The sequence below is a fragment of the Nuphar pumila genome, chromosome 7 (assembly GCF_984573655.1).
Source record: "Nuphar pumila chromosome 7, dmNupPumi1.hap1.1, whole genome shotgun sequence".
Taxonomy (NCBI): Eukaryota; Viridiplantae; Streptophyta; class Magnoliopsida; order Nymphaeales; family Nymphaeaceae; genus Nuphar; species Nuphar pumila.
The window spans coordinates 5,573,371-5,645,459 of NC_143255.1; the positions used below are offsets into that span (position 1 = coordinate 5,573,371).

Below are 72,089 nucleotides of genomic sequence, written 5' to 3' on the forward strand. Positions count from 1 at the left end.
AGATGGTAAGGTTATCTAAAGGTAAAATTTCCTATAAATTCAAGAAGCAAAGCATCATTGCTCAATCTAGCATCGAGGCTCAGTACAGAGCCATGGCCTCCACCGCTTGCGAACTCATATGGGTCAAGTCTCTGCTCATTGAAATGGGATTCAAGGTGGACACTCCAATTTAGATGTGTTGAGACAACCAAGCTGCCATAAGTATCACCGCTAACTCGGTCTTTCACGGAAGGATGAAATACATTGAGCTAGATTGTTACTTCATGAGGAAAAAAGTTCAATACCAAGAAATCTGCACACCATAAACTCTGAGTTCAAAACAACTTGCAGACATCTTCACCAAGCCCGTAACAAAATTACAACTTTTGAGTGTTCTAGCCAAGCTGGGCTCCATGACCATCTTAGCTGCAACTTGAGGGGGGAGTGTTGGAAGAGGCCACTGCTGACTCCCACATTCGTGGGCAGTTACGTGGGAAGTTACATATGATGCAGTTACCTGAGAAGTTACATTTGATAAGGTTAGGTTACGAGTAATACCTGCACATACCTGCAGATCTGGATCGACGCTCCCCTACCTTGGAGTCATCTGGGATACGATTTGAGTTTGCTATCTTAAATATTGTAACCCCTGTGTAGTGAATATGAGAGCTACTGTTTGCCTTCCGTGGATGTAGGCCATCAATGGCTGAACTGCGTAAATGACCCTGTCTCTCTCTCTCGCCCACTCTTCCTCTCTCTCACATCTCGCCGTCTCTCTTCAATGGCAAACAATTTTGCAGCAGGTTGATCAACAAAACAAGCTTATTGTTGAAACAGGGAGGATTGATGTTGCGGTGAGAACCAGGAATGTGTTGGAGGGAAGGGGAGCTCATCAGAGATTCCCTCGGAGGTTTTGGCGTTACTGTATAGTTTTGACAAAATTCAAGTTTTGTATACTGTATACTCATCCATTTTTTGGACAGTTGACTAGCTAAGCTAGCCAAATTAGGGATGAGGAAATCTTCGAAAGATCATCCCCGGCCTTATTAGCATCCTCTTGAGAGGTGTAATCAGAAAAGTGTTTTTAGTGATGAATAAACTGGCAGGGTCCGCCTAACCCCAGCTTGCCTTTCAAAATAAAAACCTAATTCCCTTACTGGATTATATTCCATGAAATTAGAATTGGGTGCAACTACTCTAGAAAACCATGTGGAGGTGTTTCGCTTTTTATCAAAAGTAATGCAGTAGTTTGGTACCCCTTTCATTGACAGAGATGCATTGTCAATTAATGATCTTGGTCAGCTTTATGTGATGACACTAGGAACCTAACCTGCCCAAACCAAGCCTTCCTTTGCTCAAGTCAGTTTTCTTATATAGATAAAGCTGGGGTTAGGCAGGCCTCAAGTCAAAGTTTTTTTGAACTTGCAACGTCCCAACACAAGGTAACGTGCACTAACTGCTCCTGTCAGACAAGCGGAGCCCCCTTGGTAGCTCAAGTCAAAGTTAGTGAGCAATGAACCATTCATCTCTTGTGGGGATGAGAGAGAGAGAGAGAGGTAACACTTTTGCAAGTTTTGCTGAGCCCCCATGCCTTACAACGTAGCATGTCTTTTCCCCACAAGCTAGGTCTGAGCTATACATCCACGGAAAATTTAAAAGTTGCTATTAGAGCACCTTTAGCTAAGGAATATACGTTTATTCTGAGTTATCTACTTCTTAAACATCAAAGAATGTGGAACATTGCAAAATTGTTCTCAAACGCCTTAAATATAGTATTATCGTTTCTTTGAAATAACAACAAAATGGTCGTAGGAGCAGTCATATCAAGGAAAGGCTTATTTTAAGTTTGTTTTTAAAGGGTGTGGTCAAGATAAGGGTAATTTAAAACTTATCTTGATTTGAGCTTTATGGCTGAAAGTGAAGTTTTGAATTACTTGGTCAAGTCTCCCCCTAATAGTCAACTGTCTAGTTTTCTTTTCTTAAGCTAGTATGTCCAAAATCTCAACAACCCAAAAGTCTTGAAAGTGGACAACGCGGATGTCAAGTGCAGGTTTCTATCAAAGATCTGGGTAGATTCTTCATCATATTTTATGTATCCATGGTTGAGGCCAATAAATTGCTTTCTACTAAAACCATAAGAAATGCAATCTAGTGATTCTTTATATTTAAATTGTATAAAAAGAAAGAATAAAATTTTAATAATTCTATATGGTAATCCATAGTTGACTGTCCAACCACCACCTACCATGTAATTGCACGTGTGTGCTTATCCATGCGTGTGCATCGATGCTTGTGCTTTTGATATTTTATGTCACCATTTAAGGTACATGTGGTTGCATCACATATGATTTGGAATCACATGAGATTTAGAAAGTGAATCTTATTTGAAACAATACTTTAAAAACAACTAAACATAAAACTTTTTTCATAATAATTCAAAAGGCAAACCTCATAAAAAGTGACTTGTCATAGAACTCCAAAATTGAGATTTAGAAAGTGAATCTAATTTGTATGAGATTCACATTTTCATGAGGTTTATAATGACCCAAACTAGGACCTCCTAAGTTCATGTTCGTGGACATCACTTTTCAAAAAAAAAAAATCAAAACCTCAAAACTGAGCCAATTTTGTTTTTTATACACATGTCGTAACAAGATCTAAATAACTAACACTACAAGAAAATTGTTAATTAGCGACGGAAAAAATCCGTCGCTAATTAGCGACAGATTAGCTAGAGATAGAATATGTCGCTCATTCGCGACGGATTAGCGAGGAAACAAATTTTATCGCTAATCTGTCGCTACTTAGCGACGGATTAGCGACTAAATTTTTTGTCGCTACTTTTTATTACAAGAACACCATTTTAGCGATGGATTTAGAGAGGGAACTCTGTCGTCGCTAATCCGTCGCTAATTAGCGACGGCGTAGCGACAGAATATATTTCGTCGCGTTTTTTGTATGTTTATTTAGCGACGGCTTAGCGACAGAATGTTTCAGTCGCTAAGCCATCGCTAAATGTCGCGTAAATCCCTAATCCCATCCCTATTTCTCTTTTTCCTGTTTCGCTGTATTGCTCCCGCCCGCCGCCCTCTCCCTCCCGCCGCCCGTCGGCTCTCGCCACCGTCCGGCCGCCGCCGCCTCGCCGACGATCCTCGCTGCCGACCTCCCTGCTTGGCTAGCGGCTGCGCCAGGGACCCCGAGCACCGGCGACCCGCCGCCGACCTCTTCCTCCTCCCTGCTGTTCCTCCCTGTGGCTGCTGTCGGGAGGTGTTGTCTCCCCTTCGCCGGCGACTCGCAACCGGCGTCCTCAGCCGTCGACGATCGACGATCCTCCCTGCAGCCACCTCTTCGCCTCCGCTCTGAGTTCCGGCGACCCAGTGGCCCCCGAGCTTCGCTCCAGGTCTCCCCCTCTCTGCTGTCGACTGCGCCGGCCACCGGCAACCTCGCCAGCCGCCGCTCCCCGTGCTTTCCGGCAGGGGGGGTCGACCCCCTGCCGGAAAGGCATGGGGGTCGACCCCCTGCGTTTCCGGCAGGGGTGGTCGACCCCCTACCGGAAAGGCATGGGGGGTCGACCCCCTGCCGTAAAGGCACGGCAGGGGGTCAACCCCCCATGCCGGAACTGCCTTTCCGGCAGGGGGCTTAACCCCCTTCCCTGCCGGAAAGGCAGGGGGTTTAACCCCCTGCCGTGCTTTCAAACTAACAAATTGAAAACAAACTAACAAATTGAAAACAAATTGTTGTATTTGAAAATCATGTTGATTTGAATAAAAAAATTAATACTTTTATGTTGTGCTAAAATCAGATCGTAATTATTAGAAATAATTACTGCTGTTGAAATAAAAAGAATAACAACTGTACTACAATTCAAGCTGCTGAAATTTGAAACGACTGTAGTTATGAAGAACCACATTGCTAAAATATAATAGACTATTGTGATTGAACCCAACAGTTGTAAAATTAATAAAATCGTAGCAAAAAATTTATTGTTTTGAGTTTAATCAACAACTATAATGACTAAATTATAAAAAAAAATTCAAATCGAAATCAACTGGCTAGGTTGAGATTTAATCAACTGTGGTTAGTTAGAGTATTTCATAAATTTTTATCAATTTGTTAGTTATATCTAGTTAGAGTAGTTCATAAATTTTTATCAATTTGTTAGTTTGTTAATGTCTACTGGTAGTTAGTTTTACTTCAATTTGTTTTCTTGAAATCTGGTTAGTTAGAGTATTTCAATCTATTAGTCTTTTATAATTATATTTTTCTTAGATAGATTGGTATTTAATGTTCTCACAATCAGTTAGTTAGATTAGGGCTATTTGAATTCTTTATGATAGTGGTGGTTAAACGGAGTTCACATCTTTTCTAGTAAACTAATTGATTGATTTACTATTCCTTTGCTAAGTAGTTCAGATTAGAAATTGTCTATGACTTTATGTTAGTCGACTGGTTCAACATGTTATAGCTGGTTTGTTAAATTAGCATCTTCTAGTTAGATTTGACTTAACATATATACTATTTTTCTTTTCTCTTCTTTCAATTAGTTAGAGTTGTTTTAATTTGTTTTAATTTTTTTAGTTAGTGTTTCATCTTGTTTCATGATTAGTTAGTTTGTTACTTAATTTGTTTTGTTTTTGTGCAGATTTTTCAACGGAACCAACTCGTGCTCGGCCACCTGTGTAAGTAAATGACAAAAACAATGCAAATCGGGTAAATACCCGTGGTGAGTAAGTGATGCAAACGTATCACATGTTATTTAATTTATTGAATGCAGCACTTTATTGTTCACACACTCACTTAGTTGTTGATATCTAGGACTGCTTTGTTGGAGTTCGGAGATCATGCTGAGCATGATTTTAATGTAGAAATATGGAAGTGTTCTTATTTTTGGAGTACGAAGTCCATGCTAAACATGGTAGTAGTTAGTGAGATATTGAAGTGTGTTTGCTGCAGGTACATGTTTGCCAATTATTTGATATGAATGATTATGATGTATTGCAATGTTTGATGTAATTGTATCCATGCTTGCATGTAGTTAATTTAAATTTGATTTTGACTTCCATGTGAAATTTTATAATAAAAGCATGCTTCAAATGATTGTATCGTGTCATTAATAGTTTGCACATGAAAATATTAAGTTATCAATGCATGCATCAAAATTCTTGTTATTGTTTGACATAGTATATTGCATGATAAATTTGATATTTTCTTCATCGTAGCATTCTGATTGTTTTTTTCTTAATTCGTTAGGATACTATTCGTAACATCATACGACAGAATGACTGCAAACCGTGAATGGATGTACCGTAGGATAGTGGACAATGAGTTATCGCATGAATATATGGATGGTGTCGATAGTTTTATTGAATTTGCAACGGCGAGTGTCAGTACGGTAGATCCCACAGGTCGGATTAGGTGTCCCTGCAAGATTTGTAAGAATAATCGATTTGTAGAACCTCATGGCGTTAGACATCACCTATACAGGAAGGGTTTTGTGAGTGATTATCAGAACTGGACGTTTCATGGAGAAGAATTTAGAAACGATTTTGATGCACGGGTGAATGTGGTACACGATAATCCATATACGAATTTGATATTTGATGCTGCAGGAACAGAACTGGTCGATTCACATATATAGTTTTTTGCCTGCCTTAAAGCACATCTGAGCATGGTAGAATCACATATAGAGTTTTTTTAAATGCCTTAGAACACATATGAACATGCTATAATCACATATTCAATTTTTTGACTGCCTTAGCACACATATGAGCATGATAGAATCACATATAGAGTTTTTTTATTGCCTTAGATCACACATGAGCACATGATAGAATCACATATAGTGTGTAATTTATTTCATTATATTTTGTTTATCAATACTCACTGTTCTTTTCTTGTGTAAGCTGCTAGCGATAATCAAGGTAGTGGAGCTGAAGGGACAGATAAAGACAATGAACAAGAAGACGCACAAAATCTTGGCGATGATTAGAGGACTGTGTTGAAGAAGTTCTATTTTTTTTATTTTTCCTAATTGTAATTATTGAATTGTAAATAATTAAACTTCTTAATTTTAAGGTGGAACGATTAATTATTATAGATACTTGTTATATGAATTTTTTTGTGTGCTTTGTTTTTTATTTACAGGAAATATAAATTGTACAGGAAATAGAAATTGTACAGTTCTCGGTAATTAATTTTTAAATAAAATTTTTTTGATTTTTTTTCGTGTTTGCGACGGATGATTCCGTCGCTATTCATATTAATCTAGCGACGGCTTAGCGACGGAACCATCCGTCGCTATTCATATTAATCTAGCGACGAAATTAAATCCGTCGCCAAGCCGTGGTCGCCGTTTAGTACCGGCGGATTGGCGACGGAATATAGTGCTCGTTATTCCGTCGCAATTAGCGACGGACCTGGCGACGGAATTATTCCGTCGCCAGTTAGTGTCGAAATATTCGCGACGTAAGCATACTGTCGCCTCGTTGTCGCTAATCCGTCGCTAACATGGTTAGCGACGGATTCGCGACGGAATGTGGTCGTCGCTAATCTACTGCTTTGTTGTAGTGTAATAGGTCAATCCATACTAACAAAATACCAAATCATCTATGTCCATCTAAGATAAATGTCCAAATACATGTCTAAAATATAAAAATGCAAAAATAAAACAAAAGTACTCCAAGTACTTCAAGTCACTAGTAGCCGAATCCACCAAATACTTCCTTCCTCCCGCAACACTTTCTGATCCTGCAGTTGTAACCAAATGGAAGTGAGTTTAAAACTCAGTAAGGTTTCACTTACAAATATAATATACATGATCGTTACAACTGTAGTGAACTCTAAGCTCCTAGTCTAAGTTTAATTCTCTAACTAGCGCACATAATGTTTACACATTTTATCTTCATTTTACCTTTTTTCTTACCCTTCTTGAAACCATTCCTTATTCCTAGGGTAGACATTTCTCAATGTCCTCCTTTACACTAATCAACTATTTTGAAAATAACATCCAGGGCATAGCAACCCATATAGACAACTTCAGATTATACGGTGTTCGACAGACCAATGAAACACTCTACAAACAACATAGTCCAAACCGATAATCATTGCATCTTTGCTAATCGGTTGCTACGCCCACACTCTATCCGTTAGTCCTTAGATGAAGAGCTCGAGAAACTATATTTGCCTTCAAGGTGTTTGAAGAGCTATACATTTTCTTAATGTTTGTAATTCATGCTACTTCCTACATATGTCTAATAGGCAATGTTTTTACCCCTAAGTGTAGCCTAGAAACTCCTCAATATCTCAAGCACAAATGAGGTATACCCACCTCTAACAAATCCCTAAACCATTTCTTTTCTAGTAAAGTTCTTATCTCTATATGTTGTTACCCTAAATGCATTATTTTTTTTCTTTCATTTTCTTTCTTAGTATTAGTGTATTATATAATTTTAAGTGTACATTCACTAACTAATTTTCAACATGTAATCCCATGAACATCTCATCAAGTCTAGGAGTAATAATCCATCAGAGAGATACATCATGTCATGATATGATGATAACCCCTCATAAGGTACAAGCATGTTATTCCCAAAATAAATGTATATTCATAAAAGTTTAGAGCTCTACCTCATTCAATGCATAGCGTTCATTCCTTTTTTCCCATGATATATTAATGTGTCAAACCATTATCCTCATTTTTATAACAAATGCATTCATTGTATGAATCATATCATCTGCTAACATTTTCATGACATAATCAAGTACTAGGATAAACATATAATATGTACCATAATCCACATGCATCTTTTTGAAAGCATAAAAAATATAGATTTCTAGGCATGCAATTCAGTCGATTTATTTACGAACATGAAATAATCAACACATTTACATACAAAATAATCAGCATACACGTACAAGCATAAGGAATCACAATACCTACATGGCAAAATGCATTTATACAGAAAGGTTGTATTTTGTTGTTGTAGGAAGTTAGTTACAAATGTTCTCTTGCCTCGAATGCAAGAATTTATTATTTATCCTGTAGAAGTCTCTCATAGCAGTAGTCAGATTTGTTCAGTACACAAAGACTCATTGAATTTATTAGACCAATATTTTCATTATTTTATATCATTACCAAACTATCCCTACTAAAGATGGTCTACCGGACCTTGTTTTCTGTGCTGAGGGTTTGGCCATGAAAACAAGCGACAAATTTCTCTCTATGTCCCACACTAAACTTCACCCAATTCCTACTTCAGAGTAAAAAGTTATGCCCATTTTATCGAAGAGGCAAAATTAGGGCACACCAGTCATTTTATCTCTCAAACAGGTCTTAATCTGTATAACAAAACCATCCAAGATCCAACCTACACTTTGAACCTGATTTTTAATTTTGACACAGATCTGTATCTTACAAATAAAACCCAACACAGATATATGTATCATTTGTTAACTACTCTTAACCAATTAAGCCATAATAGCCTACGAGTTAGGGGTAGTTCCTTACTTATGAGAGGTTGGGAGTTCAAATCCCACCCCACCCTTACACACACAAACACCCCCCCCCCACACACATATATATATTATTTATTTTTTTATTTATTTTTTAATTCAGTGGACCTAACTCAGACCTTGCTTGGTCTGGATTTAGCCCAAACTGAACCTCAATGGGTTCAGTCCCTGATTCTCTCTCTCTAATTAAACAGATTGGATCTAGATCCAAACTAGTCTATTTTTTTATTCCAATTGAACCCGAGAGAGAGATCCAATCTTTGTCTTATACATAGATTAATCAAACTGAATTCAAATCCAGTTTGGTACTGGACCATACCTATTTCAAATAGACCCAACCCTGATCCAGTTTGAGTTTGGTCAAAACTAGACCCAAACTTGATTAAGTCTGGGTTTAGTCCAAACTGAGCCCAAACCCAGACCGAGTATGTTTGAATTGGTTTGAGATAGGAAACTAAGATAGTTGCTATCTCGATTTTTCATATATATATATATATATATATATATATATATATATATATATATATATATATATATATATATGGTTTGATTCAGATACGAAACTGAGGGTCTTGGCCAAATCTCTCTTATTCAAACCTGAATTGAGTCGATCCGTGGCCTCATCTCTCCCTCTCTCTTTGCTGAGGGTTGTCGACAACCGCATGGTTGCTGGTGGTTGAGAAAAGAGTGACCCCCCTTGCCTCGCTCCTCTTCTTTATGGTGGTGGTGTCAGGCAGAGATAGACGAACACCCTTTATCTCTCTCCCCCCTTCTCCTCTTTATGGTGGGCAGCAAGGACAGAGGGCCACACTCTGTTCCCCTACCACCTTCTCTTCCTCACTATGGGCGGTGGAGACAGAGGGCCACCCTCTATCCCTTGTCCCACTCTTCCTTTTGGCACCGCCGTCGGCAACCTGAGGTTGCTGGTGGCTAGGACAGAGGGTGCCCACACTCTGTCCTGCCCTCTTTTTTATTTTAATTTTTTTCTCACGACCGTGTTGACGATGCTAGGGGCCGAGACAAAGGGTGGTGCTCTCTCTCTCTCTCTGTGTGTGTGTGTGTGTGTGTAAAAAGAATGGGAAAGGGAGGGCAATTTACCTGTTGGTCGCTCTCCTTTGATGCTTTGACCTCCCCTGAATTCCCTCTCTCCTTCCTTCTGTCTCACACCTCTCCCTCTCTCAGAAAAATGAAGGGGATGAGAGTAAAGGCCCACAAGGGTCTCTCTCACATCTCCTCTCGTAACGGAGGCCTCCCTCTCTCCCCACTTCTCCATAAGTTAGGGGGAAGGGAGTTATTCCCCATTAATCTTCATTAATGTGGGTGTTCCCTTGCGACTTACAGTGTACAGTTGCGCTAGAGTCTGTTTTGCTTTTGTTGAGTCTGATGTAAGCTGCCCGGTTCAGGTGAATCAATACCCCGAAGGGGCAGCCCGTATACTTGAACTGTAATAGCCTGCGGGCAAAATTGTGAATGAATTAAATGCGTTGAGCTTTCTTTTGTTCACCCTCGTTGTGATTGCTTCTTGTGATTGCAACTTCTCTCCCTCTATTCTCTTTTGCTCTCTTGCACTCTGATCATAAGCTTCCGCGACCGGCAAGCGAGCTGACGAGTAGGCTTGCGGCGGTAAGGAAGGACCGTCGCGCCGCGCTGGCCCATTGAAGGAAATAGGCCCGTGACAAGTGATATCAGAGCCCGTTCTCGTGCTGGGGAAGGGACTCCGGAGTCGGTGTCGACAGACACGCCGACAGGCTGCGATTTGTGAGCAAGACATCGTGGCGCCTTATCAACACTTGCGCAACACCACAGGCAAGGCAGTTGTCGAAGATGAGGAGATGGGTTCACCTCGGGGCCAAGAAGAGTTGGCTGCAACTGTTAACAAGTTGGTGGAAGATGTGACTTCGCATGATGAAGCAATTTCACGCGCATGTGAATCATTCAATGGATTGAATGATGTGGTGGCAAGCCTGCAAGAGCAGGTGAACTTACTAATGGGGCAGGTCACTTCGTTGACGACTACAGTGACCGATCTTGAGTTGAGAAACCATACGTTGCAGCGGACGGTGACCCTGAATGGCGGAAATGGTGAGAGACCGTCAAGGATTGATGTACCTAGACCCGCAAAATTCAATGGTTCTCGCGACAGCAAGGCCATTGAGAACTTCTTGTTATCCAAAATGTGACCCTTGAAGATCTGAGAATCAAGGCTGCAGCGGCCTTATTTGATGGTGATGCTATCGCTTGGTGGAGGCGGAAGCGCAATGACATGGAGAGGGGTCAATGTGTGATAGACACCTTTGACGACTTCAAAGTAGAGTTGCGCAACTACTTCATGCCAAGAAATGCGCAGAGACAGGCTTACCGGATGGTTCGTGAACTCAAACATACTGGTTCGTTGCAAGACTATGTCCGAACGTTCCAGAAGCTTATGCTGGAGATACCTAACATGCCAGAAGACGACATGCTAAACTGGTTCATTGTGGGACTTCAACCATGGGCACAGTCCGAAGTGGAAAGGAGCAACCCTCGTATTTTGGAAGATGCATATGTGGCGGCGGAGCGCTTAGTTGATACTCAGCGCAAACCTTTCACCCCATCAACCAAAGTTGGGAAGAAGCCTGACCACGGAGGCAAGAAGGATGAGCAGCGCAACGATAAAGGTGAGGCGTCGACACGCCATCAATCCGAAAAGAAACAGAACTACACAAAGCATAACAACAGCAACAAGGGTGCGGTTGTGACATGTTGGTTCTGTGGTGATAGACATATCGCCCGGCAATGCCCAAAGCGCCTTGTAAAGGACGACGGGCAAGCCAATGCTGCACAGGAAGAATGCAGCGATATTGAAGGCAGTGACACTGAGACCATGCAACCGAGGATGGGCGCCATGCGATCGATTAACGCAGCTAGAAGTTGCGCAGCTAAGAACATGCAGGTCAGTAAGGAACTTATGTACGTGGAAGTCATTATGAATGGAAAGTCTACTTCGGCAATGGTAGACTCCGGGGCCACACACAACTTTGTCTCGCGGGAAGAGGCAGAGCGGTTGGGCTTGAAAACTGGGCCAAAGCAGAGGACTATCAAAACAGTAAACTCTGAGGCCAAGCCCATTCTTGGTGAAGCAAGAGATGTGGCTACTCAAGTGGGGAGTTGGGTCGACAAAGCCAACTTCTCTGTGGTGCCCCTGGACAATTTCAATGTGATTCTGGGTATGGAGTTTCTGCGAAGCCAGAATGTGATGATGCTGCCAAAGTTTAACACGTTGACGATCATGGGATCAGACCTGTCCCACACAGTGCAGTGCCTTACGCAGAAAGGCAAGTCTTCAGTGTTATCAGCAATGCAACTGAAGAAGGGTGTCAAGCATGGAGATCAAACATTCTTAGTTGCAGTGCGTGCAGATGAAGGGAAGGTAGAAGCAGCAGTGCCGCCGACCCTAGCCCCTCTATTGGAGGAGTTTCGGGGGGTGATGCCTCCGGAATTGCCAAAGCGTCTTCCGCCAAGACGCGAGGTCGACCACAAGATTGAGTTGACCCCGGGAGCAAAGCCTCCCGCAATGGTTCCATACCGTATGGGGCCAGCAGAGTTGAAGGAGCTGCGCAGGCAGCTAGACGAGATGTTGGACGCAGGCATTATTCGTCCATCAAAAGCCCCATTTGGTGCCCCGGTCCTTTTTCAGATGAAACATGATGGCTCTAAACGGTTATGTGTCGATTACCGGGCCTTGAACAAGGTCACGGTGAAGAACAAGTACCCATTGCCATTGATAGCAGACTTGTTCGATCAGCTAGGCAGTGCCCGTATCTTTTCCAAGCTAGATCTGCGATCGGGTTACTGGCAGGTGAGGATTGCCGAAGGTGATGAGCCGAAAACAACTTGTGTCACCCGCTATGGTGCTTACGAATTTCTAGTAATGCCATTCGGGTTGACAAATGCTCCAGCCACGTTCACGACTTTAATGAACCAGATTTTTTACCCTTACTTAGACAAGTTTGTGGTAGTCTATCTGGATGATATCGTGATCTACAACAATAACATGGAGGAACATGTCGGGCACTTGCGAACAGTGTTTCAGGTGCTGAAGGAGAATGACCTCTGTGTTAAACGAGAGAAGTGTCTCTTCGGGCAGGAGGAGATCAGCTTCCTTGGCCACGTTGTGGGGCGTGGTGTGCTGCGTATGGATGGGCAGAAGATAAGGGCCATCCAGGAATGGGTTCCGCCAAGCAAAGTGCCAGAATTGCGGTCATTCCTCGGCTTGGCAAATTATTATCGGCGTTTCATCGAAGGTTATTCTCTCATTGCCGCGCCCCTCACAGATTTGTTGAAGAAGAATCGGGTATGGCTCTGGACAGGAGCGTGCCAAGATGCCTTCGAGGGCTTGAAGAAAGCCTTAGTGAGAGAGCCAGTGCTGCGACTGCCTGATCATTCGAGACCCTTCGAAGTCCACACTGATGCCTCAGACTTTGCCATTGGCGGGGTTATTATGCAAGACGGGCATCCGATCGCATATGAGAGTCGTAAGCTGAAGGATGCAGAGAGGCGGTACACAGTGCACGAACGTGAGATGACCGCCATTGTGTATTGCCTCAGGACCTGGCGGCACTACCTTTTGGGTGCCGAGTTCGTCGTCAAGACGGACAATGTGGCCACGAGCTATTTTCAGACGCAAAAGAAGCTGACGCCCAAGCAAGCTCGATGGCAGATGTTTTTGGCTGAGTTCGACTTTGCCTTAGAGTACAAGGTTGGAAAAACCAATGTTGTGGCGGATGCTTTGAGCCGTAGGGCTGAATTAGCTGCTGCGCGCGCAGAGCCTTCCGAAGTGCATTTGGTGGGTGCATTGCTGATTCGCATCCGCGAGGGTACACAGCAGGATCCGACCGCACAACACCTTGTTTCTTTGGCGCAGGCAGGGAAGACTCGACGATTTTGGCTACAGGATGGCCTCCTGGTAACAAAAGGGGGACGCATCTTTGTACCACGGTGGGGAAGCCTTCGCCGAGAGCTACTCAAGGAGTGCCATGATACACTATGGGCCGGCCATCCTGGTCAGGAGCGGACCTTAGCACTCCTTGAGCGCGGCTACTATTGGCCGCAGATGAGAGACGATATTGAGGGGTATGTGCGGACATGCCTCATCTGCCAGCAAGATAAGGGGACAAACCAGAAGGCTGCCGGTCTCCTTGAGCCTCTACCAATTCCAGAACGTCCTTGGGAAAGCATCTCTATGGACTTCATTGTTAGTCTGCCAAAGGTAGAGGGCCTCAGTTCTATTTTAGTCGTGGTGGATCGTTTCTCAAAGTATGCCACCTTCATCTCAGCTTCCAAGGAGTGCCCTGCAGAGAAGACTGCAGAGTTGTTCGTAAAGCATGTGGTGAAGCATTGGGGCATACCAAAGAGCATTGTGAGCGATCGCGATGCTCGCTTCACGGGCAAATTCTGGCGTGAAGTATTTCGGTTACTTGGCTCTGATTTGCTGTTTTCAACAAGCTTCCATCCGCAGACAGATGGGCAGACAGAGCGCATCAACGGGATACTGGAGCAGTACCTTAGGCACTTTGTTAGTGCCAATCAGAAAAATTGGGTGAAGCTCCTTGATGTGGCACAGTTTTATTATAATCTGCAGAAGAGCGAATCTTCAGGCCACAGCCCGTTTGAGATAGCCACGGGGCAGCAGCCACTAACCCCGCACACTCTTGCCGCACAAGAAAAAGGAAGGCCATCCTTCGCCTATCAGTTTGTTCGCGACTGGCACGAGCAGAATGAGTTGGCGAAGGCATTCTTACACAAAGCGGCGAAGAGAATGAAGAAGTGGGCGGACAAACACCGCCGGCCCGCAAAGTTCCAGGTTGGGGACCAAGTGTTGGTGAAGTTATATCCTGGTCGCACAGGCATCTTCCGCGGGCTGCACCGCGGACTACTCAGAAAGTATGAGGGACCCTTCACCATCACAAAGAAGGTGGGCAAGCTGGCATATAAGCTGGAGTTGCCCCCAGACTTCAAGGTGCACCCGGTGTTCCACGTGTGCAACCTCAAGCAGTTCCATCCAGATGATGGAGACCCGGAACGCAATGTGCCGCAACGCGCTCCCATCATGCAGAGGGCCCCGGCAGCACAACGGGCCGAGAAGCACCTCAGTCAGATCCTTCGCCACAAGGTCAACTACTTGGGGCAAGCGAAGAAATACTTGGTGCAGTGGGAGGAAACAGCGGAACCAACGTGGGAGCCTGCATTTCGAATGAACAGCCGCTACCCGGCTGAAGTCAAGGCTTACCACGAAACAGATGGCGCCGAGGACGGCGCATGATTTGAAGGGGGGAGCATGTTCCCTTGCGACTTACAGTGTACAGTTGCGCTAGAGTCTGTTTTGCTTTTGTTGAGTCTGATGTAAGCTGCCCGGTTCAGGTGAATCAATACCCCGAAGGGGCAGCCCGTATACTTGAACTGTAATAGCCTGCGGGCAAAATTGTGAATGAATTAAATGCGTTGAGCTTTCTTTTGTTCACCCTCGTTGTGATTGCTTCTTGTGATTGCAACTTCTCTCCCTCTATTCTCTCTTGCTCTCTTGCACTCTGATCATAAGCTTCCGCGACCGGCAAGCGAGCTGACGAGTAGGCTTGCGGCGGTAAGGAAGGACCGTCGCGCCGCGCTGGCCCATTGAAGGAAATAGGCCCGTGACAGTGGGAGCCTCTCATTCTTCCCACGTATGAAGTAGGGAAGGGAAGATACCTTCACGGTTTTACAAGGTTCATGAGATTTTCAAATCTCATGAGATTTTGAAAGTGAATCAATTTTTAACACTATCTTCACTTTTCAAAAACACAACCAAATGTACCGTTAATGTTTGACCCTTTCCGAGGAAGGTTTCACAAATTAGAGAAAGTTCCTAAACAACATCTAATTTGACATGATGATAAAAAATACACCTAGGTTTTTAATATTGCTAAAAACATGCTTAAACTTTTTTGTAGTTAATTAAAAAATCAGGGTTTACTTCCGTCTAGGGATGGCAGTGGATCGGGGGAAAGCGGGGCCCTGCCCCGCCTTGCCCCATTTGAACCAGGGATGAAGGGTATAAAACAGGAATGGAGGTGCACTTTTCCTTGCCCCGTCCACGCCACAATCCCCGCCTCATCCCCGCCCCGACCACTTTTCCCCGCAATATCCCCGCTCCGCTCCGCTCCGCCTCATCCCCGTTTGAACCGGGGATGGAGGACATGAAACAGGGATGAAGGCAGGGGTGGAGGATGAAATCCATTCCCGCCGCAGATGGAGGCGGGGGTGGAGACCTTGTCCCCCGCCCCGCCCCACTGCCATCCCTACTTCTGTCAAACTTTCCATGACATGCATGTTGTGATTACCAAAACTGTGTTATGGTTTTATATAACTGACAAAACTTTAATTGTGCTTTTGAAACATATTTTCAAAAAACACTTCTTGTCTTGAAGGCAAGTCAGCCTATTAACTCAAATTGATCAACATTAACCAAAGTTAAATTAACCAAAATGTGTTTTTAATTAACATAGAATAAATTTAGATGCGTTCCTACACTACAAGAAAATTGCTACTTAGCGACGGAAATTTGCGATGGATTTTTTCCATCGCCAATTTGCGACGGATTAGCGAGCGAAAACTATTTGTCGCTAACGTTTCAAATATTTGCAAAATTAGCGACAAAAATATCTCTGACGCTAAAGTCGTCGCTAATTAGCGAGGGATTAGCGACAACATTTTTTCGTCGCCAAAACACTACAAAAAATGCTAAGTAGCGACCGAATTAGCGAGGGAATTTTTCTGTCCCTAATCTGTCGCTAATTAGCGATGGATTAGGGACGGAAAAATTCTCTCGCTAATTTTCGTCCCACCTGAGGTGCAAAATTTTCCCTCCCTCCGTTCAAAATTTTTTCTCCTTTTGTTTTTCCCTCCCGTTCGATTTAAACTATCCCCACTTGAGGCGCTTCTCAGGACGCCAGAAGCCCCGTGACGACACGCACAAAGAGTCGATCCCCACCTATGGAGAAGTCATAGATGGAGTCGTCGTGGCTTCGCCGGAGCCAAGACGTCAAGGGGGTGACACAGAGGAGGCTGTTGTTGGGGAGCCACTGGAGCCTGTCGGAGTCGCCGACGGACCAGCCGGGGGTCTCGTATAGTAGAAATATGATTGCTTCTCGGTGTGGCCGTCCCACACCCCTATGCCGTACTCGTTGCTCCTCCCCCTGCAGCTCACGAAGATCCGCGCGGAGTCGCAACTGAAGCTGAGCGCCCCCGCCGTGAAGCTCTTCGGCTGGTTCTCGTGGCAGACCTGAAACTTGAAGAGGAGCTCCCCCCGTCAATCCTGGCTACGCCGCCTGTCTTGACCGCTCCTCTCGGCGGTGCCCCTCGCCGGTCTCCACCGATTGTCCCGCCTCTCCCTCGCCGGATCCCGTCTCCACTACAACCCCTTCTCCCGCCGTGACTGGCTCGCTGCGGAAGAGCATCTCGACGCCGGAACGCGTCGGTTCTGTGAAAAAAAAATTGCTCTTTGCCGAAGAATGCGCCGGCAGCGAGCATTTTTTTTTTTTTAAATTTAACGATGGATTAGCGACGGATATTATCCATCGCTAATTTAAAATAGCGAAGGACTCGTGATAGATCATATCCGTCGCTAAGCCATTGCAAATTAGCGATGGAATTAGCGGCGGTTAAGTTCTGACACTACTTAGCGTCGAAAAATTTGCGATGAAAGTTTTCCGTCCCTAATCCGACGCTAATTCGTCGCTAAACTGTTTAGTGATGGATTAGCGTCGGATTAGCGATGAATTTAGGTCGTTGCTAATCCACATGTTTCTTGTAGTGCTAGTCATATAAAAAAAAATTAGTTGTGTTTTGTATTATCAATAAACTTTTAGGTCTTGTTTTAAAACTTTCGATTTTTTTTGCTGTAATCTTTGGAAAATCGTCTTAGAGTTTGTTTAGAAGGAGATATTTGGTGGAATTGTTCCAAATAACTTAAAAAGAGAGAGAACAATTGAATATAGAGTTAATTGGAACCTGGTATTTATGTTCAGCATCATCTTGTCATACTGTTTCAAAAATGAATTTGCAATTCTTTTTAGACAGGGATTTATTAATTATCTCAGATCTAAGAGGGAATCTAAAACAAGGATTTGAAAGGTAATGGCTTGACATGGATTCTAAAACAAGGATTTGAAAGGTAATGGTTTGACATACTAATCTGTCAATGTATTGATTCCTATAACTACTTGGATCCCCTCTTATTTATACTTTTTGAATTAACATGGCTGTTCAACTTGGTAATCGGTTGTGTTTTTTTGCTTAATTAACATAATCACCAGTTTGGCTTTGGCTAAATGCATTTTCTACATCATAAATGAGGTAGTGGGCTGATTGGGTGGCACTCTTATAAGTTAGGGGTCTTAGATTCAGATTGCACGGGACCGATTTATGAAAAAAAGCAACGGGTGGTTGTGATGGTGCTAAGATGACAGCACTGGATCAAACCCCACTAGGGCAGTAGCTTTCAGAGGTGGACCACGTAAGGCAGAGTGGTCATAGGGTCCCACCCGGGGTTTTCCGTCCCTTCGAAGAGGGTTCCTCCTCATCAAAAAGATTTCCGAGTCATTGGCCTACTGGTTTGTTCTTAATCATGATCATCCTAGTCATTATCCACCTATAAGAGACTGTCTACTTTAGAAACTTATCCTCATTTTTATCTTATACTTTATATGATAAAGCCTCCGATGGTCAGATGAAAACTAACGACGATTTAGTATATAGAAACGCCAAAAATATTTGTTAGAAGTAAAATTGCCAGAGCAAAAGAAATAAGCAAGATGGAAATCTAAAATTTTCAACTTTCTTAAATGCACCACCCACATATCTTTATCAGATTTAAATAAAAAAACAAGAAAGCATTAAGATTATGCTGAATGTCTGCGTACCAGTTAATGTCAATATTGGTAGTGGCTTAGATAATAAAACACATATATAACATTGTTGTACTTTTACCTCTTGTAAAGTTGCAATATCTTCAAACACACACACACACACACACACACACACACACATATATATATATATATATATATATATATATATATATATATATATATATATATATATATATATATATATATATATATATATATATATATATATATATAGAGATAGAGAGAGAGAGAGAGAGAGAGAGAGAGAGAGAGAGAGTGTAATGGGTCGGTGCTAAAGGAATTTGGTGTTAAACCGTGTGCTAAATGGGGTTTTCTTCGGGCTTTTTTCATTTTATTTTTAAAATCTGATCGTACAAATGTGATCTATGTACTTGATTTTAGAAGGATCAGCTCTCGAAGCGCTTGATTCCAAGACATTGGTGGGTTTTTATAAAGTTCGAAAAATCAACGGTCCAGAATCTTTGTAAAATTTTTAGGCTCCAAACATCATATTTTTCATCGAAAACACATGATGCAGGTGTGGATTCTTAGTAAATTGACTATGCCCAACACATTTATGGGGCTAGAACCGCATAAAAAGCACTGGAGAAGCCCGAAAAACCCATTTAGCACGCAGTTTAGCACCAAATTGATTTAGCACAGACCCATTTTCCTATATATATATATATATATATATATATTAGAGGTGGGGATAGCAGACATGAGACAACTGGTCCAAGGTGTTTGCAACTGGCACCTTGGACCAGTTCTCAACTCAATAAAAAAAAAAAGGAAAAAGAAAATAAAAGGATGGTAGTAGTGTTAGATGTTGAGTATTTTATGGACTGACATCATTGCCTAAGTACATATTCAATATACTTACCCACTTGAGTTGACTGAGACTAAATTTACCATATTTGAATCGTAATGGCTTGTTTTTCAAATATATGTTTGAAGCTTAGGCATTCTTGTGGGGATATGTTTGTAGACTTGTTCAAAATTGCAAAAACCATAGGCTAATTCTTTCAATATAATCTGATTGAAGCTTAGGCACTGGATTAGTTGAGGGGATTGGTGGGTAATCCAGCTTCATGGATCGCCCCAGCTTGAGCATCAAAAAGCACCTGGAACTTCACCAACTTCATTTCGTAGAACTTTGCAGTATTCAAAGGCACCTACATTTTCCAGTCGAAGGAACTGACAAACTTCAGATTCACATTACTCCTCCGTGGAGTTTGCAAATTTTGTCTGATTACAGTTCTGGAAATCTTTTACTATATATATATATATATTGAATTTTCATTGTTCATTAAACTACCCAGGACGGTGATCACAGGAAAAAATTCTGCGAGTACCCCTTCGTGATTATGGAAGATAATTTCCCGTTGGTTTTGGCCTTGTACCAAGGGATGTGCACCCTTTGTATTGAACTCGCAAAGTCCTTCAACTTGAACTCTTTAAGCCTACCCACCTAGCCAGGTTTATGGAGCCCCTGTCGACAGTTGTCCGTGTAACCAGCATCGTGGTTGTGAGGCTGTTGAGACGAAGACAACAGATCAAACCATGCTGACGCACGGGTGTGTCCATAGCTTTTAGAGGTAGCCCACGTAAGGCAGAATGGTCGTGGGGCCCCACCTTCGGTCTTCCTCACTTTGGCGAGGGTTCCTCATCATAAAAGTAAAAAATAAAAAACGTATTGACCATTGCAGACCCTGCAGTTGGGATCGATCAAGGTTTCTTGAATCCCACATATGGTTCAATTAGATGCTAATGGAAGCTCAACCAACATTTGGCACATAACAAAAATTAGAGAAGCAAAATTATATATAACTTCTATTCATTATTGATGTGATTCTTGTTAAACAAAGGCCAAAACACAAAAAAATAAAAGAAAGAACTAAGCCACATAGTATCCGAATAATGCAAATTTCTCCTTGTATTACAGTGTAAAATTGTAAGCAGTATTGATGTTGATTTCTCAGTCAATTGTGTGAGCGATCTGCTTGAAGACTTCTGCATGCTCCCGGAACAGAGTGACGGTTACGTTGATACCACCTTTGCCATTCTCCTGGGAAGGTGCAGGAACTATTATGACAAGGCCTTCCATGGGGATCCATGAGGGCATGAAGGCATAAGGGGCACCTCCGCCCATGTCCAACTCATGGAATTGGAACCCCAACCAGCTATCAACCTCCAAGTCAGGGATCAAGAAGTTGTCTTCTACATCTTGTGAAGGGACCAACTTCTTGTCTTTGTTCAACTCCCCAAAATCAATAAAGGACTGGAAGTAGTCTCCCCCAATTCGTGCAACAGCCTCCTTGATCAACCTTGCACCATAGCCAACACCCTCCTGTTTGGCAATTTTAACAGTTTAGATAGAGAACAAGGAATTCATAAGGGTTAAGCAGTTAGGTAGATCATTGTTGGTTCAACTTCTTTTTTGTTAATCAATATTTCTCAATTATCAAAAGAACCAAATTTAGATAATGACCAAAAAAAGATGGCCCAAGTCCAAATAGCACATGAAAAGTGAAAACAACTACACCAAAAGGTTGATGAAAATTGGTATTTCAGACAATAAACATAGTAAGAAAGAAAGAAAGTTTGAAATATAAAACGGCTGTGCTTTGGTTTACACGTATAACACAATCATGTACTTTTTTATGTGGTTTATGCACTAAGGGGGTTTGCTTTTTTCAGCCCACTTTTTTTTTCCTTTTTCAAAGAGAACATAATTATTTTCTATTCTCTCTCATTGTTTGGAACTCTCTCAAAAGCAAAAGGCCACTATATATCCTCAACAATGTTACGTTTGCGTGCCGACACTTTTCGTGTGTCATCGCAGAGTGACCCAATTCATGTTTACAGATGACCACCACTAAGCTCTTTGTAAACTTCCTAGCAAAATCATGCGAGACGAGACAAATTTCACCAACCCCATGGCTTTAATAACACAAAATTGTTCACGAACTTGGTCACTTTTCGTGCATATATAACCAGTCAAAGTTCACCAACTTAGTCAAGTTTCAACTGAAAAACCTCAAACATGATCTCAAATGTAACACCAAATATATGAAATACACCCGCCTAGGTCGCACGAGTGGCAGCAGCCCTTGGGAGAAGGTGCTGACCCTTTTGTTCTAGGTTCGACTCTGCCTTTAACTGATGGCTTTCCTAAGGGCTTGGGTATCAGTGACCGGATTCTCGGCAAGAGTGATTTTCATAAAAAAAAACAAAAAAAAAATGCAAAATATATCAAATCAATGCATGCCATTTAACTGCACGGTGCTTACCTTTACAAGATCCTTCACTCTGGTGGTGGGATACGCTTCCAACACCAAGTTCCCAAAATACTCGTGTGGGATCCCCAACCTGGGCCTGCCATTCACCAGCACCCTCACACGTGTGACCTCATCATCGCGCACCCCACGAGCAATGCTTGCCTTCCTCCATACGTGTGACAGGAGGCACTGGAAGGTGCTGTGCTTGAGCCCAGGCCTGGACTCTGAGCTCGCCCTCTCCTTGAGCTCCCTTATGAAGTCCCACGAGTAGTTCACAATGAGGTTCTCCATGGTCTCCACATCTCCGTTGTCACCAACCGGTGGTTGATCCGAGAAGTCTACGTGTTCATGTGGGTATTGACAAACAGGAGGGTCCCTTGGGACCAAGAGAGACTGGTCATGAATAGGTGGGTGTTCAAGCTTCTGGGCTCGGACCAACTGAGCCCACGAGACGAAGAAGTTGCTCATAGACTGGCCATCAGCAACCTTGTGATTGGCACAGAGTCCGATTATGAGGCCACCACAGTCAAACCTATTCAGCTGGATCATGAGGATTGGGTTCGAGCCCTCGGGCTGGGGGTGCAGGTCGTAGAGGGAAGGGGATGGCTCGATGGGCAGGTAGTCGTCGAGCTTGCCGGCGACCGTCGTCTCGAAGACTGGCACGCCGGAGTTTTCGTCAAGGACGATGGAGGGAGATCGATCGGAGAGCCGACCAGCGAGCTGAGGGAAGTAGGAGAGGGCCCTCGAGAGGCCCTGCTTGATCTTGGAGTTGCTAGCGGTCTGGGTGTTGTAGACGAAGAGCACTGCGATGTGGAGGTCGGAGGCTTTCTTGTCGAAGATGTTGAGTGGGATCTCCTTGTTGAAGCTGGTTTCTGGCTTCACAAAGGTGGTGGTTTGGTGTTTCACTTCCATGATTGAAGAAGGTTATGACCTGTGAGGATTGCTTTTGTGTGGGTATCGTATGTTTCGAAGCTGTGGGCACTCGCTTATTTATAATGGCAATTAGAGAGAGAGAGAGAGAGACGCGTTTCTACTTTCTACTACTAGGTCAAGAGAGAGAGGGAGGCGTTTCTACTTTCTACTACTAGGTCAAGAGAGAGAGAGAGGGAGGCGTTTCTACTTTCTACTACTAGGTCAAGATAGAGAGAGAGAGAGAGAGAGAGAGAGAGAGAGAGTACCAACCAAAATGGGGAAAGGAGGAAACTGTTGAGATGGCTTTGATCTTCGGTCAGCAGCAATGTTTGACAATGAAATCGGTGCCGACCTATATATATATATATATATATATATATATATATATATATATATATATATATATATAGAGAGAGAGAGAGAGAGAGAGAGAGAGAGTTGCACGTGAAGCTGGCAGCTATGAGGATGAAGGAATTCGGAATATGCACGGCTCCTTCGTGTGGCCATCAAAAAGAGTTGGGCCTTCATCGGATTAAAGTGGATCTTAACCTGGATTTGACTTTGAGGTACTAGTAACAAGTTTGGAGCGATCAACAATAGGTAAAACCATAACCGAGTTCTATAAAGATTAATTACATAAACCAGATTCCAACCATACCTGATAAAATGATATTTTTTTTTGTTTTTTACATTGAAAATTTTTGGATCTTAATCGGAACTGGGTTGGAGTCCGGTCTTTGATGAAATTTCATAAACCATACCTGGCTTTATAGAACAATTGGACCTCCTAGTCCAGCCCGCATAGTTAATCTGAGCCCTTCCTTTGTCACCAAACCCTGACCTTACTAGATTTAGTTCGGTTTTATACAATATCACCTGATCAACTCTAGGGCTCTAGAGAATTTGGCGCTGAAGTGGTCCCAAATAGATCCGGACTCGTTTCTGACGAGAACGATGAATAATCTTCATGATGAGTTAAACCAAACTGGGGTTCGAGTTTTTGGATATTGCTTTGAATCAGAGAACAGAGAGTGACCTAGTCATATCAGGTATTGGATAATACATCCGAAACTTGACTTGGATATGGACTGGATGAGGGTCCTACTCACTAATTAAGATTGAATTAAATCCCTCGTGGAACGGGGCTGAATCATGTTTTATGGTCATGTATGTATGGGGGCCCATAAATTTGGCGGACACTCTACCAACTTGTGCAATTTGACAAATCCACTTGGGAACATTTATTTAATGAAGAGCTACAATAGTCAAGAGGTAGCTCTGTATGTCCTAACTAATGACAGTTCGGTTCCTACTCCCTCCATGCACACCAAACTAGTGGGGTCCATGGGTCTATCTCTGGTAGGTTTAAGATTCCACCTTCAATTGGACCTGGCATGTGCTCCAACCTAACTGGACTTGGATTCAGGATGTTGTCCAAGAAAGTTTACACTAGGATCCAGAATGACCTGGAGTTGAAACCTGTCCAGGACTAGGGATGTCAATGAATCGGGGATGGGTTAGATATCCAACCGCATTGAATCTGATTAGTTATATTCAGTTAAAAAAGCACCATCCGAATGATAGTTAATTGGATTAGAATTTTGTGTGTGGTTTTGCATCCAAACCCAAATCAAATTTGAATCTGCCGAATAATCTGATCCAATTGCATATAGAACATATCCAATTAGCTACTCAGATCTGAATTTGTCTTCATGCCATCCAACCCTGAATCTGAATTGGAACTTGATTAGGCAAAGTCTAGGTGGGATTCAGGTAAATGACTAGATCTGAACCTTTACAAATTGTAACTTCAGATGATAATTTTGTGTAATAAACGGGATGGATATACAGGTTTGACAACCCAATATTGTAGGCCTAATTCATTATTTTGGTTCGTATTAACAGTAAGATATCAGCCTACGCTCTTTATATCAAGTCCTGAATCGAGTAATCCATTGGTACAAACAGTCTTTGGACAAAAATCAGGTTGTTTGGATCACGAGGATTTGACAGGACGAACTGCTAGTTTTAGTAGTCAAGATATCCATCTTAGCACCTAAGGACGTGTTTGCTCTCAATTGACACTTCAAAGTGTTATTGTTATCAGGAACAGTTGTCCTGTCTTGAATGAAAATGGATGAAAATCTTCTAACAAGTAGTGCATTTTCTAGCCCTTCACTCATGCAAGGGTTGGTGATATAGAGAAGGTTACATCCAAGGAAGGTTACATTCAGGGAAATAGACAATTATATATTCTTGAGAACCCACAAGGGGGCCCCATATCTTCCTTGACCATTTATGCCTCATCCATATGCCCCATAAAGAGCGAGAGTGGGAGTAGGTCAAGATTCCCAATGGTATATACCACTACGTGGGGAAAGGAAGTATGAATGCAATTTATTTTTTTAATGATAGGGGGAAGAAACCGTCGTATTTTTAAAGGATTATGAGAGGAAGTCATGTTTACTGCTTCATTTCATTTATAGGATACTCTAGTGTAAAACCTTTTAGACTCGGTAACCCCTTTTCCCACTTGGTAGGTCTTTCCTTTAATTCAGCACCAAGGCCTCATTTGTTTCATTTTAATGTAAAGGAAAGGCTTTCCATAAAAATGAACACCGATCTCTAAAACATCTTGCTAGCTCTGTCTTCCCATGTGAAAGCTTTTGTAGGAGAGACACATAAAAAGTAGTAGGTGGTGGAAAATACTTGGGCCAATTTGTGCCAGCATGACACTTTGCCACCATGATGATTTGATGTTTACTTCATTCATGTTAGGAAAAGATTGCTCAGTACTTTCTCATGAAAGTTGCATGAAACAATGAAGCCTAAGGGCCCGTTTGCATGTCACATAAACCAATCCATAAAAAAAAAACAAATCTATAGAGACTTTAAATCCTTTCATTTCTTTTATGCAAAGATTACAAATACCCTGTTTGTCTATGGAGAGGAAAGAGGAAGGGATGTGTTTTCTACTGTTTGCCTATATATGCACTATGGAAAATCCTTTTCTTCACTACTCATTTGGATTCAAAATTGGATATCCAAATTCAGCTTATGATTATGTAGATCTAGTAACCTACTTGCAACTAGGGATGAAAAAAGGATTAGATATAATCCAATACACCATTTGAATCCAACGTGCTAATTTCAGGTTCAAACCATGAAATAAGATCCAAATATTCATTAAGTTAATATTTAGATTTGTTAAATGGGTTCTTTTAGCATTTGGTTCATACTTAAATCAGGTCTATTAGCTTTGCCTGTCACAAGTACGAATACAAACATGTCAACATCGGTTAGGTGGACGTTGGACTTATTCTCTTTAAGCTAAAGTCAAACAAATTAGCAACCTGCTTAGAACTTTCAACTAAATGAAACCGTTTATAAATCGTTTACAAAAAAAACAATCACTTGGATGCTATTGAAATTCTGAATTTGTGGATTTTTCGAATTACAATACAACTTATAATCAATACTAATGAATCAAATTCACATTGTAATATCTAAACACAATATGCATTAATAAGATTTAGATTGCAAATAGCAGGTGGTTCGAGACTGCATAACCATAATCCATACAAATTATAATTTTTTATCATAAATTGTTCAAATATAACAAAAAACGTTGCCTTCAAACACTAAACTACCAAAGCTTCATAACTCATGTTGACCTACATGCGATGACCATGTTGCCTGCAAATGATAAAATTCATGTCAGAATTTATTCTATAAATGATATCCAACCATTAAATTATTTTTCACAACCTATTATCTGAAATAATCTTGCCACATCTGATTCGTAATCACACGATGCTCTGCTATGGTATGGCCCTTCTTCAGTTCTGCTCAGCAACAAACCAAACAGGGTTGAAAGGGTGGACAAAGCTGGGCAGAAAAGAGAAGAAAATAAGGTAAAATGGAGAAGACCCATAGGCAGAAACCTTGTGTGTGGATTTGTTTTCCGATGGGAGGTGGTCTGGAAACGAGTCCGTGCAAAATGATCCTTCAGCAGAAACTAGATTTTTTCGTTCATTAGTTTGTGTTATTACAAAGAAACTACACCTTGTTAAGATTTTCCATGGAAAACAGGCATTTTTCATGCACTCACACTTGAACTGACATACTGGATACATGGTTGGTGAAGTGGGATTTGGCAGTTTGGCTGAATTGGAGACTTGGTCATTACCACTGCTTGACCAAGGGCACTGCATCATGTGTTGAATTCACTGGTGCTCAATTCAAGTCTTCCAGATGGGTTAAACATGTTTGGCATTGTCTGATTTGACTGAATTTGCATTTACTACGCTAGTGTATTCATTAGCACACTCCAACAAAGGATACTAGACCACGTGCTGATTCTAGTGCATATGTATCCAACCCAACTGATACTTCCAACGTTTTCTGCACTTCATTTGCCTCATTTCTGCCCTCAATTCGGATCGGGCTCAGATCTATCTAGATATCCGATATTTGTATGGTTCTAGATTCTTGGGCACCAGGTCAAACCCACACATTACGACCCGTTTTCTGTTCTACTTCAAGTTACATATAGCATAAACACCGTTGGAGTGACCCATTCCCTTTCTTCCTTCTTGTGTTGGGCCCATCCCACGTGGACATAGCATGTCCAAAAATAGTGTATCCATAATAGACGTTGGGGCAATCACCAACCATTTAAAATGGTTTGATTGAAACTAGGGATGGCAGTGGGGCGGGGCGGGGGACAAGGTCTCCACCCCGCCCCGCCTCCATCCCCGGCCGGGATGGATTTTAACCTCCACCCCCGCCTTCATCCCCATTTCATGTCCTCCATCCCCGGTTCAAACGGGGATGAGGCGGGCGGGGCGGGGCGGGGAAAAGTGGCAGGGATGGGGGCGGGGCGGGGATCGTGGCGGGGTGGGGAAAAGGGTACGTCCATCCCTGCCTCCATCCCTGAACCGAAATGGATTTTAACCTTCGTCCCCGCCTCCATCCCCGTTTCATACCCTTCATCCCTGGTCCAAACGGGGTGAGGCGAGGTGGGGCGGGGAAAAGTGGCAGGGATGGGGCGGGGCGGGGATCGTGGCGGGGACGGGGCGGGGTGGGGAAAAGGGTACGTCCATCCCTGAACCGGAATGGATTTTAACCTTCGTCCCCGCCTCCATCCCCGTTTCATACCCTTCATCCCTGGTCCAAACGGGGTGAGGCGAGGTGGGGCGGGGAAAAGTGGCAGGGATGGGGCGGGGCGGGGATCGTGGCGGGGATGGGGCGGGGTGGGGAAAAGGGTACGTCCATCCCTGCCTCCATCCCTGAACCGGAATGGATTTTAACCTTCGTCCCCGCCTCCATCCCCGTTTCATACCCTTCATCCCTGGTCCAAACGGGGTGAGGCGAGGTGGGGTGGGGCCCCGCTTTCCCCCGGTCCACTGCCATCCCTAATTGAAACGTCTGGGGAATGTTATCAGTATCTAATATCGGCAGAATTTCGATAGGCTCTGGGACCGATTCGGCTAATTTTTAATAAATATAAAAAACACAAAAATTTTTAAATATTATTTTAAATTATTTTAATAGTTTTAACTGGTGTCAAGTTACGATTGACACATAATAATTTATTATTATTATTAGGCCAATATAGAACGATTCAGCTGAGTAGCCGATACAGCTGAATCTGCAGCCCAACGATTCAGGGCCGATACATTGCTTGGGAGGCGCTAAAAATGGCTTTATTTTGATTGGTATTAGAAGCCATCAAAACTTGCAAAAGGAGATTTTTAGAATGAGTTTTTTCCCATAATCATCTCTCCCTTATAAAGCAAACCAAAAACAATCCTTATCCCATTTTCCAAAATGTTCCCTCACTTTTAGCCAACCATTCTTAGGAAACTACACCAGACCTCACATGAAACAAAGGAGTGTATTTGTCCTAACCTTTTAGACAAATAAGATAGGCATGTTTTTTGGGTATCATCCATGGGGTAGGGATGATTATGAGGAAAACTCTTATAGAAAATCACATTCTCAATTGCATATATGCAGACGTGACAACAAAGCAAACAGATTCATATTGCCAAATTTCTAAGGTTCTCTTCCACCACGATTCAAAGTGGTCTGCACTAGTTTTGTTTTTGCTTCAAAAATTTCTTGTTGCCCTCTCAATATTGAAATTGAAAGGATAATTATGTTGCCAGTGCATGAGTATATCTATTGTGACAAGCAACCATCACTTTCGTTGCATTTTTTTTTAAGGCAAGCTGGGGTTAGGCGAACCCCCTACAAAACAACAGCCACCCCATGTGGCAGAGGGATTCGATCCTAGGCCTTCAGTTTGACACAGGACTCTGCTAACCACATGAGATACCACTTCGGTGGTCACTTTAGGTGCATGTGTTACCATGCAAAAACAGGAGTAAAATTTTTTGGCCACAGTAACTTATTATCCTTTCCAAACCATTTTAGTGTTACCAAATTACTATTAATGCAGTATTACCAAATAGGGCTGGTAAACAAGCCAACAAACCGAACATAGGCATTCAAGCGCGATCGGCCTCATTCTTGTGATGGGTCGAGCCAAACTCGAACTCATGTTCTATATAATTTATTTAGTAAGAAATATGCATTACACAAAGATTTTATGACATACGGGCATGTTTTTCGAAATATAAAAAATGGGCAGCTCACAATGCAATTAAAACTTTATAATACAATGTATTGTGGGCTGTTGATTTTTAGCACTTTAAAAAATGCATCTACACATCAAAAATTCATAATCTAAAACATGTCACTCATTAAATGAATGATAGAAATCTAACTCAATTGTTATAAAAGGAACACCATTGATTGTAGATTTTGGACTTTCCTTTGGTTGGATGGTCCCCACTTCTCTCTCTCTCTCCACACACACACACAAATATATATATATATGAAAACAATTAATGAGTCTTACTTGGTCATCTAGGAGTCCCATTATAGATAGGGGTGACAAAACCTGACACGACCCGCCAACCCGCTTCTTAGGCGGGTTCGGGTTTGGCTTAAACGGGTTCGTGTCATAAACGGGTTGACCCGCCTAACCTGTTTATTAAACGAGTCGGGTTTGTGTTAGGGGTATGCCAACCCGCCAACCCGGTTGACCCGTTTAATAAACAGGTTAGGCGGGCGGGTCAACCTGTTTACCCGAACCCGACCTGCCGACCCACCCGACCCACCAACCCGACCTGCCGACCCACCCGACCCACCAACCCGACTCGCCAACCCGTCCGCCAACCCGTTTACCCGACCCAACCTGTTTATTAAACGGGTTAACCAGGTCGTGTCGGGTTACCTATTTAATAAATGGGTTGGGTTCGTGTTTGCCACAGCCGACCCATTTAATAAACGGGTCGGGTTCGTGTTGAGGTATGCTGACCCGCCAACCTGACCCGATTGCCACCCCTAATTATATACACCCATTTTTTTATCAAAATATTTTTTCATAAAAATCCAAGTCTTACCATATTTAATCTGATTTAGGACTTCCAAAATTACCTTTTTCAGATTTTGCACCAATGTGAAAGTTGTAGAGGATATACTTAGCTTTGCAATGCATTAAAAATCACTTCAATATGATATTGAAGTAAAAAGTTATGGCCAAACTCTCATTCACTCACACTAACAACGACCTAAGTTGTGGTAAGCCCTATAAGCATTATCGTCAACACTTCTCAGTTGTCACCACCGACCTTAAGTTGTCGTTAGAAGAGACTTCTATTTTTAAAAGAGGATGCCATCTAACCCTGACAATAACCTGAGTTGTCATCATCACCCATTCAGTTATCACCATTGTTCGCCCAACCTAGTGTTGTCGTTAGCACCTACCGCTAATGATAACCCAAGTTGGCATTAACGTTGGTTGTCGTTAATGCTTTGCGGCCTTTTCAAAGCACCTCTTGAGCGGGATTTGCATTCTCAACTTGTCTAAACCAGAATGGAAGACCATCCACACCCCCTCATCTTTCCTTCGCTAGATTTCCCATCTGAGGCAGTAAAACCTGGATTTGATCTCGTTCCTCCATTCAAATTCTATTCCCTTACTAACCGTCCATCCAAATAAATTTTGGATACACAGAAAATATATCTAGATCCATGTTAAAACCTATAAATAGGAAGTCACCCTTCCCTATTTAAGTATCTGGTGTCTACTCCCCCTAAGCAGTGCTACTCTGCTAAAATCTCTAAAAAAACAACCTAGATGATCGAGTCCAGTAGACCTAGCCAAGTCCACCTTAGTCTAGCCTAGCCTAGTTTAGGACCCAGATCCTTATCTCACCCATCTTTTGTAGTTCGCACTTAACCAAAGTGTTGCCTGTGCTATCTCATGCTTGTCAACCATAAAAAGGGCTACCTAAGCTAGATATGAGATTTGATTTTTGTCTTAATGTTTATTTTAGTTATTTATTACATGTATTTATGTTTTAGATAAGTTGATGTTTCGTATATTATTTGTTTTGTGTTCTTTTTCAGTTTTAGTGGTTTCCACCACCAAACTCACTTTTTTTATACAATTCTTAAAAGGTAAGAATCACCACAACATCCACTACAAGAAAAATGGCCATTAGCAACGGAAGTTTGCGAAAGTTTTTTTTCGTCGCAACTTTGTGATGGATTAACGAGAGAAACAAATCTGTTGGTAAAATCCGTAATATTTACAAAAATAGCGACGAAAAAACTTCTATCGCCAAATTCGTCGCTAATTAGCGACGACTTAGCGACGTCAGGTTTTTGTCGCAATACCCGCAACATTTAGCGACGGATTTGGCGATGGAGATTTTTTCGTCGCTACGTAGCGACGATGTTAGCGACAGAAATATTCCGTCGCTAACTAGTCATGTAAATTTACAACAGAGTTGCGACGGAAGTAGGCCGTCGCCAAATCCGTCACTAAGTTTCCCATAAATCCCTAATCAGAACCCTTCTTTCTCTTTCTTGTTTTGTCTCTCCCGCTCGACGCACTCTCTCAGCCGCCACCCTCTCCTGCCCGATGCACTCCCCGGCCCGCCACCCACCGCTCGTCGATCCCCGGTCTGTCGCTTGTCCCTCCCCCGGCCCATCGCCCCCCGTTCCGTCGGCCGTCCCTCCCCCGTTCCACCGCCCGTCCCTCCCCCGACCCATCACCCCCCGTTTCGTCCCCCCCGCCCGCCGCCTGACATCTCCCAAGCAAGTGGGTCATGTTTTTTTCAGCAGGGGGGCGCCTCCCCTGCCTCGTTCTTTTTTCCAGCAGGGGGGGCGCCTGCCTCATTTTTTTTTTCGGCAGGGGGTCGCCCCCCTGCTTTTTCGGCAGGGGGTTGCCCCTTGCCTCTTTTTTTTTCGGGCAGGGGGGTGACCCCCTGCCTCATTTTTTTTTTCGGCAAGGGGTAGCCCCTCCTACCTTTTTTTTTTCGGCAGGGGGGTCGACGGGCCGGAGAGCGCCCGGTAATTGCCAGGTTCCTGAACCGCGGCATCACCCTGTGCCTGCCGCTCCGGGGGACGATCACTACCTCCAGAGATCTCGTGCCGCTGTCGTACATCGCTGGCCTACTAACTGGTCGGCCGAACTCGAAAACCTGTTGAGCCGAATGGAGTGGTGGTCGACACCTGGGAGGCGTTTTGCCTCGCCGGAATCCCGTTCGACTTCGATATTTATTTTAAATGTTTTTCTTTCGGCAGATGGTGACTTCATTTTAACACAGTGTCTCTTGTAGATTTCTCAACGGATCCTGCTTGTACCCCACCACCCATGGTAAGTAAGTGACAAAAATAATGTAAATTGGGTAAATACTCGTGGTGAGTAAGTGATGCAAGCGCATCACATGTTATTTAATTTATTGGATGCAACACTTTAATGTTTGCACACTCACTTAGTTGTTGATATCTAGAACTGCTTTGTTGGAGTTTGGAGATCACGCTGAGCATGATTTTAACATATGAGAATAGAAGTGTTCTTATTTTTGGAGTACAGATTCCATGCTAGGCATGGTAGTAGTTAGCAGAATATTAGAGTGTGTTTGTTGCAGGTACATGTTTGATATTTTTTTGATATGAATATTTTCAATGTATTGCAATGTTTGATGTGATTGCATTCATGCTTGCATGTAGTTACTTTCAATTTGATTATGACTTACATGTAAAATTGTATAATGAAAGCATGCTTCAAATGATTGTATCGTGTCATTAATAGTTTGCACATGAAAATATTAAGTTATCAATTCATGCATCATAATTCTTGTGATTGTATGACATCATATATTGCATGATAAATTTGATATTTTCTTTACCATAACATTCTGATGATTCTTTTTTAACTGGTTAGGATACTATTCGTAACATCATATAACAAAATGACTACAAACCGTGAATGGATGTACCGTAGGATAGTTGACAATGAGTTATTGCATGAATATATGAATGGTGTTGAAAGTTTTATTGAATTTGCAACGGCAAGTATCAGTACAGTGGATCCCATAGGTCAGATTAGGTGTCCCTGCAAGATTTGTAAGAACAATCGATTTGTAGAACCTCATGGCGTTAGACATCACCTATATAAGAAGGGTTTTGTGAGTGATTATCAGAATTAGACGTTTTATGGTGAAGAATTTAGAAATAATTTTGATGCACAGGTGAATGTGGTACACGATAATTCATATATGGATTTGATATTTGATGCCGCAGAAATAGAACTGGGTTCTGTTATGGGTCCTAATGATGTAACAACTGCAGTAGATGAAGAATCACCAAACAATGCAGCTAGTAGATTTATGATTTACTTAGAGATGCTAATGAGCCACTTTGGAATGGTTGTGAGAGTCACACTATCTTGTCTGCAGTTCTTCAACTAATGAACTTAAAGTCTGAGTATAATTTGAGTCAATCATGTTTTGACCATTTGTATATGATTGTGAAGAGTATGTTGCCCAAAGATGAGAAATTGCCACAAAATTTCTATCATACGAAGGTTATGGTCAATGCTCTAGGTATGGGGTATAAAAAGATAGATGTTTGTCCAAATTACTACATGTATTTCAAGGATCAGGAAAACAATATATCATGCCCGTCATGTGGGCATCCTTGGTTCAAGCCAAAGACAAGAAGCAATGGTAGCATGAGATCAAAAGAAGTTTCATACAAGTCGCTCTGCTACTTTTCTATCACTTCTAGATTGCAACGATTGTATATGTCTTAAAGGACAGCTAAACACATGAGATGACATGCAAATAAAGTTCGACATGATGAAGACAAGATCACGCATCCTGTTGATGCGAAAGCTTGGAAGCACTTTGATCATACTCATCAAAACTTCGCAATGGAAGTGAGAAATGTTAGACTTGGTCTATGTACAGATGAATTTAATCCATTTGGGGGTAGATCAACTCCATACTCATGCTGGCCAGTATTTGTAACTCCATACAACCTTCCACCAAGCTTGTGTATGAAGCATCCAAATCTTTTCTTGTCTCTATTGATCCCTGGTCTGACCTCACCTGACCAAAATCTTAATGTATATTTAAGGTCATTGATTGATGAACTAAAAGTATTGTGGGATGACGATGTTACCACGTATGACGCCCCCAACAAAAAATAAAATTTCAATATGAAGGCTGATGTTCTATGGACAATCAATGACTTTTTTGCATATGGTATGTTATCTGGTTGGATCACACATAGGAGGTTGGCATGTTTGTACTGCATGGAGGATACAAAAACTTTTAGATTGAAGCATGAAAGGAAGCCTTGCTGGTTTGAGTGTCATCGTCGATTTCTACCTAGCGACCATCCGTTTCGACGACAAAGGAATGTGTTTTGAGAAGACACAACTGAAATGGAAGGTCCACCCATAAGATTATCTGGCATAAAGATTTTAAGAAGATTGCAATACTTTTCAGATGTATTAACAGATGCCCGTAGTTTGACGCCCTTCCTTCGATTTGGGAAGGATCACAATTGGACAAAAAAATCTATTTTTTGGGAACTACCATATTGGCCAACCCTATTGATACGACATAATTTGGATGTGATGCATGTGGAGAAAAATGTGTTTGATAATGTCTTCAATACAGTAATAAATGTTAAAGGAAAAACGAAGGATAATCCGAAGGCCCGTATGGATTTAAAAGTAATATGTAAAAGATCAGAATTGGAACTCAAAGAGTATAATGGAAAAGTACTGAACTAAAGGCAAGGTACGTGCTTGGACCTGATCAAATAAAGCAGGTATGTCAATGGTTGAGACCGTTTAGATTTCTAGATGAATATGTCTCTAACATTACTCGGGCTATGAAGATTGATGATGGACGGTTATATGGGTTGAAGAGCCATGATTGTCATATCTTTATGCAGTGATTGATACCCCTAGCATTTCATGATATGTTAGACAAACTTATATGGAGGGTATTGTCTGAGTTGAGTGGATTTTTTAGAACATTGTACGCATCGGAAGTCATAGTATCTGATGTAAAGAATCTTGAAGACTCTGTCATTACTACTGTTTGTCTGCTAGAAAAGATTTTTCTGCCAGCATTTTTCGATGTTATGGAACATTTGATCATACATTTGCCATATGAACTAAGGGTTGGTGGTCCTGTGTAATATCTGTGGATGTACCCATTTGAAAGGTTTATGTTTTCTTATATTTGTCTCTTCAATGACAAATATTTTAAATTTGAAAAGTATATTTTTGACAGATGCATGTTTAACCTCAAAAAAAAGATTTGTAATAAAGCAAGAGTAGAAGGCTCTATTTGTGAGGCGTACACTTTAGAATAGATTTTAAATTTCTCATCTATGTACTTTGAACCTCACATTTCAACACGTTACGCATGCCCACCTCGTAACAATGATGGAGAATAAGTAACTGTAGCTGACAAACTGTTGATATTTCAACCACTTGGGCATGCATTTGGTAGTTGTCGATCAAGACTCTCGGCAGATCGAGAGCAAGACGCAACACACATCTATATTCTTTTTAATTGCTCAGTGATCGACCTATACATCGAGTAAGTATATGTAGACGCAACACAATTCTAAATCCTTTTATGTTCTATACGTGCATATATGGTTCAGTAATATAAGTATTTGTGGTTTACAGACGATTTGATCTGGAGTTACGAAGAGAAGTTTCACATCTCACTGATGCAGAAGTACAAAAAGAACGTGAAACTAAGTTTGTGGAGTGATTGAAAGAGTTGGTAAGGATGCTCACATAAATTGTGTACTTGTAAACAACACTAAGTTACTTAATTGGTCGTGATCACAATCATTGTTTATACTTGTAGGTCCGCCATACTGATGTTAAAGATCAAGGAATATGTGATTTACAAAATGGTCTGACTAAAGTTGTGCAATGTTACAACGGGTACATCGTAAATGGTTATCGATTTCATACAAAAGACTACAATATAAACAAATCAACAATGAATAGTGGCGTGTGTATCAAGGGTAGCAGCTACGGTAAAAATGAGCATGATTACTATGGTGTTATAGAGGAAATAATGAAGTTGACTTACTTAGGCATAAATAATAGTGTAACTTTATTCAAGTGTCATTGGTTTGATCCAACTGCAACAAGAGTCGACAAAGCCTCAAGCATTGAGGAGGTGAATCATAAATCAAGGGTTGGAACATATGAACCATTCATATTAGCCCCACAAGCTCAATAAGTTTATTATACTTCATATCCAAGTACAAAAAAGTCAGATAGAAATGAATGATGGGCAGTTTGCAAGGTAAAGTCCAAACTATACCCTGAGTATGATCAGTTACAGGAAGACAAGTTAACTGAAGAGAGTGATTACTATCAATCAGATGATATCTATGACTTCTCTTATGGTCACGATGTTGCGCATGATATGCATGTCATATCTTCATTGGTCGTTGAAACATTCATAGAAGAATGTGATCCAAATGATATATCAAGTGAATGGGCAAACAATGAAGAAGAAGATGAAGAATAAGAATATGAAAGTCAAACAAGTGATGAGGAAGAATTCTCGAGCTAGTGAGCAAAATATTGTAATACAAACCTCTATTTGAATGTATTCCAATATTTTGAATGTATTGCAATACTTGATGTGAATGATTTGAATTATTTGAATATATAGAAATGTGTGACAATGATTTGAATGTATTGCAATACTTGATGTGAATGATTTGAATTATTTGAATGTATTGCAATACTTGATGTGAATGATTTGAATGTATTGCAATACTTTATGTGAATTATTTGAATGTATTAAAATGTATTGCAATGATTTGAATGATTTGCAGGTATTCCAATGATTTGAATGTATTGCAATACTTGATTTGAATTATTTGAATGTATTGAAATACTTGATGTGAATGATTTGAAATAATTTGAATGTATTACATGACATTTTTTATTTGTTAGAATATGGTTCGTAGAGCTTACAATGGTCATTCATCCAGTAGTAGCCAGTCTCGGCCTTCATCTTCACAGGCTCCTTTGATAGGTAGAATCAATATGAAGACTGCAACAAGAAAAGCATCTGGTGGGATAGATGATCCACTGAAGTGGAAGGGCCATGAACCTCCTACTATCAAGTCAGATGTTTGGGATGCAATGTATGATAAGTGGGCTGGGGATGCATTTTGAAACCACTCAGCGAAGGCTGCACAAAATCGAGCAAAAATGCCTGAAGCCCATCTACGCACAGGTAGATCTAGGACTTTTGGGAGCCACCTGAAGAAAATGGTAACTCATAAATATATAAACAAATCAATTTTATAAGTATTGTTGTAAACCTGTTAACTAAATCTTTTATCATTTCACTTCACAGGAAGCAGAAAAAGGAGGCATTGTGCCATACAAAGATGTGTTTGTTCAAACACATAAATGTAAGACTATGGGAGAGTTCATATCGGAAAAAGCGAGAACGACAACAGTATGTATTTATTATATTAATAATCATTGTAATATACAAGTTATCATAAATATTATAATTCTTAATTATTAATTCATACTGTAAACATTATTTTGTATGAGTCATATGAGCAACAAATGGTAGAGCGATATGGCGATGACTCTACTCAGCATCCATCATTTGATCCTGCAGCATGGGTGACTGCAGTAGGTGAATCCAAAAATGATCATGTGTTCGGGTTTGGGAGTAATATGAATACCTCACCAGTCATTGCTTTCTTCAGTCACGGCTCAGAGACTTCTCCCATCAACATCAACTCCAAGCATCCGACTGATTCTTGGGATGATATACCCTAGATCGTTAAGGACACAATGCGTGACTACTTCCATGACACACTCACCAACGTTCTCCAGGATGAGTTCAACAGTTTTTTACAGAATAGGGGAGCTTCGTTTGTAGGTGCCTCTCAAGTATGAAAGTTTCATGTGATGTATTGCATGTCGTTAAATTTCATATAACTTTGATTGGCTTAACTTACGTGTATTGCATATAATTTATTTCAGTATATTTTGTTTATCAATACTGACCTTTTATATAATATTTCAGTATAATATTTTTATTGCTTTAAAACACATATGAGCATGTAGAATCACATATACAGTTTTTTTACTGTTGAACACATATAAGCACGATTGAATCACATATACAAATTTTTTACTGCCTTAGAACACATATGAGCATGGTAGAATTACATATACAGTTTTTTGACTGCCTTAGAGCACATATGAGCATCGTAGAATCACATATACAGTTTTTTTTACTGCCTTAGAGCACATATGAGCATGATATAATCACATATATAGTTTTTTGCCTGCCTTAGAACACATATGAGCATGATAAAATCACAAATACAGTTTTTTGACTGCCTTAGAGCACATATGAACATTATAGAATCACATATACAGTTTTTTTGACTGCCTTACAACAAATATGAGCATGATATAATCACATATACAGTTTTTTGCCTGCCTTAGAACACATATGAGCATGATAGAATCACATATACAGTTTTTTGACTGCCTTAGAGCACATATGAGCATGATAGAATCACATATACAATTTTTTTGACTGCCTTAAAACACATATGAGCATGATATAATCACATATATAGTTTTTGACTGCTCTAGAACACATATGAGCATGATAGAATCACATATAAAGTTTTTTGACTGCCTTAGAGCACATATGAGCACGATAGAATCACATATAAAGTTTTTTTGACTGCCTTAGAACACATATGAGCATGATATAATCACATATATAATTTTTCGCCTGCCTTAGAACATATATAAGCATGATAGAATGACATATACAGTTTTTTGACTGCCTTAGAGCACATATGAGCATGGTAGAATCACATATATAGTTTTTTTAACTGCTTTAGAACACATATGAGCATCATATAATCACATATACAGTTTTTTGCCTGCCTTAGAACACACATGAGCATGATAGAATCACATATAAAGTTTTTTGTCTGCCTTAGAACACATATGAGCATGATAGAATCACATATAAATTTTTTTTACTGCCTTGGAACACATATGAGCATGGTAGAATTACATATACATTTTTTTTACTGCCTTAGAGAACATATGAGCATGATAGAATCACATATAAAGTTTTTTTACTGCCTTTAGAACACATATGAGCATGATTGAATCACATATAAAGTTTTTTAACAGTCTTAGAACACATATGAGCATGATATAATCACATATACAGTTTTTTGCCTGCCTTAGAACATATATGAGCATGATAGAATCATATATATAGTTTTTTTACCGCCTTAGAGCACATATATATGAGTATGATAGATTCACATATAAAGTTTTTTTTACTGTCTTTAGAACACATATGAGCATGATTGAATCACATATAAAGTTTTTTTACTGCCTTAGAACACATATGAGCATGGTAAAATCACATATACATTTTTTTGACTGCCTTGGAGCACATATGAGCATGATTGAATCACATATAAGTTTTTTTTACTGCCTTAAAAACACATATGAGCATGATAGAATCACATATACAAATTTTTTACTGCCTTAGAACACATATGAGCATGATAAAATCACATATACAATTTTTTTACTGCCTTAGAACACATATGAGCATGATAGAATCACATATAGAGTATAATTTATTTCTGTATATTTTGTTTATCAATACTGACATTTCTTTTCTCGTGTAGGTTGCTGGCGATAATCAACATAGTGGAGCTGAAGGGACAGATCAAGACAATGAACAAGAGGATGCACAAAATCTTGGCGATGATTAGATTCATGTGTTGAATTTTTTCTACCTTCTTTTTGTTTCAAAAATGTAAATGTTGAATTGTAAATAATTAGAACTTGCGAATTTTATAGTGGATTGATTAATTATTTTAGTTTCTTTTTATATGTATTTTGATGTGTACTTTTTTTTTATTCACAGGAAATATAAATTGTATCATGAGAAATTTTTTCTCGATATTTAATTTTTAAATATTTTTTTAATTTTTTTTCTTGTTTGCGACGGATTAGAGACGGATATATCTGTCGCTAATTACTATTAGCGTTGAATGTAGCGACGACTATAAATCTGTCGCAATACCAAAATCGCCGTATAGTAATGACGACCTTACGATGGATGTTGGCATTCGTTATTCTGTCGCAACTTAGACGGACATTCGACCAACTTGAAGATCTGAGTTTCTTAAAAAATTGGCGTTATAAGGTGGGTACCCTTATTTTTGTTCTTGTGTGTTTTTCATATCTGAATCCAAATCCAATCTTTTTGTTTTTGTCCTATCAAGACCCTGTCATATTGATAGGGGCCTATCTCTCTTATTTTAAGTCAGTTTTTCACGTTCTTGGGCTCGTTTAAAAGCTAATGAGCAGGACTTCATTTTTCATGTTCAACCCGTTTTTCAGATTCTATAATTAGAGTCTCCAAAAATAGGTGTGAACAGTAAAAATTAGTCATTTTTGTGACTGTTTTTTGTCAAAGAGGTCTATTGTTTTTCGTGTTTCTCAATGGTTCGGTGACAAAAATCTGTGTTTTTAGACTTGTTAGAAAGCTAAAAACAATTCTAGCTGTATTTAGTTTTGAGCCAGAACATAGTTCTCCCCTTGAGCCTTCATTTTGCTAACTCAAAATCGGGTACCAATTCTTTTTCTATATAGAGAAACAGTATGCCTTCTTGGAAGCTAATCTCTCTAATCACTCAACTGATCTTTGTGATTTTAGTGGCATTGAAAAGATAACTAACTCTCTGTCATCTATTGTTTTTACTAATTTTCATTTTTCTAGCTTAAATCATCCAAAATAGCTAGTTTCAGTCAGAATAGGGGCATCCTGCTTGTTCAGCGCATGTTTTAAGAATATTTGTTGAACCATGTCTTCTTGTCTAGTAGTTATTTTTTTTATTGGTTTTATTGTGATTGCATGTGTTATTTAATCGCATCAATATCATATCTAAGTCTTAGTGTGATCATCGGCATGGGCCCCAAAATCACATCATCTTATGTCAATATTAACCCATCTTCACTGCACTTTATTCTTCGATTTTTTCTTTAATGAAAACATTAGGAAACTTGAGATAAGCAATCTTCAAATGTTGGATAATTCCACTCTAACCTTGTGAGCCTTGTGAGTATCCATGCTCCACACAAACACCCAATTCCGACCCCAGCCTCCCTTGCCATTCATCTATCTCGATATGTTGTTGTCTCTACCCAAAACGTGTTCCAACCTTTCCACCATGTTTTGAACAGACTTTGAAATTTTTTTCAGCTCTAAAGCAAACGGTAGGTGGTCTCTTCTTTTCCATTACACATCACACATTTACTCCCTAGGTGCACTCCTCGTTTTCTCAACTTTTGATGCATTAAAATTCTACCAAAAAAATCAACCAAGCCGTACGTCATGGAGGATAAGCCATTACCCAAAGTGATTCTGCACTGTAGTAAATCCTCGCCTGTAGTAACAGTCTTTTACCGAAAGACCCAGTCTTAGAGTGTCTCCACTGTAGTAAATCCTCGCCTTCTCTTAATAATAGAAATAGTTGTGAGTTTCCTCCACCTTGTTAGCCAGTCATCCTACAAACCCTCTTAAGAAGAGTAAGGCCCAAATATTTTGTTGGCAGACTATCCAACTTGCAACCAAATATTTTTTTTTTTGTGACACCTCAATTCTGCTGTTGCCATTAAAAACAATTACTTTGCATTTATCTTCATTGATATTTAAATCCGAAACGGCTGAGACCTCCCTTAGAAGCAACCACCTCCACCACATGTTTGTAAATGACATTTGATCAAAAATTAAAATGTCATCAGCAAAGAGTAGATGAGAAAAATGTGTACATCTGAAATGGCAATATTTTGTAGCCAACCAAAGTTAGTGGCCTTCTCGAGCAACCTACTCTTTTTTTGAGAAGAACAGCAACTCGAGCAACCTACTCAAACCAACCATTGCAATATTAAAGAGGAGAGGAGATAGATGGTCTCCATGTCTAAGACCCATGGAATATGATGAACAAGGTATCCCTATTGCCATTGACACAAGCAGAGGTGGATGCCGAATGTAGTTCTTTTCACCAAATTTATCCACTTGATATTAAAACCCATTTCAGAAGAAAACAATTAGACCCACTTGACAGTATCAAATGCCTTTTTAAAGTCCACCTTAAGCATAGATGCCTGCATTTTGTTTGAAGAAATGGTATGGAGATCACCTCATGCTACTATATCGCACTCAAGTATAGATCGGTTAGGGATGAATAGCGCATTGGCATGGGAGTCACGATTTTGTGTATAATTTTTTTTTTGAGGCATTCAGTGGAGATCTTTCAAAAATATAATTCGAGTACATTTATAAAAAAGAAAAAAAATGGTGAAATAAAAAGCAATGCTATTTACATGGATCGACCATTGCCCTGTACCCATTTATTGTTTGTTTCTTCATTTCATTCAAGACAAGAAAATTTCGATTAAATTCTAGTTAATTGGAGTAGAATGAAGATAAATTCAAGGGTCATTAGACAAATAGTCCTTGTCTTATTGATGATTTACAAAATAGTCCCTGCATTATCAGATATTGCAAATTGGTTCTTTTCTTTTCATTAACCATTGCAAATTAGTCCTTGTTGTTAACAGCCATTTAAGGGCAGGCAAATTGATAGTTTTGCCCATTTGCAAAAGACAAACAAAGTAAAGACTGAGAAGCAAAAAGAGAGAACAGATTTCAGAGGGTATAATGGTCTCTTTTGTTAATATTATATGCCTAATCGTGTTCAATTTGACTTCAACCTAACAGGACTATTTTGCACTAATGGTGCAAAAGGAGAGAACCAATTTGCAAAAATCTAATATATCAGGAGTATTTTGCAAATATCCAATAAGGTGGGGACTACTTTGCAAAAAGCCCTAAATTCAATCATGATGTATCTATTAAATATTGACAAAATTGCACTCAAGAAATCTTGCAGTAGGTCATGGGATTATCATGTAAACGTTGTGTTGGAATTAGGAAACTCAACTGACTGCATCTTATTAGCCCCAAGGGGTCTGGGCTTGTCAGGATTTCATTCCCATGAGCATCAGCCCTTTGCATTAACTGAGGGAAAGAGATGAAAGCCCTTGCTCAGCAGAAGCTTGACGACTCCCTGAGGGCAAGGGATACGCTGTGGGTTTACATTGTCGGGAGAGAGACAGTAAGTACTGCTGAGCCAGCGCGACTAGGTCTTTGATCTCGAGGGTGGTTTCCCGTCCTTCATGAAAAAAAAACAAAAAACAAAAAGACTGACAGCACCTTATTATTATTTATACTTGCATAGTTTGTCAATACACATGTGAACGTGCATATTGCTTCACACTCGATTGTAGAATGAAAATGATTTGTTCTCTTGATTGGTTGCTATACTCATATGGACGGTTGATGTCCATCATGCTAATTTGGTGTTCTTGAGAATATTCCATGTTTTTGAGAAGGCCATATATAAATGTTGCCCGAAAGGATCTTTCAGACTTGGTGCGACAGAAGCTTCAGATTGACTAATACCGACTTGGTGCGACAGCAAGTTTATGTGGATCAAGAATCATCTTCCTCGGGTTGCTTGGACCCTGTCTTTGGCATGTGAAGCTAGGCTGCTCACTCTGGAGAGAGTGCAAAGGATGGTTATTCCCGTTGTTAACTGGTGCTTTCTCTACAAGGAAAATCCGGAAAGCAACCTGCAGCACTTGCTTGTTAATCGTCCGGTGGCATTTGATATTTGGCACTCTATCATTTGACATTTCAATAAACCCTTTGTTCTGAATCAAAATATTATACAGGAGCTCCAACACAACAATTGTTCAGAATAAAGTATAGATTTAACTGGCACTTGAGATGTTGGCGCTAGACATTTCATATTGTGGTGTGGAAGATTTGGGTGTATTGCAACGAGATAGCTAATGAGAGGACTGAGTTTTCTTCATGGAAGAGAAGACAGGATGTTTGGATGGCCTGCAGAGAAAATTACCTTAAGCTCAAGTGCTCAACTGTTGACAGGGGAGCAATTAACTTCTTGTGTTAATATGATGTCATTGCCAGGCATTGGATTCAGATTAAGGATTTGTCTTTGAATATTCAATTGGTTTGGGTTGATCAATCAATGTATAATATAAGCTCATAGGTTATGCTTGTAGGAATGCACAAGGGCATTTCTTGAGAGCTGCAGTGTTTAGGAAGGAGTTTGATCAGCTGTTTCTGGAAACAGAGATTCTCAATGATATTTTTGAGCCAGGGGTGCAGGACATCGAACCCGGCATATTCTTTGGTCAAGTTCTTTTTATCAAGATGTTCTTTTAGCCGTAGGGAACCGGGATTTTTGTCTTTGTGATTTTTTTTTGTATTTCATTCCTCCTCCTAGTGTGAGGGATGCTGAGTGCAACAGGTAGGGGTGGCAATCGGGTCGGGTTGGTGGGTCGGGTTGGCGGGTCAGAATACCTCAACACAAACACGATCCGTTTATTAAACGGGTCAGATGTGGCAAACACGAACATGACCCATTTATTAAACGGGTAACCCGACACGACACGGTTAACCCGTTTAATAAACGGGTCGGGTCGACACGACGCGATTACACGACACGGCGACCCGTTTATTAAATGGGTCGACCCGATAACATAGACACGATATATAACTGACCCGAGTAACCCGAATAACCTGTCTAACCTAAATAACACAATTAGAAACAAAAAAAAATACATATTATACTTTTTTTCTACAAATCTCAATATGGAATTGTACTACCAACATTAACATAAAACATCAACATAAAGTCATATATATATAAACGGATTGCGGGTTGAGGGGTCCGTGTAAACGGGTTGACCCTCCCGCCTAACCCGTTTATTAAACGGGTCAAACGGGTTGGCGGGTTGGCATACCCCTAACACGAACACGAATCATTTAATAAATGGGTTAGGCAGGTCGACCCGTTTACAACACAAACCCGTTTAAGCCAAACCCTAACCCGCCTAAGAAAAGGGTTGGCTGGTCAGGTCAGATTTTGTCACCCCTAGCTCCAGGGAGGGTCTTTCCCTCTAGCTTGATGATTAAAAAAAAATCATTTTTTTTGGTAAATAAGGCAAGATGACAATGAATTTTTAAATTTGTTAATCAATAAAAAATTAATGTTTTGATATTTTGCTAGTATATATATATATAATGTTATTAAGAAATTAAATAAAGACCATACATGTCAGTGTCTGCTAGTGTCACCAAGGACAGGCACCCAAAAATGACGTGTCCTTGTGACATGGTTGAGAACTGTTGTGTCTTATTGATGCCCTTGCAAACTTTGAGGGGTCCATCATCAGACAACGCATTGAGAATTGTTGTGTCTTATCGATGTCCTTGAACACTTTGATGGGACGATTATCTGACTTGAAATTTGTTTAATAACGTTAAAATTCAGTGGTTTTCTTCCTGACATTTAAAAAGCAAAAAGCAAAAACAAAGAAACATGGAGAGTGAGAATGGTGAATAAGAATTTCACATCTAGCTCTTCTTGTAGGGGCGACTTGTGAATGTCACCAAGTTGACAGGACGTCACAGTCACAGTCACAAGTTCGAAACCCACAGGTGGCATCTCTTGCTGCAAGGTCGAAGCTGGGTGTACTCTACGGTGAGCAGGAGGGACCTTAAGGGTTTCACCAACGGGAGGCCAGCCAAGGTGAGGTCCGTGATGGGGGGTTTTCCCTTAGATTATCGAAAAAAAAAAATTGTGCATGACCAATGGCTTCCAATGTCCCAAGTTGAAAGCAGCTGTCAAGCAAGGGCATCCAATGTTTTTGTTTTTTTGGGGGGGAGAAAGAGCATCCAACTTTGATGCATGATAAGTTAGTGCTCTAAGATAGCTGATCTAAAGTTCAATTTTAATGAGGATTATGATGAATATGGATCATGCACTTTTAGACTGTAGGGTCTCATTCACATTAACACAGCATTTCTATGATAAATAGTGAGGCATATCAAGATCTTGTTTGCGATTCTTGGAACTTATTCTAATAAACATAAGTGCACTTGGAGCATTTCATTTGGAATGAGGAATCATATAAAGATGTGGTAGGCATAATGGAATGCATGAAAAGGACTTGGCACACTGGCAAGAAGCATCCTGGCATTGTCATTCATTATATTTGGGAATGTTTGGAAGTGGATAGAGTCAAGTTTATTCTGTCAAGCCAGGCTAGGAAACAAGCTACTACAGCTCAGGTTTGTGTTGTAAAAAGCTTCTTCGAACTGTAAAATGAGCTCGACAAGCTGAAAATGTAAAATAGGTGTTCAGCTAGGCTCGGCTCATATTAGCTCATCAAGTAATAAATGCATTTTAGATATACTTTACATTGTATTTTTTTTTAGAGAAATGGCAAACGTTCTTTATTGATTCATATTCCATCATTTTTTACATAGTACAGAAGTGAGAATGTTACAGGTGAATTACACAATTCAGAGAGTCAATGAACTCTCCCGGATCCTTAGCCAGGTTAGGCACACGATGCGCAAAGCAGAGAGGTTGCTGCTAAGCATTACGTCACTGCCACAGTTGTAGACGTCTCTGAGTTCCTTTACAATTCTGTTCAGCAGTACCTGCAGCCGCTCCATCGAAGATGATTTCGCTGCGATGCACCCAAATCTGTCTCAAAGTAATCATAGTTCATCGCCTCCATTCGTAGTCACCCCCACCACTTTGCCGACGTGATAAAAACACATCGAGCGGACGACAAATCTGATCTGAAAGTACTCTATTCCAAAATCTAACATGCAGCTCTCGGAACCAGCTAGACAGCAAAAAGATGATTCCTGCATTCTACGTTTGTCCTGCATAGTCGGCATCTACTCGATAGCCGGAATCCCATGCTTTGCAAGTAGCACTCAGTTTTCACTTTCCTGTGAAGTACCAGCCATCCAAACAATGTAGATCTTGGGGGTAGCCCCTCATCCCAAAGGCTTTTGAACAACACAAATCCAATCTTGGCCAAGTTAACTTGCAGACCAGAAGTTATAATGAATATTTTGAGGATAAATGATAATATTTTCATATCCTCCGTATTAGCCTCTCCAAATATCAATACATCTGCGAAAAGAATATGCATAAATTTACTGAGACCTGGCAAGTCTACCCCACTACACATCTCACTCTTGTTGGCCTGTTGAAGAAGATAGCTCAGAAATTTCATGGCAATGATAAATAAAAGAGGATATCAAATCCCTTTGCCCTAACCCCTTTTTTGGTTTGAAAAAATCTCATTGTTGGCCATTAGCACACGCAGAAATCCACGAAGAATCAAGAATTGCTTTCACCCAACTTTTCCCTGCACTGACGTTTCACAAAATTTCCAATAAGTCCCAACTTATGGAGTCAAAGGCTTTGCGCAGAAAATTTTTGAATAAAAATTTGTCCTTTTTAGAAGTATGTATGCATTGTGTGGACCGCTTCATGCGCAAGGAGGCATCCCTCGTGTCTTAGCTTCTTTGGTACAAATGTGTATAGTGGATCACTTGTTTTAAGTGAACCGCTAACACCATTGTAATTACTTTTAGTGAAGAGCCCAACAATGATATCGTTCTGAATTTATCTATATCGTTTGCCCCTGCTTCCTTAGGAAAAAGTAGCAGTATGGACTCCCCCCCTCTTCTTGACAAGCATGAATTCCTGTAAAACTCATCAAAAACTGCCTTTAACTCATCCTGGCATACTGGCCAAGATGCTTTAAAAAATTCAATTGAGAACCCATCAACCCCTGGTAACTTATTATTTGAGAGTTCCCAAATTGTTTGCTTGATTTTGTTTATCAAAAAAAACCCTATTCAAATATGCCAATATCCTTTAATCAAAACAGCCCATGGAAGCTTCTTGTAAGTCGACATAGTCCTCCACCACTGAGGTTGTGAACATATCTCGAAAATATCTTGTACCCTCTCATGTAATATCATCGTACTCGAATACATCCCCCCAATTGCCATAGCCGGGGTGATAACTTTCTCTCCTTCTAGAAGATGCATAAAGATGAAAAAAAATTAGTGTTAGTATCGCCACATCACCTTAGAACTCTGTCTCCAATTTACTTCTTGTTGTGCCCTTCATTCTGTTATATTGTCTATCAATAAATTATGTTGGTCACCTTCTTCGTCATCCACCCGTGTTGCCATTTCTGTCTGCAAAAGATTAAGCTCATCTTCCCAGGTCTCTATCTATTCAAACCTCATTTTTTCCTCCCCTCAAAACCATTTAATGATTTGACTTTTTATATAATCCATCTTCTTTACCAGTTTAAGAGCAACCCACTGACCTTCTTGCGGATGTGTCCACCATATCTTAATTTTCTCTACTAGATTTGAATCCCTCAACCACCAAAGTTTGAATCTAAATCTCTGATGGTTCGTTCATTTTACTCCTCATTCAAGCATAATCGGTGCATGATTTGAAATGGATATAGGACACATGGTGACTATTCTATCGTGCATATTCTCCCACCACCCTTTTCTCACAATAAACTTGTCAAGTCTTCCCATGCAGGGTTTCTTCGCCTACTTGACTAGGTAAAGAGGACACCTGAGAAGTGCAAGCCTACTAAGTCCCATGCCTCTATAAACTCTGCAAACCTTCCCATACTATTTGTATTTCTCTGATCCATATTTGATTTATAAGTGTAGAGGAGACAATTAAATCTCCCGCGATACGCCAATTATCCAAACGCATCTGGCCTAGCATGTCAAGCTTACATCATATAATATAGTATAGTACAAATTATTAAAGTATTTGGCTTGTCAAGCAATAGGTTTAGAGACAAAACCTATTGCTTCCAGCTTTGAAACAATTTTTCTTTTTTTCTTTTTTCTGTAATCATATTTCTTTCAGCTCTAAAAAAATGTATTTTTTTTTTAGTTCAGCCTCATTATGAGTTCATGCTTCACTTGGCCTACATTACGATGGAGCCAAACTTGAACACTTCAAGCTCAGCTTCGTTGAGCTCATTTACCAGCCCTACGTCAGTCATGTTTCTATACTAGGCCAAACCGTTCGAGGTTTAATAGCAGTGCCTGGAGGCTTCAAATAATTGATGAACTTTTGCTCTGCTCAATATCTCCATTGGGGATTAAGAAGATGTTATCTTTAAAATGGAAAATATCAAGGAGATGTTGGTTGGACATGGTCAGTGAGTCAGGTCTGACATGATCCTGATCTTGTTTGACTCAGGCCTGGACTCAATCCGATAGGCTTATCAAATCGGGTTCGTAGTGTGCATGCCTTGCTTCGGATGAGTCCTTGTCCAACACAGCCACGGACACCACTAGCATAAAATAATTGCTTGAAAGTACAACAAAAATTTGTTGTCTCCTTTGAAATTGTCATTTTCTAAAATCTACCCTTTGTTTCTGTCTGGCATATCGGATGAGCTGACCGAGCATCTATATATATACATATATATATGTGAGCCTGATTTTTCACTCCTCTAAAAGACACGTGCATGAACAATACTTAATTGAATTCATGTTAACTGCTAAGTTAATAAACAATCTATTGGTTTAGATTAAGCAAACATCCCCTGTATAACTTGGGGCTAGGGATGCACAACTAACCGAGCGGGCTTGAGCTCGCCGAGCTTTAAATGAGTTGAGTTTGCATATGGCTCTGAGGCTTGATCGGCCTACCAAGCTTAATAAGGCATGGTAGGCTAGATAAGGCTCATATATATATATATATAGTTTTGCAAAGAAGATTAAAAAGTTAATTATTTTTACCATAATTGTAGGTCATTAGTCTTATTTTCAAAAAGTGCTGACTTCGAATATTGTCTTTAACTTTTTTCCGTTCTAGGTTACTCTAGAAGATTTTTAATATGTATATGTTTTTTGGGTCAGAATAAACAAAATACATGATCTGGTGGGTCACTTGTGATAAGTTTGGGTTTATAATGCCATTCAAGCTCGTCTCCACTCGAGCTCGGAACCAAGCCAAGTCTAGACAATGTCATTCAAGCTCGACTTTGAGCTCAAGCAATTAAAGCTTGGACCAAGGCACTTTGAACCCTGCCGAATCCAGGCTCATCTTGAACTCGGCTCATGTGCATCCCTACTTGGGGCTTGACAAAAAAAGGAACTTGACTAGAATATATATATATATATATATATATATATATATATATATATATATAGAGAGAGAGAGAGAGAGAGAGAGAGAGAGAGAGAGAGAGAGAGAGAGAGTTTAAAAGCCTAAAAACAGGAGTTTGGCTTGAAAAGAACGGAAAGAAAAAACATAGAGGGTGCCAACCGCGTAATGGGCGTTAAGCCCAGCGAAATCCAAGGCCAAACCTCTCATTTCAACGGGACCATCATCTCTCTCTATCTGTAACACGCACTTGCTTTAATTTTTTTTATTTGTTAAACACCCTTATGCCTTGTACTCTTTCCATCCCTGTGGGACCCCTTGTACTCTCGTGAATTTCAGCCGAAATCTCTCTGCGTGTAGGGGAGAGAAGGAAAGATACACATATGATAGGACGCACAATCAACATTTATAGAGGGAAAATTATAAAGACAAAAAGGAAAACAACAGAGAATCCGATCCAAGGTCCTTATAAACAAGGGAGGAAGCACTAGAAGGAGAAAAGGGAAAGAAGAGAGAGAGAGAGAGAGGGCGCGTGTTGCAAATGATGATGACCACGACTCTTCTCCCCTCCACCGCCACCACCACCCAACCGGACTCTTCCCCCTCCTCCTCATCCGGTGGAGCCACCACCTCCGCCATTAAGAAGGGCCCGTGGACCGCCGCCGAGGACGCCATCCTCATCGAGTACGTGAAGAAGCACGGCGAGGGCAATTGGAACGCCGTGCAGAAGAACTCGGGCCTCTCCCGTTGCGGCAAGAGCTGCCGGCTTCGCTGGGCCAACCACCTTCGCCCCAACCTGAAGAAGGGCTCCTTCTCCCCTGAAGAGGAGCGCCTCATCCTGGAGCTCCACGCCAAGCTCGGCAACAAATGGGCTCGCATGGCCGCCCAAGTAAGAACCCAGAAAACACCAAATCGTTCATCCATTTCGCCACTCTCATCTGCAAAAACACCAACTCCCCAATTCACAAAATCCACGACTCTGCCATCGTTTCTGAGATGCACATCTTCTCCATACGGCCTATCGAATATAGAAACTCCCAACTCATCTCCCCAAATCGACCATTCAATAGAAAGAAAAGATGGCAATGAGTTCTTGGAGCAAAACAGCGACATTCACATTTCCCCTGTTTCAATGCTCTCTGCCTTCCCACCATTTCTATCGATGAATAAGCAATACCCATCTTCTCCAAACGAGCTTTCGGGTGACAAAATAGCGATCCTCCACCTATCCAAATTCACCACTCCATATACACTAATGAAAGATTCCCATGTTCTGCATATTTAGTTTGTCCCCAAAAATTCACCACTCTCTGCCTTCCCCATACTCCCATAATGAGTTATTTGAGCGTTGAAATGTCGATTTCACTCGGTCTTGATTTGTTGGTGCAGTTGCCAGGTCGAACGGACAACGAGATCAAGAACTATTGGAATACACGGATCAAGAGGAGGCAGAGATCCGGGCTTCTCCTGTACCCGGCTGCCATCCAACGCCATGTATCGACTCAGCCTGCTCTAACGCCACCCTCGGCGACCGCCACCACTACCACCATAGCGGCCTCTCGTCCTCCTGCACCATCCATTTTGAATTGCGTCAAGCCTCAACAGGCATTCCCCTTCTTCGACCCTCAACGCCTCCCCATCGCCGGCGGCCTCGCCCACTACCCCTCTACCTTCATCCCCCCCACTCCCACAAGCCGGCTCCGGGATGAGGGCTTCGGTTTGGGCCTACCACTTTCCTGCAAGACCTACCAGCCGCTGCTGCCATCGTCACCGTTTCTGACCGCCGGCAGTAGCAACAGCGGAGGAGCAGTGGGGCTTGATGCTCTGTTCCGAGTAGTGGAACTGCCGTATGATCCTGACCCTGTTGCCAGCTTTGGTTTGGCCGTGAAAACGGAGCTCCCTTCAAGCCAACTAGTGGAGGCTGCCGGACAGGCGAATGCCGGATACTTGTTCGGCGGCCTCGACTGCGGGGTCAAGCTGGTGGCAGCATCAATGCCACTGCCGGCGACTCTTGGCGGAACGAATAGTGGGTTGCTGGACGCCATGCTGCTGGAAGCTCAGGTGATCGCCGGAAGCGAAGTTGAGAAACCGCTGGAATTCTGTTCCCAGGAAGGATGCGATTGGACCTACGGCATGGATTTCGCCAATAGTGGCATCGACGGTCAGTGGGAGGATTCAAGCTCAATTGGTTAGTTTTTCTTTTGTTTTTTCTGTCTCTTCTCGATCAAGCTCAGACCTAACCAATCTAAGAATTTTGTTGAGCCGTCTGAGTTCCTTGGCTCATGGGCTGGGGCACAGACTTGGTCAAACATTTAAGAAATTGGCTGGTTCGCCTTGGCTCAGAGCAGGTTGGTCTCGATCAAATCGATCCACTGGGCTATGTTGACTCGTTGCCAATATGCCTCCTGGTTGTCTTATGGAACCAAGTTCCATTGATCGACTCATTGGCTTTGCCTACTAGCTACTCTCGTTTTTGTAGCAGAATTGGAACTCCACCAAGTTAATGTTCTGACTAACCTTTCATAGGCCAAGGGCCAAGTGCTTGCACCAACTACAGTATCGAATGAATGCAGATTGATATGATTCATTGGAATTCATACCAGGAACTGGTCAAGTTTACCCATTATAGAGAATTGAACAGGGGCCTTGTCTCTTTGTAAAGCTTTTCCTTACACTGTCTATGCTAGTAGTTCTGTGAGAAGTGAGAACTATAGTACCAAGTGGCTGTTAGAAATCAAGAATCTCCTGGATTTTGAATTTCATGTACTTGTGGACATTCTGCACCATTAAGTGGTGTAGTCTCATTGTGATGTACAACTGTACAAGTTCTTACGTTTTTGGTATTTCTTCTAGAACATTAATGATTCAGAATTTCCAGGTGTTTCAACTTTATGAAAAACAGGGTAATGCTTTTATAGGTTTATGCTATTGAATTCGTACGCAGTGCACAGCATAATTCAAAATTTTAAGATTGCTTCATGTCACCTACAAATTTCTTAGCACTTTTGAATACAATTCGTGAGCAATATGATGCATTTTACTGAGTTCCTACAATTGTCAATATAATTCTGGTTGACAGGAGATTCCAAGGTCAAGAAAGAAGCAGGGACTGATGAGTGTAACTCGGTGGACAACGAGTTCTCTACGCTGTTTGATTTCATGCCCTCATCCATTGCCCCCTCCATCCCAGAATGGTATGGTGAAGTGACCAGAGAGACTTCGAATTGGCAATCCTGGTAACAGAGTCGCCTTCCACTGAATTTGCAGACGATATCGGCATTGATATGCAGCATCTCGTATTGTCGATCGCAAACACAGATCAATCTTGGGGCCTTGCATGGTTCTTGTGCCTGGAACAACATGCCAGGCATCCGGTGAGTGTTTCCAGCTAGCAAGATCACTTTAGATAGTGTATTATAAGTTTGCTGATGCGCATGGTGCTGCATGGTGATGATGTATATTGAGCACATACAAACTCCACAATTTCTTTGATATTGTAAATTCAATACATAATATGTAGTGTTTCATGCCATGATTTCCAGTATGTTCTATGCGGGGTTTCTTGTCTATTATTGCCGCAAGAGTTACTGTAATTAGAACTAAAGGAAGATCCTACCTAAAGATAGCAAGGGTGGCGATATATAGGAATGCCCCACAAATAGAGTACCCCACTTGGATCATATAATAAGCCAGGATTGCCAGTAGGACACCCCTCAATTTAGGGTTGCCTAATTTGGATGACTCAATTTTCTATTTAGAGACGAACTTGGCTGTTTTTAGAGTCATGTTCCGAGTATTTTCTTAGTATAAAAGGCCGTGGTTGAAGCTGTCAGGAGGCCATTCTTCTCACGCGTTGCTTGTTATGCGGCCCATTCTGCTTGTGTTTGTGCACAAGGATGTCTGTGACTGTGTGCGCGAGTGGGAGCACACAGCTGTGACAGGGACACACCATCTTCGGTTGTATCTAGTGACACGACACCATGCAGGGATACAACACATAATCTGTACATGGCAAGTATTAACGATATTTTATTATTTTTAAATAATTTAATGTTTTGAGTCATACGAAGGTTATTTTAATATTATTTAATAGTTTTTAACAATCTAATAATATACTAAAATGGCCTTTTATATATTAACACATCCTTTATTTATGGTAAAGTGATTAAAATCGGTTAAATTCAATTGGATTTAAAGAATTGGATGAAACTCTGAGAACATAGCTGGCGTGTATTAGGCCAATGAGATTTTTTCTTTTGTTTTTAACTCGGCCCAGAGAAAATGCCCCATCATCGACCTCAAATTGGCAGCCCTCTAGTTGGTAATTGGTAAAAACATGAGCTCCTTCCTGCCCATGCCCACTGGGGAGTACACCCAGCTTCAACCATGGGCTAAGGGATGTCATTCATGGCTTTCGAACTTACGATGTTTCGTCAACTTGGTGACATTTACAATTGGCCCCTACCAGATGAGCCCAACACTTGTGAGCCAAAATATTCTTTCATTTATTTTATTGTGGTTTTACAAAAAAGCCACCTAAATTACCAGCTGTTTAAAAAGAAATGTTTATCAGCGGGGCAACAGAACAAATGTAGATGAGAGCAGATCAAGTGATCTGCCAAATCACTTTTGGAAAAGTGATCTGGCATCCTCACCGTCCACAATGTACAAATTCCAGATCAGATGTGGGATCAAGCAATGGACGGTGAAGATGTCAAATCACTTTCTTAAAGTGTTTTGACAGATCACCTGATCTGCTCTCAATGTAGATATACATATTTCAACTTTATTTAAATTAGTGATGTAAATGGGTGGTCGGACTTGGATCCAATCAAGGCATTATTGAGTCCGACCTAACTAGATATGGAATTGGATGGGATCAGATAAAACTGAAACAGGATCCAAGTAGCTTAAAAATCCAATATTTACATAATTCAGTTCAGATTTTAGTCAGATTCAGATGCAAAACCCAGTACCAATTCCAGATCTGATTATTAACAAGATGGAAATTTCACTACCAAATCCGACTGATCGTATTCGGATTCAGGTCAGATGTCGGATTACACGTCTGATTGACAACCCTAAATCAAACTTAAATGAGCTTTTAACGAGCTCAATCGGGAGCTTGGGCTCAGCTTGTTCAAGTAAATGAGCCTGCGACCACTATAATTCGGATCGTTTAGCTAGACAAGCAAGCTCAAGCTGAGGTTAACCATTCCAAGCACAAACTTTTGACAAGAAGCTTGGCTCGTTTGAAGCGTTAGCTAGACTACTATTGGAATGCTTGAGTCAATTGGCAATTACCAATGCATAATCAAGGAAACATCACAAAAATGTGATAAAAGAAAATAAAAACTATGCAATAACAGAGATTAAGTCTAGAACCAAAACAAACACTAATTCATTATAGACGGTGAAACAATAGTTTGAATCCATATACAAATATAGATTCATATTCAGTAGAGTCATAAGATGAACAACATTCAGTCTTACTCCCCTGTATCTTACTTCCCATGCACAAACAAAGGAGATTAACCTTATACAAATAGTGATCAACCTTATACCTCCTCACCCATCAGATGTGTGGTGATTGGACTGAGTACCTTGCAAGGTAATTGGTTTGACCATTGTATCTGCTCTCAACAAAGTGAATCAGGGCGCCCTTAATTAAACTCCTCTCCCCCCCACCCCCGACCAAAAAAAAAAATCATATCAAAAAATGACCATACTATCCAAAACTTTTAACGTGTTTATGCAAATACCAAGAAATATGTCAAAATTTCTTTCATATTCAAAATCACTTATTCCAGACTTATTTAAGATCATTTTCCCCATCGAATCTAATTTGTGCAAAACTCTTGATCTTCATATTAATATCTTGCGAAATTCTGAAAGACAAATAAAATTAGGGAGAATCGCATGATATTTGTGCAGACCTCCTAACCTTTGTATTAATATCTTACGAACCTCCTAACCTTTGTATTAATATCTTACGAACCTCCTAACCTTTGTATTAATATCTTACGAACCTCCTAACCTTCACACAAATATCTTCTGAACCTCCTCACCTTTGCACAAATATCTTGTGAACCTCAACAGTAAAAATTGCACGATATCTGTGTAGACCTTCTCACCTTCGCATAAATAGCTTGTGAACTTTCTCAAGACTAAAATCCAACTAAGGAGTTTTGCAGAATGTTTGTGCATACCTCTTGCAGAATAACTAAAATCCAACTAAAGTTATTCATACGATACTTGCATGAATCTTCTAACCTTCTTACAAATATCTTATGAACCTCCCAACAATTAAAATTGCAAACTAAGGAGATTGGCATCTTGATCTTCACACAAATATCTTGTGAACTTTCAAAAGGTTAAAATCCAACAAAAGAGATTCACATGATATTTGCATAAACTTTCTGGCCTTCGCACAAATATCTTGGGAAAGACTAAAATCCAATTAAAAAGATTTGCATGGACTTCTTAACTTTTACACAAATATCTTACAAAACATCCAACAATTACTATATCTCTAGTGAGATTGGCTATAATAGGAGAAAACACACTTAACAATATTTTTGGTACTTAATCAATGATGCTCAGTCATAATTGTCAGTAGGATAGTGTAAATATCATGTAAATCTCCTTTAGAACTTTCTTGACGGTCGGCAAGGTATTTCTGCGAATATTAAAAGGTACACACAAAAATGCCACTTTCGCCTCGGTACTTTAGGAGCATCTCACTGGGTGCTCGAGAACAAGATCAGAAATTGCACGCAAGCAGGATCATTTTATGCAGTTATTCATCATGCCGAGTAAGGTTGAAAAGAATTTGGAAAGATTTCTACAAAAATTTCTTAACGAAGTGGTCTCAGGTTGGAATCCCACGGGGCTATCAACAAGCTTGCCTTTTCAAAAACCAAAAAAAAGAACAAAAAAGACTACTTGGCTGCTTAACTCCAGCATCTATGCATGTGGAGTTGCGCAATTTAGGCATACTTACATGGTCGGACCAAGTGGGAAATATAGTTATAAAAGCTTAAAACAGCAAAATAGCAGCAGCCAAAATCTCATCAGAAATTAAAAAAAAAACATCATTTCTCACATTTTTATTGATAAAATAAATTAATTAAAAGATATATTTGTAAGAAATAAAAAAATAAAGTGTCATTTTCCCATTAAATATCCAGTATATTTTGGTACACATTATAATATTGCAATATTTTGAACCCAAAATATCCCTTTTTCCATGATATTTTCAAAATACATCTGATATATTTGTCACTATATATGGTTGGAAAGGAAAATATCAAATTGGAAATGGGATTGTTAATTTTCCAAGTGTTATTTACTAATTTGAGGAGACCAAGGGATGTGCTACTTGGGCTTTTGGTGTAGTAGCACAAGGATAAAGCAAATATACTTATTTCAAACCGCAGCAGATCCAGTGATCGGGGCCGAACACATTACACTCCAACCACTGGATGCAATGTCAATGTCTGACACTGGCCCACCTCCTCTAAGAGGTGGGTCCCACGCCTCTTCCTCCCCTCACCTCCAACCCCACACAAGGGCTTCGGCCCCCAACACAGGAACACATCTCATTTCAAACAGCTTTTGCCAATAGGAAAGATGAGCAGAACCCCAAAGTTTTTTTTTTAAAACAATTCATTATCAGCATGTTATTTTCAAATGCCACTATAAATCCTTCTAATAAAAGCTCTATGGAAGGACAATCGTGAAAATGAACATCATATTTGCTATGACAACGACAATAATGATAACAGTAATATTATTATTATTATCTTAATTATTACCATTACTAATCCATGAAGTTTAATTTCCCTACAATATCATGGTCAGGGTTCATGGTGTAAAGTTAAGATATATAAGGTGACATATATGGGAAACACATTTGTACAACCTTCTTTATTAAGTACAACTAAGTTATGATAGCTTGTTTTCTCCGACTATTTTTTAGAGGCAAGAAAACATTTCTTTGCTGAGATAACAGTACCATTCATGAGGTATAGTCGATATGAGAAATGGACAAGAGTATAAAAGATCATAATAACGACAGAAAATGTGGAGTAACCAAATAAGATGATTAAACCCCCACTTGGAACCAGCTACATAGAAACAGTCAGTCTAAATGTAGGTAATTGAGCTGGAAGCACATGAAGAAATCGGCCGGAAAACCATCTGGCGTGGGAGTTTTAAGTTTGGAAAGTGACCAATGCCTCCTGAATTTCCTTAACAGAAAATGGTCCCTAAATGGATTGACTATCAGCACCAGAGATAATGATTACTTTTCCAATCCTTGTAGAATTCTTGCGATGAATGTTCCCAGAACCATTTACAGAGGAGCATTGTGTGCATATGGCGTAAGCTACGAATACCCAATCCACCGGTTTTGTCGCCAAATCCCAGGAGACGAAGTGGGTCTTCTTCTCTTCAGAACACCCACTCCAAAGGAGTTTCTTAAACATAGACTGCAGTTCCCTCTCGATAGTGATAGTACGAGACATTTTAAGCATTGACATGATGGATGGAAGGGATGGTCCCAAAGAACATACCTGGTTTCTGTTACTCGGCCAGCGAGGGATAGGTGGCTCCCCCGTCAAGATTGCAGTTTGTTTGCAACTCTTTCGATGATCGGTTTCCATGTTGAAGGGCGCAGTTTGACAGTGTGAAGAAGCTGGCACAAATACCAAGATGAGAGAGTGTTGATGTGACAACCAAAGTATTATCCGATCCACCCAATCCCCGAAGCAGGTTATATGCCCCCCCCGCCGAACAGGGGAGTTAGCTACATTTCATGTTCGGGGTCCCAAAGAGCACCATGTATGTAATGTGCGTCTTGTATCCCCATGTTTGTCAGCATTAATTAGCGTTGGAGTTTGATGCGATTGCAAAGACTTAAGTACCCTCTTCTCCATTGGTGCCAAAAAAAATGACGATTATTGAAAAGGAGTGGTTGTAAAGACTTAAGTGTCCCGAAGATGATTATTTAAGACCCAGTCTCTGTACTGCAGGATTATCTGAGAAAGAAATCTCCCCTGGAGGAGACCATGAACATCAACCCTCTCACACTCTCTCTCCCTTCTATTTCTGCTTCTGTGCACATCCAGTAGAAGATCCTACATTGCTCCATCAAGCACTGACTGACCTGCACATTGACTGTTGTGGAGCTTCATTCAGAGTTTTTACCCTTACAGGAGGAGGGTTTGGGGGCTCATCCCAGCGTGGGTAGCATCATTCAACTAAATGAGTTGTAGATCTTGATTCAGAGTTTTTACCCTTACAGAAGAGGGGTCTGGGGGCTCCTCCCGGCGTGGGTAGCATCATTCAACTTGAAGAGTTGTGGAGTCTGATTCAGAGTTTTTACCCTTACAGAAAGGGGGGTCTGAGGGCTCCTCCCAGCGTGGGTACATCATTCAACTTGAAGAGTTATGGAATCTGATTTAGAGTTTTTACCCTTGCAAAAGGGGGGTTTGAGGGCTCCTCTCAGCGTGGATAGCATCATTCAACTTGATGAGTTGTGGAGCTTGATTTAGAGTTTTTTCCCTTATAGAATGAGGGTTTGGGGGCTCCTCCCAACGTGGATAGCATCGTTCAACTTGATTCATTGTGGAGCCTGATTCAGAGTTTTTGCCCTTATAAAAGAAAGGTTTGGGGGCTCCTCCCAGCGTGGGTAGCATCGTTCAACTTGAATCGTTGTGGAGCCTGATTTAGAGTTTTTGCCCTTACAGGAGGGGGGTCTGGGGGCTCCCCCCGGCATGGGTCCCGGGTGTCGTGGTCAAAAAATGCACAGGATGTCATGGTGAGAAAGACATATGTTTGTTCCAAGCAAGGTTGGAAGAAATCAATGGAAAATCCAACAAGGAGCATACCAGAATCAAGATGTGGATGTCAAGCGTGAATGATGTTGTGCAACTTAAATAACATAAAATAATAAGGGTCTGGTTTTTAGTTAAAATGGGGAATGAAATGACAATAGAAATTGTTTAAAATTTACAAGAATAAACTAGACTCAATAACGAAGATACCACTTTTTACAGATTTGAAATATCACCTTTGGTTAGGAAGATATGGCTCTGACAAGTTGGTCCTAATTCGGGTAGCGATTTACAGCGATTTGTTTACTGAATAACACTATAAATCGCTATAGCAATTTGCGGAAGACACTACAAATCGCTATAGTGATATTCAAAAACACTATAAATTGCTATAGTGATTTGCGAAAAATATTACAAATCGCTATAGTGAGATCCAAAAACACTATAAATCGCTATAGCGATTTGCGGAAGACACTATAAATCGCTATAGTGAGATCCAAAAACGCTATAAATCGCTATAGCGATTTGCGGAAGATACAACAAATCACTGTTGAAAAGCCATATAACACTATAAATCGTTGTGGGGCTCGTTGGAGACCCAAAAATACTACAAATCGTTGTAAGAAAGCCCGATAATACTATAAATTGTTGTTGGAAGGCCCAAAAAAAAATTGGTCCGGAGGGATCCGCGCCGGGGGGGAGCCCCCGGACCCCCCTCCTGTAAGGGCAAAAACTCTAAATCACGCTCCACAACTCATCAAGTTGAATAATGTTACCAACGCTGGGAGGAGCCCCCAAACCCCTTCCTGTAAGGGCAAAAAATATGAATCAAGCTTCACAACTCATCAAGTTGAACAATGCTACAGTCAGTGTGTATGTCAGTCAGTGTTTGATGGAGCAATGTAGGATCGTCTGTTGGATGTGCACAAAAGTAGAGAGAGAAGGGAGAGTGTGTGAGAGGGTTGATGTTCACGGCCTTCTCCAAGGAGAACTCTTTGCCTCCCTTAATTTCTTCTCTAGAGAGAGAGAGGGTTTTACAGTGTTTTATCCTCGACTTTGAAGAAGAATAAGACTTTGAAGAGTTTACATCATCCTCGACTTTCTGGATGGAGAACATGTTTGTCCTTTTTTTGAACTGTTTGTTTTTTCTTTTTTGAATGAAGGGCATTTTTGTCATTTTCTCAAACCATCACTTTATGAGAAGAATAGCAAGAAAGGGTACTGAAGTCTTTGCAACCACACCAGACTCCAATGCTTAGTGATGTCAACATACACGGGAATACGTGCCCCATGTGCTTGTATACGTGGTGCTCATTCAAAGCCCCGAACACAGACGTGGGATTCAGTGAATCATCGCGGGGCGGAACATACAGCACCCTCTCCCCAATCCCCGTCCAGTGGCACATTTGGATCCAGATCGAAAATGAACCAATTGAGCCAAATATGGGAAGATAAGTCCCAACGTGAACCACCTCAGCTGGACTACCAAATGTGTCCTGGTCGACCTTACCAAGGTGAGAGGTCCTGCCAAGATAAGAAGAAGATAGTTAGCAAGGGGATAACAAATGTAGAAAGGCCAAGACGCATGATCACAAGTGAAGAAACATGTCATCGAATGGGAGGAAGAAGAAGAAACTTCTAGACTATGCAAATCTCAAAGAAGATGGGCTGATTTATTTTACGAAACAAAAAACCTTAGCATAAATTAGTTTCTTATACAAATGTAAACTCACTACAACAAAGCAGTAGATTAGCGACGACCACCTTCCATCGCTAATCCGTCGCTAATCCGTCGCTAACCATGTTAGCGACGGATTAGCGACAATGCGGCGACAGTATGCTTACGTCGCGAATATTTCGACGCTAACTGGCGACGGAATAATTCCGTCGCCAAGTCCGTCGCTAATTGCGACGGAATAACGAGCGCTACATTCCGTCGCCAATCCGCCGGTACTAAACGGCGACCACGGCGTGGCGACGGATTTAATTCCGTCGCTAGAATAATATGAATAGCGACGGAATCATCCGTCGCTAATCCGTCGCAAAAACGAAAAAAAATCAAAAAAAATTTATTTAAAAATTAATTACGGAGAACTGTACAATTTATATTTCCTGTACAATTTATATTTCCTGTAAATAAAAAACAAACCACACAAAAAAATTCATATAACAAGTATCTATAATAATTAATCGTTCCACCTTAAAACTAAGAAGTTTAATTATTTACAATTCAACAATTACAATTAGGAAAAATAAAAAAAATAGAACTTCTTCAACAAAGTCCTCTAATCATCGCCAAGATTTTGTGCGTCTTCTTGTTCATTGTCTTTATCTGTCCCTTCAGCTCCACTACCCTGATTATCGCTAGCAGCCTACACAAGAAAAGAACAGTCAGTATTGATAAACAAAATATAATGAAATAAATTACACACTATATGTGATTCTATCATGTGCTCATGTGTGATCTAAGGCAATAAAAAAACTCTATATGTGATTTTATCATGCTCATATGTGTGCTAAGGCAGTCAAAAAATTGAATATGTGATTATAGCATGTTCATATGTGTTCTAAGGCATCTAAAAAAACTCTATATGTGATTCTACCATGCTCAGATGTGCTTTAAGGCAGGCAAAAAACTATATATGTGATTCGATCATGCTCGTATGTGTGCTAAGGCAGTAAAAAATTTGAATATGTGAATATAGCATGCTCATATGTGCTCTAAGGCAGGCAAAGCCAAAAATTTTATATGTGATTCTATCATAAATGATATATAACATGTTCATATGTGTTCTAAGGCAGTTAAAAAACTCTATATTTTATTATAGCATGCTCATATGTGTGCTAAGGCAGTCAAAAAACAGAATATGTGATTATAATATGCTCATATGTGTTCTTAGGCAGTCAAAAAACTGAATATGTGATTATAGCATGCTCATATGTGTTCTAATGCAATCAAAAAAACTTTATATGTGATTCTATCATGCTCATATGTGCTCTAAGACAGACAAAAAGTTAAATATATATATATGTGATTCTATCATGCTCATATGTGTGCTAAGGCAGTCAAAAAATTGAATATGTGATTATAGCATGTTCATATGTGTTCTAAGGCATATAAAAAAACTCTATATGTGATTCTACCATGCTCAGATGTGCTTTAAGGCAGGCAAAAAACTATATATGTGATTCGATCATGCTCGTATGTGTGCTAAGGCAGTAAAAAAATTGAATATGTGAATATAGCATGCTCATATGTGCTCTAAGGCAGGCAAAGCCAAAAATTTTATATGTGATTCTATCATGCTCATATGTGTGCTAAGGCAGTAAAAAAATTGAATATGTGATTATAGCATGTTCATATGTGTTCTAAGGCATCTAGAAAAACTCTATATGTGATTCTACCATGCTCAGATGTGCTTTAAGATAGTCAAAAAAACTATATATGTGATTATACCTGAGAGGGACCTGGAATCGAAGATCCCCTATCCTGAACAGCGGCCTTGATCTCATTTCGGAGAAAGGGGGCGACGGTGTATTGGAAGTAGTTATTCAGTGATTCATTAATGATCTCGCGTACATCATCACCGGAAAGAATAGTCGGCTGCTTGGAGCTTATGTCGGCGCAAGAAGTTGGTGAGCCGTAACTGGAAGAACCAATAACTGGTGAAGTGTTCATATTACTCCCAAACCCGAACACGCGACCTTTTTTGGGTTCACCTGCTGCAGTCACCCATGCTGTAGGATCAAATGATGGATGCTGAGTAGCGTCTTCACCATATCGCTCTACCATTTGTTGCTCATATGCCTCCTACAAAATAATGTTTAAAGTATTCATTAATAATTAATGATAACATTATGATGACTTGCATATATATTGCAATGATTATTAATAGAATTAATACATACCGTTGTCGTTCTCGCCTTCTCTGATACGAAGACTCTCGTGGTCTTCCGTTTATGTGTTTCTACAAACACATCCTTATATGGTACACTGCCTCCTTTTTCTGCTTCCTGCGAAGTTAAATGATAAAAGATTTAGTACACAAATTTGCAACTATACTTATAAAATTAATATTATATATTGATGAGTTACCATTTTCTTTAGGTGGCTCCCAAATGTCTTAGATCCACCTGTGTGTAGATGGGCTTCGGGCATCTTCGATCGATTTTGTGAAGCCTTCGCAGAGCGATTTTTAAATGCATCTCCCGCCCACATATCGCACATTTCATCCTAGTAATCTCTCCTGATAGTAATAGGACCATGGCCCTTCCACAATAATGGATCATCTACTACGCCAGATGCTTTTTTTGCTGCAGTCTTCATAGTGTGCAGCATGTCTGCAAATCGATTGGCAGCCACCTTCTGCCACACCTTCCTTGCATCATTTTCTTCCACCGTAGTTGCAAAGCGATTCGAAGCCTACAAATATTTTCAGAAAGTTAGTAGACATTGCTTAAATAAATTAAATATGAAACACATTAACTATAAGGAACAACTGTATACCATGAATGAGGACCACAATCTGTCTAATACCTCCTTTGGGTACTCTTTCCATTGAGCAACTGGTCCTGGTAGATGTTGAAGAAATGAATTCCTAATCTCCCGTACTACTTCTTGTGGCTCAAACCTCGTGCTGCACATGAATTGTTACACAGTAAATATCAATATAAAATATTTAAAAGATATGCAATAATTGAAAACAAAATACTTACGGTCGATTATCGATATACACTATTCGAATGAGTCTTCTTGTGCCAGCCTGTGAAGACCCTGTTTCCTGTGTTGGCTGTTGACTTGTGCGATCAACTGGTGTAGGTGGGTCGTGTACAGGCGCAACATCATCTGTAAAAAAATACACACCAAGTTCTCAGAATGTGCATTTGAACTAATCAAGCATCTAATTAGTTATATGATATACCTATCACAGGAGCCCGTGAAGATGAAGGTTGAGCCTGGCTACTACTGGATGAGCGACCACTATAACCTCCACGAACCATATTCTAACAAATAACATATGTCATACAATACATTCAAATAATTCACATCAAGTATTACAATGCATTCAAGTCATTCACATCAAGCATTGCAATGCATTCAAATAATTCAAATCATTGACATCAAGTATTGCACTAATTCAAATCATTCGTTAATTGCATAAATTATAATACATTCAGATAATTGAAATCATTCACATCAAGTATTACAATGCATTCGAATCATTCGTATCAAGTATTACAATACATTGAAATAAAAATTTTAATCATTCACACCAAGTATTGCAATACAACTCACATCAAGTATTACAATGCATTTAAATAGAGGTTTCTAGTATAAGATTTTGCTCACTAGCTTGAGAATTCTTCCTCGTCACTAGTTTGACTTTCTTCTTCTTCTTCTTCTTCTTCTTCTTCTTCTTCTTCTTCATTGTTTGCCCATTCACTTGGTACATCATTTGGATCACATTCCTCTATGAATGTTTCATCAGCCAATGGAGATATGACATGCATATCATGCGCAACATCGTGACCATAAGCGAAGTCACAGACATCATCTGATTGATAGTAATCACTGTCTTCAGCTAACTCATCTTCTTGTAACTGATCATACTCGGGGTATAGTTTGGATTTCACCTTGCAAACTGCCCACCATTCATTTCTATCTGACTTTTTTATACTCGGATATGAAGTATAATAAACTTGTTGAGCTTGCGAGGCTAATATGAATGGTTCATATGTTCCAAACCTGGATTTATGATTCACCTCCACAATGCCTGAAGCTTTGTCGAGTCTTGTTGCAGTTGGATCAAACCAATGACACTTGAATACCGTAACCCTGTTATTCATGCCTAAGTAAGTCAACTCCATTATTTCCTCTATAACACCGTAGTAATCATGTTCATTTTCACCGTAGTTGCTACCCTTGACACACACGCCACTATTTATCGTTGATTTGTTTATACCGTAGTCTTTTGTATGGAATCGATAACCATTTACGATATACCCGTTGTAGCATTGCACAACTTTGGTCGGACCATTTTCTAAATCACATATTCCTTGATCTTTAACATCACCATGGCGAACCTACGCACAGACATAAACAATTATTGTGATCACGATCAATTAAGTAACTTAGTGTTGTTTATAAGTACAAAATTTATGTTTGCTTCTTTACCAACTGTTTCAACCACTCCACAAACTTAGTTTCACGTTCTTTTTGTACTTCTGCATTAGTGAGATGTGAAACTTTGCTTTGCAACTCCAGATCAAATCGTCTGCAAACCACAAATACTTATATTACCGAGCCATGTATCCACATATAGAACATAAAAGGATTTATAATTGAGTTGCATATACATATACTTACTCGATGTATGGGTCGATCGCTGAACAATTAAAAAGAATATAGATGTGTGCTGCATCTTGCTCTTGATCTGTCAATAGCCTTGATCGGCAACTACCAAATGCATGCCCAAGTCGTTGAAATATCGACAGCTTGTCAGCTACAGTTACTTGTTCTCCATCATCGTTACGGGGCGGGCATGTGTAACGTGTTGAAATATGAGGTTCGAAGTACATAGATGAGAAATTTGAAATCTCTTCTAAAGTGTACGCCTCACAAATAGAGCCTTCTACTCTTGCTTTATTACGAACCTTTTTTTTTAGGTCGAACATGCATCTGACAAGAATATACATTTCAAATTTTAAATATCTGTCATTAAAGAGACAAATATAAAAAAACATATACCTTTCAAATGGGTACATCCATCGATATTGCACAGGGCCACCAACCCTTAGTTCATATGGCAAATGTATGATCAAATATTCCATAACATCGAAAAATGCTGGCGTAAATATCTTTTCTAACAGACAAACAGTGGTGATGACAGAGTCCTCGAGATTCTTTACATCTGATACAATGACCTCCGATGCGCACAATGTTCTGAAAAATCCGCTCAACTCAGACAATACCCCCCATATAGGTTTGTCTAACATATCATGGAATGCTAGGGGTATCAATCGTTGCATAAAGATATGACAATCATGGCTCTTCAACCCATATAACTGTCCATCGTCAATCTTCACAGCCCGAGCAATGTTAGAGACATATCCATCTGGAAATCTCAGTTGTCTCAACCATTGACATACATGTTTTATTTGATCAGGTCCGAGCACGTACTTCGCCTTTGGTTTCAGTACTTTGCCATTATACTCTTTGAGTTCCAATTCTGGTCTTTTACATATTAATTTTAAATCCATACGGGCCTTCGGATTATCCTTCGTTTTTCCTTTAATATTCATTACTGTATTGAACACATTATCAAACACATTTTTCTCTACATGCATCACATCCAAATTATGTCGTATCAATAGGGTCGGCCAATACGGTATTTCCCAAAAAATAGATTTTTTCGTCCAATTGTGTTCCTTCCCAAATCCACGGAAAGGTGTAGGACTGCGGGCATCTGTTAATACATCTGGAAAGTATCGCAATCTTCTTAAAATCTCTATGCCAGACAATCTTGAGGATGGACCTTCCATTTCAGTTGTGCCTGCTGTAAATGCATTCTTTTGACGTCGAAACGGATGATCGCTGGGTAGAAATCGACGATGGCAATCAAACCAGCAAGGCTTCCTTCCATGCCTCAATCTAAAAGCTTTGGAATCCTCCATGCAGTACGGACAAGCCAACCTCCCATGTGTGCTCCAACCAGATAACATACCATATGCAGGGAAGTCACTGATTGTCCATAGAACAGCGGCCTTCATGTTGAATTTTGTTTTTTGTGGGCATCATACGTGGTAACACCGTCATCCCACAGTACTTTTAATTCATCAATCAATGGCCTTAGATATACATCAAGATTTTGGCCAGGTGAGGTCGGACCAGGGATCAACAGAGACAAGAAAAGATTTGGACGTTTCATACACAAGCTTGGTGGAAGGTTGTATGGAGTTACAAATACTGGCCAGCATGAGTATGGAGTTGATCTACCCCCAAATGGATTAAATCCATCTGTACATAGACCGAGTCTAACATTTCGCACTTCCATTGCGAAGTTCTGATGAGTACGATCAAAGTGCTTCCAAGCTTCAGCGTCAACAGGATGCGTGATCTTGTTTTCATCGTGTCGAACTTTATTTGCATGCCATCTCATGTGTTTAGCTGTCTTTGAAGACATATACAATCGCTGCAATCTAGGAGTGATAGGAAAGTAGCGGAGCGACTTGTATGAAACTTCCTTTGATCTCGTGCTACCATTGCCTCTTGTCTTTGGCTTGAACCGAGGATGCCCACATGACGGGCATGATATGTCGTTTTCCTGCTCCTTGAAATACAACATGCAGTGATTTGGACAAGCATCAATCTTTTTGTAACCCATACCTAGAGCGTTGACCATAACTTTCGCACGATAGAAATTTTGTGGCAATTTCTCATCTTTAGGCAACATACTCTTCACAATCATGCACAAACGGTCAAAACATGATTGACTCAAATTATACTCGGACTTCAAATTCATTAGTTGAAGAACTGCAGACAAGATAGTGTGACTCTCACAACCGTTCCAAAGTGGCTCATCAGCATCTTTAAGTAAATCATAAAATCTACTAGCTGCATCGTTTGGTGATTCTTCATCTACGACAGTTCTTACATCACTAGAACTCATAGCAGAACCCAGTTTTGTTCCTGCAGCATCAAATATCAAATTCGTATATGGATTATCGTGCACCACATTCACCCGTGCATCAAAATCGTTTCTAAATTCTTCTCCATGAAACGCCCAGTTCTGATAATCACTCACAAAACCCTTCCTGTATAGGTGATGTCTAACGCCATGAGGTTCTACAAATCGATTATTCTTACAAATCTTGCAGGGACACCTAATCCGACCTGTGGGATCTACCGTACTGACACTCGCCGTTGCAAATTCAATAAAACTATCGACACCATCCATATATTCATGCGATAACTCATTGTCCACTATCCTACGGTACATCCATTCACGGTTTGCAGTCATTCTGTCGTATGATGTTACGAATAGTATCCTAACGAATTAAGAAAAAAACAATCAGAATGCTACGATGAAGAAAATATCAAATTTATCATGCAATATACTATGTCAAACAATAACAAGAATTTTGATGCATGCATTGATAACTTAATATTTTCATGTGCAAACTATTAATGACACGATACAATCATTTGAAGCATGCTTTTATTATAAAATTTCACATGGAAGTCAAAATCAAATTTAAATTAACTACATGCAAGCATGGATACAATTACATCAAACATTGCAATACATCATAATCATTCATATCAAATAATTGGCAAACATGTACCTGCAGCAAACACACTTCAATATCTCACTAACTAATACCATGTTTAGCATGGGCTTCGTACTCCAAAAATAAGAACACTTCCATATTTCTACATTAAAATCATGCTCAGCATGATCTCCGAACTCCAACAAAGCAGTCCTAGATATCAACAACTAAGTGAGTGTGTGAACAATAAAGTGTTGCATTCAATAAATTAAATAACATGTGATACGTTTGCATCACTTACTCACCACGGGTATTTACCCGATTTGCATTGTTTTTGTCATTTACTTACCACAGGTGGCCGAGCACGAGTTGGTTCCGTTGAAAAATCTGCACAAAAACAAAACAAATTAAGTAACAAACTAACTAATCATGAAACAAGATGAAACACTAACTAAAAAAATTAAAACAAATTAAAACAACTCTAACTAATTGAAAGAAGAGAAAAGAAAAATAGTATATATGTTAAGCCAAATCTAACTAGAAGATGCTAATGTTTCAAATAGTCTATTATATTTTAGGAGTGTGGTTCTTCATAACTACAGTGTGGTTCTTCATGTAACATAATTTTGCAGGCAATAGGACTTAATGCAAATGAAGAGATCAATGGAATTAGTCATTTAAGCAGTTACATAACTTACATTCTTTTTTCCCATAAATAGAAGTTAAAAACCAATTGGGCCGTTGTAGCTGAACAGAAAGCACTTCTAAATATATGCCCAATCTGTGGAGTTGATTTTTTGGTAATAGAAGAAAAAAAAAGACTTCCTTACATCAAAAAAGAAGAACACCAATTAGCGAAAGAGAAAACCAATAGAGCTCGGTGAGCCCAGGTGAACCTTCATGTTCCTAAATGCAACTGCTTGTTTGTTACACATCGGTTTCTCCTCATCTGGACAATGTGCTGAAGTGTGATACAATTTACACTTCCAGCATAAACTAAAGAGCAGGCCTCTAAGAAACACAATGGATCATCAAGTTGCTTGGCATACTAGATACTCCATTTATTGAAGAAAGAGGCCAAATACAAGGTGAGAGAAGCTCAACAAACGCTAGGAGTTAGTCAAATTATATGTGCAAAATCTTGTCAACTTTTGTGACTTCGGATGAGTCAAGGAGTCTGATATGGGAAGTAACATAATTCAAGGACAAATTACTCTAAGAGCATTCTGCTAGATCAAGCGAAAAAACCTCACAATTTCAAAACCAAAGGGAAATTTGTGTCTATGTTCAATGGATCGCACCTGTCAAGACAAAATGTTTTGAACAACAAAGACGCAATTTAAAAGCTCACTGCAAATCTAATGTACAACTTTTCCAAGCTAACTAAGATTATCGATTGAAATTAAGTAAAGCATGAACTGTGTTAGAATTCAAAAACCCGATGACTCTTTACAATGGCTACCATGGGATCAGATTAAGCAATTACTATGCCACAACGTCCTCATTAATAAATAATAAGAAGAAGATACAACCAAAAGATGTTAAATTTTAAGTATTGAAAAAAAAAACTTTTGAATAAAAAGACAATGGGCAACAGAAAAAAAAACACATTTTCAACCATCTACGTGAATTTCAATACTAACGAATGACGCTTTTGATGTTAAATTTCAACAAAAAAATGAAGGAAATTAAAAAGGGAAAACATTGATCCAGAGTATTCTATAGATGAATAAGATACAAAAGAGAACAAAATCCAAATTTGAAAATCAAATCAGTCCCGAAATCGTACGCAAAAAACGATCATCGGTAAAGCGCTAACAAAAGAGCACCTAGAGCATGAATCGTAGAATTATACACAACAATGAGCGAGAAAAATCAGGAATCTGAGCTCGAAACACAAATCTCATGGACAAGTGAAAACGAAAACAGAGTCCTGAAAACGCATCGCCGAATTATACACGATAACGATCTACAACAAACATAAATCCGAGCACTAAACGCAGATTCCACCAAATCTTCCACAAAAAGCCTGAAATCTAAGCCGAAACAACGAGATCTGAGCAATCTAGATAAAAAAACATGGGAAAGCCCCGACAGCAGAGAGGGGGAGACCTGGAGCGAAGCTTGGGGGCCACTAGGTCGCCGGAACTCAGAGCGGAGGCGAAGAGGTGGCTGCAGGGAGGATCGACGGTCGTTGGCGGCTGAGGACGCCGATTGCGAGTCGCCGGCGAAGGGGAGACAACACCTCCCGGCAGCAGCCACAGGGAGGAACAGTAGGGAGGAGGAAGAGGTCGGCGGCGGGTCGCCGGTGCTCGAGGTCCCTGGCGCAGCCGCTAGCCAAGCAGGGAGGTCGGCAGCGAGGATCGTCGGCGAGGCGGCGGCGGCCGGACGGTGGCGAGAGCCGACGGGCGGCGGGAGGGAGAGGGCGGCGGGCGGGAGCAATACAGCGAAACAGGAAAAAGAGAAAGAGGGATGGGATTAGGGATTTACGCGACATTTAGCGACGGCTTAGCGACGGAAAAATTCCGTCGCTAAGCCGTCGCTAAATCAAAATACCAAAATACAAAAAACGCGACGGAATATATTCTGTCGCTACGCCGTCGCTAATTAGCGACGGATTAGCGACGACGGAGTTCCCTCTCTAAATCCATCGCTAAAATGGTGTTCTTGTAATAAAAAGTAGCGACAAACAATTTCGTCGCTAATCCATCGCTAAGTAGCGACAGATTAGCGATAAAATTTGTTTCCTCGCTAATCCGTCGCAAATTAGCGACAGATTCTATCTCTAGCTAATCTGT

The 72,089-nt window shown here is 40.4% G+C and overlaps 2 protein-coding genes and 1 pseudogene across 2 annotated transcripts; 1 reads left to right on the forward strand and 2 right to left on the reverse strand.

The window, feature by feature from the left end:
* Positions 1 to 20,325: 20,325 nt before the first annotated feature.
* On the reverse strand, positions 20,326 to 22,652 carry LOC149830970 (tryptamine hydroxycinnamoyltransferase 1-like). Its single transcript, XM_090013577.1, has 2 exons — positions 21,707 to 22,652; positions 20,326 to 20,763 (listed from the first exon to the last, which is right to left on the reverse strand). The coding sequence occupies exons 1-2, from the start codon at positions 22,604 to 22,606 to the stop codon at positions 20,392 to 20,394; spliced, it is 1,272 nt and encodes a 423-aa protein (XP_089869703.1). The 5' UTR covers positions 22,607 to 22,652; the 3' UTR covers positions 20,326 to 20,391.
* A 28,077-nt stretch (positions 22,653 to 50,729) lies between these two features.
* On the forward strand, positions 50,730 to 53,692 carry LOC149830971 (uncharacterized; annotated as a pseudogene).
* Positions 53,693 to 63,193: 9,501 nt separating this feature from the next.
* Positions 63,194 to 64,248, reverse strand: LOC149830972 (uncharacterized). Its single transcript, XM_090011945.1, has 3 exons — positions 64,118 to 64,248; positions 63,931 to 64,035; positions 63,194 to 63,832 (listed from the first exon to the last, which is right to left on the reverse strand). Exons 1-3 carry the CDS (start codon positions 64,238 to 64,240, stop codon positions 63,473 to 63,475), a joined length of 588 nt encoding a protein of 195 aa, XP_089868071.1. The 5' UTR covers positions 64,241 to 64,248; the 3' UTR covers positions 63,194 to 63,472.
* Positions 64,249 to 72,089: the final 7,841 nt, after the last annotated feature.

What these genes read in the sequence shown, in the direction of transcription:
- LOC149830970 (XM_090013577.1), bottom strand. Translation starts at nt 22,606, where the DNA reads ATGGAAGTGAAACACCAAACCACCACCTTTGTGAAGCCAGAAACCAGC. An exon ending in GAGTGAAGGATCTTGTAAAG is followed by an intron (nt 20,764 to 21,706) that starts GTAAGCACCGTG and finishes ATTGCCAAACAG; the next exon opens with GAGGGTGTTGGCTATGGTGC.
- LOC149830972 (XM_090011945.1), bottom strand. Translation starts at nt 64,240, where the DNA reads ATGTGGGCGGGAGATGCATTTAAAAATCGCTCTGCGAAGGCTTCACAA. An exon ending in GGAGCCACCTAAAGAAAATG is followed by an intron (nt 64,036 to 64,117) that starts GTAACTCATCAA and finishes TTAACTTCGCAG; the next exon opens with GAAGCAGAAAAAGGAGGCAG. An exon ending in AGAAGGCGAGAACGACAACG is followed by an intron (nt 63,833 to 63,930) that starts GTATGTATTAAT and finishes ATTATTTTGTAG; the next exon opens with GAGGCATATGAGCAACAAAT.